This window comes from Ranitomeya variabilis, chromosome 4 (assembly GCF_051348905.1).
Source record: "Ranitomeya variabilis isolate aRanVar5 chromosome 4, aRanVar5.hap1, whole genome shotgun sequence".
In the NCBI taxonomy this organism is placed as follows: domain Eukaryota; kingdom Metazoa; phylum Chordata; class Amphibia; order Anura; family Dendrobatidae; genus Ranitomeya; species Ranitomeya variabilis.
Genome location: NC_135235.1, coordinates 445358393 through 445430481, shown reverse-complemented (window position 1 = coordinate 445430481; position 72089 = coordinate 445358393). Strand labels below are relative to the sequence as shown.

The 72089-nt window shown below is 43.1% G+C and overlaps 1 protein-coding gene across 2 annotated transcripts; it reads left to right on the top strand.

Annotated features, from left to right (window-relative positions):
- The first annotated feature begins 12936 nt into the window (after positions 1-12936).
- Positions 12937-69259, top strand: TOP1 (DNA topoisomerase I). Of its 2 annotated transcripts, XM_077251522.1 has the most exons (22): positions 12997-13163; positions 13653-13677; positions 43389-43476; positions 45046-45143; positions 45180-45406; positions 45554-45606; positions 46529-46624; positions 46724-46796; positions 52415-52506; positions 52621-52736; positions 61312-61433; positions 61531-61653; positions 62132-62319; positions 62545-62689; positions 62969-63112; positions 63301-63486; positions 63598-63666; positions 63860-63974; positions 65525-65652; positions 65747-65841; positions 67274-67423; positions 67750-69259. In XM_077251522.1, exons 1-22 carry the CDS (start codon positions 13131-13133, stop codon positions 67850-67852), a joined length of 2469 nt encoding a protein of 822 aa, XP_077107637.1. In that variant the 5' UTR covers positions 12997-13130; the 3' UTR covers positions 67853-69259. The 2 variants fall into 2 exon arrangements, with proteins under 2 accessions (XP_077107636.1, XP_077107637.1); XM_077251521.1 differs by having other exon boundaries at positions 12937-13163; positions 45046-45406.
- Positions 69260-72089: the final 2830 nt, after the last annotated feature.

The following is a 72089-nucleotide window of genomic DNA, read 5'->3' as shown; positions in this document are numbered from 1 at the left end:
CACATGTCGGGAAGGCTGTGTCAACTCATGACACAGGAGTGGCAATTTCAGCTCACAAGAGCTTCCAGCTACAGAGAATAACAAAACTGCAAACTGGACAAAAGATACAAAACAAAAGGACAAAGTCCACTTAGCTGATCAGCAGACTAGTAGCAGGAACATGCAATCGAAGGCTCTGGTTACAATGATGACCGGCAAGGAAATGACTGGAGAGCAAGGCTAAATAGGAAACTCCCAAACACTGATGGGAGCAGGTGAACTGAGACAGCAAAGACACACAAGTCACCAGTACCACCAGCAACCACCAGGGGAGCCCAAAAGCGGATTCACAACAGTACCCCCCCCTTAAGGAGGGGGCACCGAACCCTCACGAGAACCACCAGGACGATCTGGATGAGCCCTATGAAAGGCACGAACCAAATCCGAGGCATGAACATCAGAGGCAGTTACCCAAGAATTATCTTCTTGACCATAGCCCTTCCATTTAACCAGATACTGAAGTCTCCGTCTGGAAATACGGGAGTCCAGGATCTTCTCCACAACGTACTCCAATTCACCCCCTACCAGCACAGGAGCAGGAGGTTCAGTAGAAGGAACCACCGGTACCTCATACCTCCGCAACAACGACCGATGGAATACATTATGGATAGCGAAAGATGCCGGGAGGTCCAAACGAAAGGACACAGGGTTAAGAATCTCCAAAATCCTATAAGGACCGATGAACCGGGGCTTAAACTTAGGAGAAGAAACCCTCATAGGGACAAAACGGGAAGACAACCACACCAAGTCCCCAACACGAAGGCGAGGACCAACACGACGCCGGCGGTTAGCAAACTGCTGAGTCCTCTCCTGGGACAACTTCAAATTGTCCACCACTTGTCCCCAAATCCGATGCAACCGATCCACCACAGCATCAACTCCCGGACAATCCGAAGATTCCACCTGACCAGATGAAAAACGAGGGTGAAACCCTGAATTGCAAAAGAAAGGGGAAACCAAAGTGGCAGAACTAGCCCGATTATTAAGAGCAAACTCTGCCAACGGCAAAAAGGCAACCCAGTCATCCTGATCCGCAGACACAAAACACCTCAAATAAGTCTCCAAAGTTTGATTAGCTCGCTCCGTCTGGCCATTAGTCTGAGGATGGAATGCAGACGAAAAAGACAAATCAATTCCCAACCTGGAACAGAATGTCCGCCAAAATCTAGACACAAACTGGGTTCCCCTGTTAGAAACGATGTTTTCCGGAATCCCATGCAGGCGAACCACATTTTGAAAAAACAGAGGGACCAATTCAGATGAGGAAGGCAACTTAGGCAATGGCACCAAATGGACCATTTTAGAAAAACGGTCACACACCACCCAGATGACAGACATCTTCTGAGAAACAGGGAGATCAGAAATAAAGTCCATAGAGATGTGCGTCCAAGGCCTCTTCGGAATAGGCAAGGGCAACAATAACCCACTAGCCCTAGAACAACAAGGCTTGGCCCGAGCACAAACATCACAAGACTGCACAAAAACACGCACATCTCGAGACAGGGAAGGCCACCAGAAGGACCTAGCCACCAAATCTCTAGTACCAAAAATTCCAGGATGACCTGCCAGAGTAGAAGAATGAACTTCCGAGATGACTCTACTGGTCCAATCATCAGGAACAAACAGTCTACCAGGTGGACAACGATCAGGTCTATCTGCCTGAAATTCTTGCAAAGCACGTCGCAAGTCTGGGGAGACAGCAGACAAAACCACCCCATCCTTAAGGATACCAGCAGGTTCAGAATCCCCAGGAGAGTCAGGCTCAAAACTCCTAGAAAGAGCATCTGCCTTCACATTTTTAGAACCCGGTAAGTATGAGACCACAAAATTAAACCGAGAAAAAAACAACGACCAGCGTGCCTGTCTAGGATTCAGGCGCCTGGCAGACTCCAGATAAATCAGATTCTTGTGATCAGTCAAAACCACCACCTGATGTCTGGCACCCTCAAGCCAATGACGCCACTCCTCAAACGCCCACTTCATGGCCAAAAGCTCCCGATTACCAACATCATAGTTTCGCTCGGCGGCCGAAAATTTACGAGAAAAGAACGCACAAGGTCTCATCACTGAGCAATCGGAACTTTTCTGCGACAAAACCGCCCCTGCTCCGATCTCGGAAGCATCGACCTCAACCTGAAAGGGAAGAGAAACATCAGGCTGGCGCAACACAGGAGCAGACGAAAAGCAGCGCTTAAGCTCCCGAAAGGCCTCCACAGCAGCAGGGGACCAATCGGCAACATCAGCACCCTTTCTAGTCAAATCAGTCAAAGGTTTAGCAACGCCAGAAAACCCAGTTATAAATCGACGATAGAAATTAGCAAAGCCCAAGAATTTCTGAAGACTCTTAAGAGAAGTAGGCTGCGTCCAGTCACAAATAGCCCGAACCTTAACAGGGTCCATCTCAACAGAAGAAGGGGAAAAAATGTACCCCAAAAAAGAAATCTTTTGAACCCCAAAAACACACTTTGAACCCTTTACACACAAAGAACTAGTCCGCAAAACCTGAAAAACCCTCCTGACCTGTTGAACATGAGACTCCCAGTCATCAGAAAAAATCAAAATATCGTCCAAATACACAATCATAAATTTATCCAAATATTCACGGAAAATATCATGCATAAAGGACTGAAAGACCGAAGGTGCATTTGAAAGGCCGAAAGGCATTACTAAATACTCAAAATGGCCCTCAGGCGTATTAAATGCGGTTTTCCACTCATCCCCCTGCTTAATTCGCACCAAATTATACGCCCCACGAAGATCAATCTTAGAGAACCACTTAGCCCCTCTTATGCGAGCAAACAAATCAGTCAACAAAGGCAACGGATACTGATATTTGACTGTAATTTTATTCAGGAGTCGATAATCAATACAAGGCCTCAGAGAGCCATCCTTCTTAGACACAAAGAAAAAACCAGCTCCTAAAGGAGATGAAGAAGGACGAATATGTCCCTTTTCCAGGGACTCCTTAATATACTCTCGCATAGCAGCATGTTCAAGCACAGATAAATTAAACAAACGACCCTTTGGAAATTTACTGCCAGGAATCAGATCTATGGCGCAATCACAATCTCTGTGGGGAGGGAGAGAACCAATCTTAGGCTCTTCAAAAACATCACGATAATCAGACAAAAATGCTGGAATCTCAGAGGGAGTAGATGACGAAATGGAAACCAAAGGTACATCCCCATGAGCCCCCCGACATCCCCAGCTTATCACAGACATTGTTTTCCAGTCAAGGACTGGGTTATGAGATTGTAACCATGGTAATCCAAGCACTAAAACATCATGTAAATTGTACAACACAAGGAAGCGAATCACCTCCTGATGGTCTGGAGTCATGCGCATAGTCACTTGCGTCCAGAATTGTGGTTTATTACTAGCCAAAGGGGTAGAATCAATACCCTTCAGAGGTATAGGGACTTCCAGTGGCTCTAAATCAAACCCACAGCGCCTGGCAAAGGACCAATCCATAAGACTCAGGGCGGCGCCAGAGTCCACATAGGCATCCACAGTAATAACTGATAATGAACAAATCAAGGTTACAGACAGAATAAATTTAGACTGTAAAGTGCAAATAGACTTGTCAGCCTTCTTTGTGCGTTTAGAGCATGCTGATATAACATGAGCAGAATCACCACAATAGAAACATAACCCATTTTTACGCCTGTAATTCTGCCGCTCGCTTCTGGACAGAGTTCTGTCACATTGCATATTCTCTGGCGACTTTTCAGAAGATACCGCCAAATGGTGCACAGGCTTGCGCTCCCGCAAACGCCGATCAATCTGAATAGCCATTGTCATGGACTCATTCAGACCTGTAGGCGCAGGGAACCCGACCATAACATCCTTAACGGCATCAGAGAGGCCCTCTCTGAAATTTGCCGCTAGGGTGCACTCATTCCACTGAGTAAGCACAGACCATTTACGAAATTTTTGGCAGTATATCTCAGCTTCATCTTGCCCTTGAGATAGGGCTATCAAAGCTTTTTCAGCTTGAATCTCCAAATTAGGTTCCTCATAAAGCAAGCCTAAAGCCAGAAAAAAGGCATCCACATTGAGCAACGCAGGATCCCCTGGTGTCAATGAAAATGCCCAGTTTTGAGGGTCACCTCGCAGCAAAGAAATCACAATCTTAACCTGCTGGACAGGATCTCCAGAGGAGTGAGGTCTGAGAGAAAGGAATAATTTACAATTATATTTGAAATTCAGAAACCGAGATCTACCTCCGGAAAACACCTCTGGTGTAGGAATCTTAGGTTCAGACATCGGAGTATGTATAACAAATTCTTGTAAATTTTGAACCTTAGTAGCAAGATTATTTAAACCTGCAGCCAAGCTCTGAGGATCCATCTTTAAACAGGTGAGATCAGAGCCATTCAAGGATTAGAAGGAGAGAAAGGCAAAGGCTGTAATTAGAGCTGAAATACAACTGATCCAACTATGGAGCAAACATAGGGAAAAAAAACTCTACAGACTTCTTTTTCTCTCCTTTCTTCTGCCAGTAACTTTAACACGGGCCGGTCATACTGTCATGATTCCCAATGGCAGGGAAACATCAAAACACAAAGATAACGGACGAGCTCTGGGTGATGGAATCTCGAGCTGACCGTGAGCTAAATCTACCACACAACTAATAGTAGCCAGGGAGCATACCTGATTAACCCTAGATGCCACGCGCCAGCCGGAGGACTAACTACCCCTGGTAGAGGAAGGAACAGACCTGGCTTACCTCTAGGGAAATACCCCAAAAGATGATAGCAGCCCCCCACATGTAATGACGGTGAGTTTAGAGGAAAAGACATACACAGTATGAAGGTAGATTTAGCAAAGAGAGGTCCACTTACTAGATAGCAGAAGGATACAAAAGAGGACTTCACGGTCAACTGAAAACCCTATCAAAAAACCATCCTGAAATTACTTTAAGACTCCTGTGTCAACTCATGACACAGGAGTGGCAATTTCAGCCCACAAGAGCTTCCAGCTACAGAGAATAACAAAACTGCAAACTGGACAAAAGATACAAAACAAAAGGACAAAGTCCACTTAGCTGATCAGCAGACTAGTAGCAGGAACATGCAACCGAAGGCTCTGGTTACAATGATGACCGGCAAGGAAATGACTGGAGAGCAAGGCTAAATAGGAAACTCCCAAACACTGATGGGAGCAGGTGAACTGAGACAGCAAAGACACACAAGTCACCAGTACCACCAGCAACCACCAGGGGAGCTCAAAAGCGGATTCACAACAGAGGACTATGGGTGCATTATACAGTATGGACTATGGAGGACTATGGGAAGCGCATTATACTGTATGAGGACTATGGGGAGTGCATTATATTATATGGAGGACTATGGGGGTGCATTATACTGTATGGAGGACTATGGGGAGTGCATTATATTATATGGAGGTCTATGGGGACTATATTATACTACAGGAGGACTATGGAATGCAGTATACTATATGGAGGATTATGGGGTGCAGTGTACAATATGGAGGACTATGGGGGGTACATTATACTATATAGTGGGTTATGGATGCTGTATACTATATGGAGGACTATATGGCCCATTATACTATATGGAAGGCTATGTGGGGGCAATTATATTTGGAGGGCTATGTAGGAGCCTTTATACTTTGTGGAGGGCTATGTGGGGGCCATTATACTGTGTGCAAGCAATTATACAGTGTGAAGGTTTGTGTGGGGTCCATCATACTGTGTGGAGGACCGTGTGGGGGCCATTATACAGTGTGAGGGCCATTACCCTGTATGTAGGCCAATTATATTACATGGAGGGCTGGCTGGGGTGTGACACGATACTTTGCTGGGTGAGTTGAGGTGGGGTACAGTAGGGTAATCATAGTGTGCATGTAGAGGGTACTGTGGGGGAATTTAATGTGTAGGTATCATACAGTGTTTGCAGGGAACTTTTGTTGGCATCCATCATACTTTATGAGTGCAATGAAAGGGGAATCTAGGGCTTCAGTAGGAGAAAAATTACTTTGGAAAGGCTGCAAAATTGTGAGCTATGCTTTTCTGTATCCCAGCAGTATATTATTATTATTTATTGGTTGGGGGAGGGGGGCAATTACAACCTCTGCTATTGGGCCCCATGAATTCTATTTACACTGCTGGCACTATTGGCATCCCCATGACACGATCATGGGGCGCCGATGGGTTGCTATGTCAGCTGGGGGTCGGCTGAAGACTTCCATGCCTATCACCAAAAAGTTCAGTTGAAACCCAGCCTGTGGCCAGGCTTCAAAGGAGAATGTGATTTTTACTATATTCAAAAATACTTTGGTATTGCTGTTTATTGTACAAGTGCTCAGACTACCGCAGGTTCAAGTCCTCTAAGGGTACTAATAAATACAATAAAAAGTAAAATAAATGGTTTCAAAAATATGAAAAAACCCCATAAAAGTTCAAATCAACCTCCTTTTCCCCACTGAAATTAAAGATGTAAAAAAACACATGTGGCATTGCCACATCCAGAAAAGTCTGATGTATCAAAATATAAAAATACTTAACCTGATCTGTAAACACTTCATACAGAAAAAAAAATAAAAACAACAAAATTGCATTTTTTTGCTGACCACAAAACCACAAAAAAGGAGTAAGAAGAGATCAAAATGGCATGTCTATCCCAAAATGGTATCAATAAAGCATTGTCTCGCCCGGCAAAAAACATCCTCTCAAACAGCTCAATCGACTGAAAAACTGAAAGTGTTACGGGTTTCAGAAAATGGCAACTCAATCCTTCAATTTTTTTTCACAAAGTTTCAATTTATTTTTTTACATAAAATAGTTTAAAAAAAATTTGACCAGTTTAGTATTGCCGTAATCGTACGGACAATCATGAAACCAGGTCATTTTTACCACACAATCTATGCCATAAAAATAATTTGCCAAAATCGTGTGTTTTTTGCAGTTTCACCACACTTAGAATTTTGTTCCCGTGTCCCAATACACTGTGTGATAAAATGAATTGTGTTATTGATAAGTACAACTTGTCCTGCAAACAAAAAGCCCCCATATGTCCATGTGGACAGAAAAACTAAAAAGTTATTGCCCTTGAAAGAAGGTGAGCAAATAGCGAAAAACACAAAAACGGAAACTGGCCATGTCGGTAAGGGGTTAATAAGTTATATGTACCTTATATGTGCCCCAAAATGATTCCACTAATAAACTCAACTTATCAACTACAACAAAATCCGTTACAGAACTACATTGCTGAAAAAATATAAAAATCATGGCTCCTGGAAATTGACAATAAAAAGTGGTAAAAAAAATGGTCAGTCATAGAGGTCAAAAGTAGATGTGGCACAACGGGACTAAGTAGTTAATCGGAGGGGGTGTGAGTCAACATTGCACTATAACTAATATTAGGGTGGTCGTGTTGCAACCGGCAAATTGCCACAACTTCAGCAGCGGTCGGGTCGTGGTATCTTGCGCTTTGTAACTCCACCATAATCAATTTAACCATGCTGCAGAGTCCCATCTCCATAGAGCAAATGTTGGCTTGTGTCATGGCTGAAATTGTTGTGTAGCCCCTGACTTAATTTTCCAGCGCAATACTAGACACTGTAAGGCACCGGTAGCGTCGTACGTAGTGAAGAGGCAGTGACCCACAAAGTTCCAACACAAAAGTCTCTTTAATGTGTTTCCTCACAGCATTAAAGTGCAATTCACACAAATGCATATAACTTCAGTGTATATTATCAATGTTCAGTTCACACCAGTTCATAGCAATACATATCATATGGCTTTAGATTTGCAGTCCCTAAACAGGCCAGACTTCCCTTGTCCAGTTACCCTGGGCGACAACACGCCATATTACAGTCTCCAAACACACAGCTTTACATGTCGCAGACACTACACATGCCAGCCCCCTCCGACTAGTTCCCGTGTGTGTCCTGCATCACTCTATCACAGTCTCTTTAAGGCTACGTTCACATTTGCGGCGTCGCCGCATGCGTCATGCGCCCCTATATTTAACATGGGGGCGCATGGACATGCGTCGCACTTGCGTTTTGCGCCGCATGCGTCGCTGCGGCGCCCGCGTCCGGGCGCAGAGGACGCAGCAAGTTGCATTTTTGCTGCGTCCAAAATCAATTAAAAAAATGACGCATGCGGCGCAAAACGCAGCGTTGTGCATGCGTTTTGCTGCGTTTTTGTTTGCGTTGTGCGCTGCGGCGCCGACGCTGCGGCGCACAACGCAAATGTGAACGTAGCCTTACTCACACAGCCCAGGATATCCTCCGGATAGCAGCCGGGCACCGTATCCACCTGTTTGCAATTGCACACAAACCTGTGGCCTTTAGCCACATGGAAAACCCGGACTGGAAATCCGTGACTCCCATGCATACCTATGGACTTCATCCGTTTGCATGCACAACCTGGGGAGAAGAAACAGTAACCCTTACCTGTGACATGAGTCACCGCCTCACACCCCTTATGGGGTTATTCGAATTTCAGCCAGTAAAGCTTATCTATATTGAGTAATGAAATGTCCAGCTACTGTGGATTTCTTTCTCAGATTTTAGTATCTCTGCTTGCAGTCATTGAATGGGACCCGTCATGTGGAGAACGTAAGTCCGCAAGGACAGGGTCCTCTCCCCTCTGTACCAGTCTGTCATTGTAAATTTGTTTACTGTAACGTTATCTATAACCCTGTACGTAACCCCTTTCTCATGTACAGCACCATGGAATTAATGGTGCTATATAAATAAATAATAATGTTTACAGCTGCGATTACACCCCAATGTTAGACTACAGAACCATACTGGCAGTCTGTTGGGAGACTGTAACCTTTTAATGACTGCCTGAATCTGGCCAAGGGTTCAACTTCCCTACAGTTTCTTGCTCTGAATGATTCCACCGTGCACAGCAGCAATAAAGCCGGCCATAAATGTGCAATATCAATCAGCTGAATAATTCTTCTGCCAACAGCTGTCATACAAATGCGCAAAAGTGCATGTCATTGAGGGACACATAGATAAGCGGCTACTACATGCTTCTGACTCTGCTTATCTCTGAAAACAATATGCGGATAATAATTATACACCAAAAACGGGAGTTCGGGTAAAGAGACGAAAAGATTGGGATGATATTGCATCATAAATGAAGAGAGAGCTCCGGCGTTGATTAAAAAACTAAAACTTCACATTTATGGAATGTTCTTTAAAAATGACATATTGGGTACCAGTAGAAATCCAAGAGGGCACAAACCAACGCGTTTCGACTAGGTAGTCTTATTTGTGGTCTCAATGATAGTTTATATATATTTTTATGCTTGCACACCAATAAAATCTGTTTTTATTTGAAGTTGTCCACTGCAGCCCCTACTCAAATAATAACACCCATACATATACACCTGTAGCTATACCTGTCGGCACTGGATCTCCCAGGACTCACGCGACATAATGCTCCATAGACTTGCATTGTAAAAGAGACTTCTGTGACCCAGTCTGAAGAGAGGTGATGTCACCGAGACGAGGGTCGGAGCGGCACTGAAAACTGGGGAACACAGAGGTAGGGGAGTATATTAACACACTGACACAACACTACCTATACAAAGGTTTAGGGAAAAGAAACTGTAAGGGTATGTGCACACGTAGAATTGACCTCTGCGGATTTTTCCGCAGCGGATTTTAGAAATCCGTAGGTAAAAGGCACTGCGTTTTAACTGCGGATTTACTGCGGTTTTTATGCGGATTTTGTGCGGATTCCACTGTGATTTTACACCTGCGGATTCCTATTGTGGAGCAGGTGTAAACCACTGCGGAATTCGCACAAAGAATTGACATGCTGCGGAATGTAAACAGCAGCGTTTCCACGTGTTTTTTTCCGCAGCATGGGCACAGCGGCTTCTGTTTTCCATAGGTTTACATTGTACTGTAAACTCATGGAAAACTGCTGCGGATCTGCAGCAAAATCCGCAAAGTGTGCACATAGCCTTATGGGAGTGCTTCTTTAACCCTTTCCTGACATGGCTATATTCCATTTTTGCATTTTCGTTTTTCCTCCCCTTCTTCCAAGAGCCATAACCTGTTTCTCCAGTGCTCTATCTATATGCGGGCTTGTTTATTGCGAGACGAGTTGTATATTGAATGACACTATTGATTCTATCATGTCATGTACTGAAAAGCAAGAAAAAAAATTCAATTTCCATTCCATTATTATTATTTATTGTTATAGCGCCATTTATTCCATGACGCTTTACATGTGAGGAGGGGTATACATAATAAAAACAAGTACAATGATCTTAAACAATACAAGTCATAACTGGTACAGGAGGAGAGAGGACCCTGCCCGTGAGGGCTCACAATCTACAAGGGATGGGTGAGAATACAGTAGGTGAGGATAGAGCTGGCCGTGCAGCGGTTGGTTGATCGGTGGTTACTGCAGGTTGTAGGCTTGTCGGAAGAGGTAGGTCTTCAGGTTTTTTTTTAAGATTTCGATGGTAGGCGATAGTCTGATGTGTTGTGGTAGAGGGTTCCAGAGTAGGGGTGATACGCGAGAGAAATCTTGTATACGATTGTGGGAAGAGGAGATAAGAGGGGAGTAGAGAAGGAGATCTTGTGAGGATCGGAGGTTACGTGTAGGTAAGTACCGGGAGACGAGGTCACAGATGTATGGAGGAGACAGGTTGTGGATGGCTTTGTATGTCACGGTTAGGGATTTGTACTGGAGTCTCTGGGCAATGGGGAGCCAGTGAAGGGATTGACAGAGGGGAGAGGCCGGGGAATAGCGGGGGGACAGGTGGATTAGTCGGGCAGCAGAGTTTAGAATAGATTGGAGGGGTGCGAGAGTGTTCAAGGGGAGGCCACAGAGCAGGAGGTTGCACAGTAGTCAAGGCGAGAGATGATGAGGGCATGGACTAGGGTTTTTGCAGATTCTTGGTTGAGGAATGAACGGATTCGTGAAATATTTTTGAGTTGAAGTCGGCAGGAAGTGGAAAGGGCTTGGATATGTGGTTTGAAGGAGAGATCAGCGTCAAGGATTACCCCGAGACAGCGAGCTTGTGGGACTGGGGAGAGTGGGCAGCCATTTACTGTAATGGTTAGGTTCGTTGGGGGGGTCACGTGAGATGGGGGAAAGATGATGAATTCTGTTTTGTCCATGTTAAGTTTCAGAAATCTAGCGGAGAAGAAGGATGAAATAGTGGACAGACATTGAGGGATTCTGGTTAGTAGGGAGGTGATATCTGGTCCAGATGTAGATCTGTGTGACATCAGCATAGAGGTGATACTGAAAGCCATGAGATTCTATGAGCTGTCCCAGGCCAAAGGTGTAAATGGAGAAGAGCAGGGACCCAAGGACTGAACCTTGCGGGACTCCGACATATAGGGGGCGAGGTGAGGAGGTGGTGTGTGAGTGGGAGACGCTGAATGTCCGGTCAGTTAGGTATGACGAGATCCAGGGTAGGGCCAAGTCTGTGATGCCAAGGGATGAGAGGGCCTGTAATAATAGGGAATGGTCCACTGTGTCAAAGGCAGAGGACAGGTCGAGGAGGAGGAGGACAGAGTAGTGTTGCTTGCTGTCCATTGCGACGAAACTGAAAAAAAGCACAATTTCAAAATTGTTTTTTGACTATTTTATTTTGAGTGTTCACTATATATTGAAAATAATCTGATTCTCCGGGTCAGTATGATTACAGTGATACCAGACATGCATAGTTTTTTTTTATATAAGTAGTGAAAAAAAATCAGAAATTCATTAAAAAAATAAAAAAATTTGCCTGTGGCGCCATTTTACAAGCTTGACCCATAATGTTTTCAATATTGGTCAATGGAGCTGTGTGAGGGCATGTTTTTTGTGAGCCGATGTTTTTATTTACGTAATTTTTTCGGCTAGATATGAGGTTTGGGTCGCCTCTATTGTGGAGGTGGAAAAAACAATTCTAGATTTTCGATTCTTTTTCTCATCATGCTGTTTACTGATTTTAATTTTAGTGTTTTTTTCCCACTGTATTTATTAGTCCCCTTAGGGGACGTGATCTTGTGATCATCCAATCACTTGTGCTATATACAGAGAATCAGCGCCACTACAGTACTTCTGTATATAGTAAAAATCACGGTCTCCTATGAACACCAGCCAGATGGCTTCTGTAGCAAAAGTTTTGATGCCGCCACCAAGCTGATTTAAAGGGAATCTGTCAGATCATCTTCCTACTCCTGCCCTTAACTGTTTATATGGTCATGTTGATCTCTGAGGTATAACATCAATGCCTTTACATATGCAATATGTTGCTCCCTGACTGTAAAATGGTTTTCATTTTTATGCAAATCAGGCTTAAGTGCTCTTGGGAGTATCAAAGCACTTTCCCAGCCTCTGTTTGATTGACAGCTCAGTGGTTTGACAGCTAGTGAGCTGTCAGTCAGGCAGATCAGGGTGGGTGGGAATACAAGCATGGAAGCTGACACTCTCATTTGCATATGAATTTATACAGTGATTTTACTAGAGCGCCAGCTTGTACAAGGTATGGATGACAGACACGGCCATATAAAGTTTGGGAGGGGATCAATTATTATAAAATGACAATTAGATCAGAGTGCGGTCCATATACAGCACCGCAGGTGTGAACGGAGCCCGGCACTAATGAACGTAGCCCCTGATCACCGGAGGCACATGGTGATCGGCCGATGCTGAGCAGTCCGGCATTGGCAACAACTGGAACACTAACTATTTCCTGTTAACGACCGGCCAGGTCTGACTCATGGGACAAAGTCCGCCTGATGGCAGCTCTGGTAACCCCGGCAGAGCCTGCGAGGACGCGGTGACTGCAGCAACCCCGGTGACATCAGCCGGCAGAGCCGCCGTGCAGCGCGGAAGAGGCGTGGCCGGCACTGACTCCACTCCGCCTTGTCCTTTTAAATGATCGGCGCCTGCGCAGTGTGGTCAAATCGGGACTTAGTAGTTACACAATCCGCTGAACGTCTCTGCCCACTCTCATTTTGCTTGTGCTGCTCCTGGCTGTGCCCGGCTCCTTCCCCCAGCCACACAATACACCGCCCAGCAGTTCTCCGTGCGCCCCACCAGCAGCTGCTGCCCCCAATTCCTTGAGTGCCCCCTCCTGTACCTCGTCACCATGAGTGGGGATAACACTCAGAACGACTCCCAGGTAAGTGCCCTCCCCTCTATCGCAGTGCCCCAGACATGACCAGTGCAGGTGGCTTGGGGTCAGCCCAGGATGCTGCCCCCATAGTGTGCCCCCTTCCTGGATGGCACCCCATGGTGTCTACCCTTCAGGATGCTGCCCCTATAGTGTGTGCCCCCCACCTGGATGGCACCCCATCGTGCCCCTCCCCCACTCCTGGATTGCCACCCCGTAGTGTCTTACCACCTCCAGGACTGAGCCCCCATAGTGTGTCCCCCAGAATGAAGCTGAGACCATCTCCTGCTTCATTGACTTGTGGTTCTGGCAGTCTATAGGGACTGGGGGGATCAGGACCCCTCATCATGCCCAGTCCTGCCTGTGCGGGGGTCAGAGTGCACCCCATTTACCCCTGGGGGGAGTATCACATCTGGGGTCCCCACGACCATTTTTACCATGTTCTTCGCTTTACAAGCTCACTCTCTAATCACTCTTCTTGTTCCCCTCTCTCCGTAGATTGACTCGAATTTTCGGGCGAACGGTGAGTAATTGGGGTCCCCGTGTGCTAGTGGGGTACAGTGTGGGGTGCACGAGTGCTGGTGGGGTGTGGGCCCCTGCTTTCCAGTCTCTCCCTTCCCCCTCCTCCTCACTCTCCTTCCTCCTCTAGAAAGGGCAGACATGGCGTCCAGAGACTAAGTCCCGTCTCCTCGCTCACCGGCTCCTTTGTTCACCTCCAGCCCCTCATATCTCGCCCATCCAGGCTTAGATCTGCCAGTGAATGCGATATTCTGCTTCAGCCCGACCCGAGCTCCCCGTTTCCCGCCTCCCCGGTCACCAGAGACCTCGTTTCCCCTGTGTTTTCACGGTGTAAAAGTCGGCAATCAGTCGGTGGGGACTTAGTCTCTGCGCCATTTTCTTTTTCTCTGCTTGTGTCTGTGTGAGGGAGGCTGAGGCCTGAGCTGCGGGGCTGACATGGCTGCTGCTTCTCCTGACAGAAAGCACAGCACAACTTGTACACGTCCCCTGAATGCGCCATTATTGGCCCTGTCAGCAGCCGTTTATCATGTTTTGTATGTAATTACCTGTCCTTAGTAACTAGAAACGTGGCTGCTGTAGAACTACAAGCCCCACCGTCTCCTCAGCAGAAATAAAGACAAGTCTTGAAAAGTCTTAAACAACATAATACTCGTTTTCTGTTGACATTACAGCCTCACCCAGCTTTTCCAATCTCCTGAATGGCAGCTTCTAAACTTTTTAAGGAGAATCTAGTCTGCCGAGCAATGGCGGCCGTATCAGTGGTCACCCAGCTCTTAGAAAGTGATTATTATTTTTTTATTCTTTCTGACAAAATGGAGAATATATTGTAGGTTACAATAACTGCATGTCGGGGCTATTACTGATTTTATATCATCTAAACTGGTGAAGTTATGGACGCCAAGTTTCCTGAGGTGCTCAAGAATGACAAGTTGTTAAGCAGTAACAGCTTCAGGAGGCTTCTTTTTGGGGGGAATCTTTGGAACATTTCTTCTTTTCCTGAAGTGTTTTTGTTTTTTTTTCCCCCCCAAAGAAGTCAAGCATTTAAAATAAGAGCGTGGACCATTTGTCGGGCAATACGCTCCAGAATTTACAACCGAAGTCCGTGGGAAGGCTCTAAAGACGCCCGGGCATTTTTTTTTTTAGCCGTTTTATATTAAACGTTGGTGCTTTTTTATTGCTTAATGAATTTAGAAAAAAAAAGCCCCCAAAAACACAAAGAAAAATGTCGACAAGATGCCAGAGACGAGCCATTGCTAAAGTCTTCTGCTTGAAAATGGAGGTTGGAGGTTATGTCCACACGTTGCGTTTTTTTTTTATGCACATTGAACTGCGTTTTACAGTACCAGCAAAAGCTATGAGATTTCAGAAATCTGATGCACACACATTGATTTATTTTCGTGATTGACTTGGAAATCTGCCCCTGTATTGCAAACTTCAGCATGTCACTTTTTTTCAGGGTTTTTCACTCCGGAAAATTGCAGCTATCAGTTTCTCCAGTGTTTTTAGGGCAAAAACCTAAGGAAGTTGCATCATGTGTGTTTTTTGTTTGTTTTTTTTTTATTTGGGTATCCACTAAACTTCATCAGCATGCACAAGAGACAAGAAAAACGCAGTAAGGCTATGTGCACACGTTGCGGATTTGGCTGCAGATTGGCAGCTATTTTCCATGTGGTTTACAGTATCATGTAAACCTACGGAAAGCCAAATCCGCAGTGCCCATGCTGCGGAGAATACCGTGCAGAAACGCTGCGTTGTATTTTCCGCAGCATGTCAACGCAGGTAAAACGCAGTGCGGATTTTGCAAAATCGTTCCGGAAAAATCCACCCACGAATCTGCAACGTGTGCACATAGCCTAAGAAACTCAGCGCAAGCTGCTTTTTGAAAGCGGCTTATTTACTGTCAAGAGAGCATAGTTTGCCTGCGGGGGAAAAAAACCGCAGCAAAAAGACAGTATGTGAACATAGCCTAATACAGCAGGGAACATATCTTTAGAAATGAATGAGAAGTTTTCCAAGCTTTTTTTTTTAGAGGATTTTTGAGCAAATACACCCTCAAAAAAAAAAAAATAGCGTGAAAACGGCGTCAGTCACCTATTTCAGTAGTGGCGATATCATCCTAGAATTTTGGTATTGGTATAATCCAGTGTGTAAACCCCAGATTACCATGAAATCCAGACCACTAACCTGTGAGGTGTAGTGTTGGCTGTGCACAGGGATTATTCTCAGTCCTCCGCTGCTCTCGAGGCTTTCGCTGCTGGATTCTCTCATGGTTTCTCTCCAGCCCAGCACTAGACATATTGTTTTCTGCCAAATTCTGGATTGAGACTATGCTATAATCCTTGATGTAAGAGGCTCTTTAGGTCAGTCTGAGCGTTAGGTATCTTGTAAATGAGCGTTTCCATGCAGTGTCTGTATAAACTGGATAGAGGGAAGCCCTGCTGGCATCTCGAGCTAATGTGAACTTGGCAAGGATGTGGCGATACAGGGGTCAGACTACGACTGCCACTGTATTGGCGCAGTTTTGACTAATCTACTGTAAAGTAAGAACCACTTTGTATCATACAGTAACCATTACTTTGTCTGGGTAATGAAAACCTCTTCTGGCCTTTTCTTTTGCCGATTTTCACACATCTGACTTTTAGGGCTCCTACTCACTTGCGTGAAATACGGCCGAGTCTTGCATGGTAACACCCGGCTCTGCCGCCGGCACTTGGGAGCGGAGCGTGCAGCTCCATGTATTGCTATGCGGCCGCACGCTCCGCTCTGGAGTGCCGGCGGTAGAGCTGGGTTTTAACATGCGAGATTCGGCCGTATTTCACGCAATTGAGTATGAGCCCTTACAGTCCGAGAAGGAACCACCATGCCCGGACCAGTCGCTGGTCTCCTGACCTAAACTAGACGGCTTCATAGGCATATATGGGGCTGTTTGCTGCATTCGGGGCAGGAGACCTGCGTCAGATGCATACTCTGACTATCTAATACAGCATGTGTCCTGCCAAATTATGTTTTTTCTATATCTTGTTAGCTTACAGTAAAGAAATAGCAGCCATTATGTTAGATGCAGATTCTATTGCAGGAGACATTGCCTGAGGCAGAAAATATTTCTGTGGACTAAAGATCTGGTGGGTGTCTATGTGCAGGCTCGGTTTAGTGCCATATCACCAAGGAGCAGCGTAGGAAGTGCAGAGATGCCCCTTCTGGCTCTGCCATACACTGCACCGTTCACCCCTGAGGTGCCCTAAGGCTAGGTTCATATCGCGTTAGTGCCATCCGTTTAACAGATCCGTTTCTAAGCGGCATTACCGCAATGTAACGGATCCGATAACGCACTCATAGACTTCCATTAGCGTAACGGATCCTAACGCATGTCAAAATAGGCATGCGTTAGCGATGGCTTGTTATTTTGTGACGCACCTTCAAACGCGGACTACCGCGTATCTGGGTCCGTTACGGCGAATGCACCTTTTACAGAAGCGTTCCCTGTGCATAGAACTCTATTGCTAACGCAGGTCGCCGCAATGCAACCATACATTAACCCAATCGCAAAAATGCAGACAATTTGTGGCTCATCGTTAGCGCATCTGTTTAACTGATCCCTTAAACAGATTGACCTAACGCGATGTGAACCTAACCATTCATGTTGGTACGTGGCTTCTCGTCCAACACTGTCCGACAAGTGAGCAGCATTGGCTCTAGTTGTTAATGACCAGCAGCATATGCCCCTTGCTCCACCTCAGGAACCGAACTCCATCACTCTGTGGCACCACCACGTGTTCACAAGTGTTCGCCCTATGCTGTAATTGCCATCTGTCATGTATAAAGGCCTTGTACAAGTTTATAATTTCCTAAAAGGACGGCTTGGCCTTTGGAGATTGACCTTGAACATGCAGATTAACCCCCCGATAGTTAACACTTTCTGGCTTTTGGTTGGCATTATTTAGCAGTTTTAAATGGAGCTTTGTTAGTGTCTCCCTCCCTGGGCACTTGATTCACCCTTCTTTTACCCTAAAAAAGTTATGTTAGCTAATATATTAAAGTTATAATATAAAATGTGCATAGAATGCCATACTGGTTGTATGAAGTGATTCTGACTGCATTTAGTAAAGCAGGGGCCAGTGCCTGGTATTGCGATATTATAGCGAGTCTCTAGGTGCATTTAGGCTATCTGTATACAACATCTTCTTGTGGATTCTGCCCGAAATCCACCTGGAAAAAGTGCTATGTAAAATTAACGTATTTTGCAGAAATGTCTAAACTACTTTGCTGTACACATGACCCATTATATCTCATGTCGTTAATCCCTGCCAGCAGTTTTATACTACCCCATCTGAGAGCAGCATAATGTAGAGACAGAGACCCTGATTGCAGTGAAGCCACCAGTGTCTGAATACTGGGCCCCACTGATTGGCAGCTGTCTGTGTGCACTGTACATCGGTGGGGACGCGGTTATACAGAGCTCATAAATATGGACAACTACCTGGCAGCAGCTTTACTGGTCCTCTAGTGATAATATGCTGATAAAACAATGATTTTTGTCAAAGCTACAGCCAGTAACCCAGTAAGTGATGCATCGCTCCAATCAATATCTGACACTACATTAGGCTGCTCCCAGATTAGGTGGCTAAAACTTGGTATCAAATTCCCTTTAAAGGGAACCTGTCACCCCCCAAAATGGCTGGTGAGGTAAGCTCACCGGCATCAGGGGCTTATCTACAGCATTCTGTAATGCTGTAGATAAGCCCCGATGTTACCTGAAAGAGGAGAAAAAGACGTTAGATTATACTCACCCGGGGCGGTCCCGCTGCGGTCCGGTCGGATGGGTGTCTCCGGTCCGCTCTGGCGCCTCCCATCTTCATTCCATGACGTCCTCTTCGGGTCTTTATGCCGCGGCTCCGGCGCAGGCGTGCTTTGCCCTGTTGAGGGCAGAGCAAAGTACTGCAGTGCGCAGGCGCCGGAAAGGTCAGAGAGGCCCGGCGCCTGCGCACTGCAGTACTTTGCTCTGCCCTGAACAGGGCAGACAAAGTACGCCTGCGCCGGAGCCGCAGCGTAAAGACCCGAAGAGGACGTCATGGAATGAAGATGGGAGGCGCCGGAGCGGACCGGAGACACCCATTTGACCAGACCGCACCGGGACCGCCCCTGGGTGAGTATAATCTAACTTCTTTTTCTCCTCTTTCAGGTAACATCGGGGGCTTATCTACAGCATTACAGAATGCTGTAGATTAGCCCCTGATGCCGGTGAGCTTACCTCACCAGCCATTTTGGGGGTGACAGGTTCCCTTTAAAAGACGTGACATTCTCATTCTTTGGGCAGATTCTGCTAAGAAGCCTCACACCTTCTATACTTGAAAGTATAGAGTAACAGACCTCGTGTGCTTATAGCCTTAGTTGGTCAATCTGTTACATAGCAGTTGATCCAAATGAATTTAAAGGTAACTCGTTGTGCAATTCATGCTGATTGAGTCCTCTGCTGTTTCAGATAAAATATACGGTACTTTGAAAAGCTGGCCAGGGTCTGTGTTTGTCAAGGGACAGGCCCCTAAAGAACATTAGACTGATCGGTGGAGGTCTCTGGACCTTCACCATTCAGATGCACTCACAAGTCACCACCTGGAATCCTGCTCTTCATAGCAGATGGCTAGACCTGGTGCTAATGCACCACGCTGGCAGATAGTGAGCCACAAGTTGCAGGCTGGGGACCCCTGGTCTATGGGATTGAGTGGGGAGAAGTGGCTGAACTGGCATAGACTGGTCAGCCAAGATACGTAGAGCCTGATTTGTGCATCGTTCTTTATCTTGGTTTTGAGGTTTATTACTTTTTTTAATTTGCCCCTTTTTGAAGTCTCTTTTTGTTTTTGGCAATTTTTTTTCTTATGTTCGGCCATTGTGGGCAGAGATTGGGATTTCCAGATGTTTTTTGCTGACTGCTCAATTGTGACCTCATTTTTTTTTTTTTTTTTTTTTTTTTTTTTATGCTCACAAGATATTTTGGTGCAATTTTGTGCTAATTTTAAAAGTAGACTTTTTTTTTTTTTTTTGTAAAAATTTAATGAACCACATGTGCCATTTTGAAGAATTTAATGTAATACATAGTAACATAGTAACATAGTAACATAGTTAGTAAGGCCGAAAAAAGACATTTGTCCATCCAGTTCAGCCTATATTCCATCATAATAAATCCCCAGATCTACGTCCTTCTACAGAACCTAATAATTGTATGATACAATATTGTTCTGCTCCAGGAAGACATCCAGGCCTCTCTTGAACCCCTCGACTGAGTTCGCCATCACCACCTCCTCAGGCAAGCAATTCCAGATTCTCACTGCCCTAACAGTAAAGAATCCTCTTCTATGTTGGTGGAAAAACCTTCTCTCCTCCAGACGCAAAGAATGCCCCCTTGTGCCCGTCACCTTCCTTGGTATAAACAGATCCTCAGCGAGATATTTGTATTGTCCCCTTATATACTTATACATGGTTATTAGATCGCCCCTCAGTCGTCTTTTTTCTAGACTAAATAATCCTAATTTCGCTAATCTATCTGGGTATTGTAGTTCTCCCATCCCCTTTATTAATTTTGTTGCCCTCCTTTGTACTCTCTCTAGTTCCATTATATCCTTCCTGAGCACCGGTGCCCAAAACTGGACACAGTACTCCATGTGCGGTCTAACTAGGGATTTGTACAAAGGCAGTATAATGCTCTCATCATGTGTATCCAGACCTCTTTTAATGCACCCCATGATCCTGTTTGCCTTGGCAGCTGCTGCCTGGCACTGGCTGCTCCAGGTAAGTTTATCATTAACTAGGATCCCCAAGTCCTTCTCCCTGTCAGATTTACCCAGTGGTTTCCCGTTCAGTGTGTAATGGTGATATTGATTCCTTCTTCCCATGTGTATAACCTTACATTTATCATTGTTAAACCTCATCTGCCACCTTTCAGCCCAAGTTTCCAACTTATCCAGATCCATCTGTAGCAGAATACTATTTTCTCTTGTATTGACTGCTTTACATAGTTTTGTATCATCTGCAAATATCAATATTTTACTGTGTAAACCTTCTACCAGATCATTAATGAATATGTTGAAGAGAACAGGTCCCAATACCGACCCCTGCGGTACCCCACTGGTTACAGCGACCCAGTTAGAGACTATACCATTTATAACCACCCTCTGCTTTCTATCACTAAGCCAGTTACTAACCCATTTACACACATTTTCCCCCAGACCAAGCATTCTCATTTTGTGTACCAACCTCTTGTGCGGCACGGTATCAAACGCTTTGGAAAAATCGAGATATACCACGTCCAATGACTCACCGTGGTCCAGCCTATAGCTTACCTCTTCATAAAAACTAATAAATATGCCAAGACAAAAAGTGACTGAAAACTACAAATGATGAATCAAGCCCTTAGGGTATGTTTCCACGTGCAGGAAACGCTGCGTGTTTGACACTGTGCAGAGCCGCAGCATCAAACACGCAGCTTCCAGATGTTACAGCATAGTGGAGGGGATTTTATCAAATCCCGTCTCCACTATGCGTGGTAACACGCACCCGGCGGCCCTGCGATTCCGGACATGCGGATCGCAGCATGTCCGTGTACCTTGCGGCGCCGCTGCGCCGCTGCAAGGTAAATCACAGGGCCCTATGTGTGGGGTGCGATGATGCCGGATGTGTGCAATGAACACATCCGGCATCATCGCGTCACAGAAGGGGGCGGAGCGGGTTTGCCGCTCCGTCCATACCGCTGGCCATCCTGAACGTGGACACGTACCCTTAGTCTTTACCTGGCTTTTCAATATTGTTTTCTCTGAAACGCAGCAGGACTCATTGTGGTTCAGGCCAGTTGATTTGGATATCTGGTTCTCTTTACAAGCCATTCACAAAACCTATGAAGCACATTTCCAGTTCACACATTGAGCAATGTGCTGCTCACATATTAAGCGGACCGAAACTTGTGTTTGTCATGAACAATCATGTACAATAATCGTATGGTTATTGGGGGCTTCTGTATATACCGTTCTCATTGAGATGTGTCTTGCAAGTTGTGAGGTTCAGCCTTCATGGATCTGCTTTGTTTTTCAAGCACAACCTATATATTCTCAATTAGATTGAAACCTGAGAAACTTGATGGATAAGTCATCCCCTTGGACTCAGTCATGTCCTCTAATGTTCCTCAGCGATATTTTCTGTGTTGTGTGAAGCATTATCCTCCTGGAAGACGTCACTGCCATAAAGGAATACTGCTGCCATGATGGGTGTTCCCAGGACAGCATTGCCCAGAGCATTATACTGGTTTCACCAGCCTGGCGTCTTCCTATAGCACATCATCCAAGTGCTAGGTAAGCCAGACACATGCTCCTGGAAATCCACATGATGTAAATTCACCACCTTCCACTGGCCCATAATCCATGTCTTGTGCTCACTTAAGAGTTTCTCATTTTTCAGAAAATTGCATGCTCTGCGCTCAGTTTGTTTAAAAAGAAAAAAATCATTTTTTACTCGCTGTTCCCAGGTCTACCACTGAGTGTCTGCTGCTTCTCCTGACTCCTCTTACTGGCTGCAGCGTTGATCTCGCATCAACAGCACTGCAGGCAATCATGGAGCTTAGTGGCTCTGTTGTCCTAAATGGGTGGAATGCCCTTCTCTGAATGGCTGCCACGATGTTGATGTGGAGTCAGCACAGCGGAGACTGTGGTGCACCTGGGGACAGTGAGTAAGGCACATTTCTGTGTTGACAAGCTGCCCATGGACCAACAGTTTTTTTTTCTGCATTGTTTTGTACACACTAGGCTCTGCTACATGCACATGTAGGCAACGCTGAATATGCCTGTGGTCTGGCAGCCAATGAAACTGCAAATCCGTGTCAGAAACCCACAGTTCTGTCTTAAGATTTCTACTAGAGTTTCCACGGAAAATAAAGGTCGGATGTTAGCGATATGCCTGTAATGTGTGAGTGGAGCTCTTGGTGCTGACGTATAAAGAAATCTACAATCGTCTGGATCTGCTCTGTGATCAAATTGGTATGTGTTACTAAGGGCCAGCAGTAACATTTCTCCTTCAGGGCTCATTCAGATAAGCATATTATACAGGCGATTTCTGCACATTTAGACACCCGCACACTATACATGGTCACATTTTGCACTTCCTATTGGGGACTTGAAGAGATGCTGCACAAGCTGAGCTGCTGAAGGATCTTTGCACAAATAACTCAAGGACCTTTCAGGATATATGATCAGTCACGTGACTTGACAGGCCCTTGAATTACTTGTGTGGATGGTCCTTCAGCTGCTCGGCTTGTGCAACTTCCGCTTCCTCTCCTGCTCTGCACCGGTAACACAGATCAGTGTCAGACCGGAGGAGAGGGCAGCTCTCTGTGTACGGGAAGGATGCTGTGTCTGTCTTCTCCTCCATCGCAGGAAGCTGCATCCAAACTATAAGGGTATGTGCACACGTATTTTGGAGCTCTGCGGATTGTTCCCCAGCGGATTTGTGAAATCGGCAGGTAAAAGGCACTGTGGATTTCCTGCGGAATTACTGCGGATTCCACTGCGGTTTTACACCTGCGGAATCCTATTGAGGAGCAAGTGTAAACCGCAGCGGATTCCGCACAAAGAATTGACATGCTGCGGAATATAAACCGCTGCGTTTCCGCACGTTTTTTTCCGCAGCAGGGGCACTGCGGATTGTGTTTCCCATAGGTTTACATTGTACTGTAAACGAATGGGAAACTGCTGCGGATCCGCAGCAAAATCCGCAGCGTGTGCACATAGCCCAAGACGCACACATTTTGACAAGCGGGGTTTTTTTTTTTTTTTTTTTTTTTCTTGTTACAATCTGCGTGTTATAGTCCGAAAAATACAATGCCTACGTGTTTTTGGGTATTTTGGTTTCACAGACTTGCACTGTGAATCAATTGTTTTCCACCATATACCAGGCACTATGCTTTTCTATAGGGCTATATAGGATGTATAATATGGGATATAAAGTAAAATTGCGAGCAAATACATTAAATGCCACTAGCAGCGGTAATCTACAATGTATCCAGAATGCTATTGACCCCACATCGTTATTACCTACTACCTATATATTTTGTTCTCTTCAGACATGGTTTAAGACACTTTTGTCTTAAATGTAACTTTCTAATTCCTGTAGTTTTCGTCTGGAATATCTTGTAAGTGCAGACGCAGTCCCCTGATCCTCAGTCTTCTGTGAATTCTTCCTGTGAGAATCCTACAGAAGTGACTTGGTAACAAGGACACCCATTGGACCCTGCTCTGGCTGATTGGGTGTCAGCCACAAAATCATCTCTCCAGGGTGTCTGATAGCAGGGAAACAGCTTTCTGGGAACAAATAAAGGTACCTTCACACTAAACAACTTTCAAACGAGAACGACAACGATCCGTGACGTTGCAGCGTCCTGGATAGCGATCTCGTTGTGTTTGACACGCAGCAGCGATCTGGATCCCGCTGTGATATCGCTGGTCGGAGCTAGAAGTCCAGAACTTTATTTGGTCGTCAGGTCGGCGTGTATCGTCGTGTTTGACAGCAAAAGCAACGATGTCAGCAATGTTTTACATGGAGCTAACAACCAGCGAGAACAATAAGTGAGTCACCGTTACGTCACAGGATCGCTCCTGCATCGTTCTGGAGCTGCTGTGTTTGACGTCTCTACAGCGACCTAAACAGCGACGCTGCAGCGATCGGCTCGTTGTCTATATCACTGTAGCGTTGCTGAGTGTGACGGTACCTTAAGGCAAGTTTTGTGACCGAGCGAAAGCAGGTGGTAGAAAAGTAAAAGGTTCGTTATAGTGAATGTGGTGACTACAGCCACTCAGTACACGCTTCTTGCTGAATGTGTGTAATGTAGAGAACCATCCAAACGTTGGTTTCTATTTCTGGTGCCCATACTGAGCCGTGTACATGACAGGACTTGAAGTATTGAGTTTGTCATATCTTTATTATACTGCGACCAGATTACTGTTCATATACATCATGACATTGTCCCAAGTCAGCACCTTGGAATTTATTGTTGGGTACTGGCACGTCTTAGTACATGTCTCCTTCCCCATTTAGTAGTAGTTCTGCATGATGACGGTCATCTGTTACTCCTCCTAGACTTTTGGGAAGAATAAAGCTAGCTGGTCTGGTCTCATGCCACTGTACTCTGGGTACTCAGACGGTGCCCGTGCTCAGCCTGTCCACTCCACAGAAGGCACATTGGATGTAATACAATATACAATGTTGTTTTGCACACGAAAGATACCTCATCATGGCAATGTTGTCCTCTAATGGCAGTGGTTTCTCAGTAAGATATTGCTGTCCAGGGCACTGAAACCATTGAAGAACATGACAAAGGTGATTTACTTTTGTCTTGGTGGCTAACAAAGGCAACATTGCAGTGGAGCTTGTGTACTGACATGTGCCATCATGAGCATCCCAGTCATGGCTTGTAGGACATGCCAAGGATGGTTTGTATTTATTCCTTGATTGTATGTGAAAGTTAACTTTAATGAAGGTTTGTATCAGTTCATGTAAAGAACATGCCTACAACTGAACATTTGGCTTTCTTTTGTTTGTGAAGCAAACATATAGGACATAACTGGAAACTTCATTGTGCATAACTATTAACCCCCTCCTCCACCCAAAAAAATCAGTACTTTTGTAGAGCTTCCATTTGCGGTAACTACAGCTGAAAGTCACTTTAGGTAAGTCTCTGTGAGCTTTCCACATCTGGACACTGCGAGTTTTGTCCATTCCTCAAGGCAAAACTACTGCTCCTTCAGGTTAGATGTTGGTTTGTTTTTTTTCTGTTGAACAACAATTGTCAAGTCTGACCATATATTCTCTATTAAATTAAGTTCTGGACTTAGACTAGGCCACTTCAAAACATTTACACATTTTCCCTTAACCCCTTAATGACCGCCAATAGGTCTTTTTACTGACCTGATATATAAGAGAATAGCCTCCCCATACAGGTGACAATCCACCAGCTGTTGGCTGTGCAGTATAGCTGACAACATGCTGCATTAGCCACTATCCCTTAGATGCTGCTGTCAGTAGTGACTATGTTATATAGATGGTTAAGAGTGTGTGGGCTTCCTCTCTTTATCCCCACTGGCATCCTGAGATTATGATTGTGTGGTCCTGATGTTTTCCATGGCAGTTCACAGCCAAATAGCGGCCTTAGCATCTGCCGGCTACAGTGGCCTGTTCAGAAGTCAGCGACATTTAAGTGGTAAAAATACACTTTTTCATTCCTGTCATGCCACTTTGCATCATTCCTTATCACCTAAAGAGTAAAATACCTGACATCAGTTTTCAATATGTCGGGGGGTGCTGTTTTTAAAATGTTATCACTTTTGGAGGTTTTCCAATATCGAAGACCCTGAAAGTCACTTCAAACCTGAATAGGTCCTTAAAACCAACAAGTTTTGTAATTTTCCTTGCAAAAATGAGAAATTACTTATAAATTTTTAAACCTAAACGGCTATCAAAATAAAGTAACATTTCACCAATGGTGCTGTTGTACAACAGATGTGGGAAATAATGTTTATTAATGTTTCTGTGTGGTATGACTATCTGGATTAAAGGGATGATCATTTAAAGTTTGAAATTACTAATTTTTATACATTTTAGTCAAATTTCATATTTATATATATATATATATATATATATATATATATATATATATATATATATATATATATATAATATACATACACATATATTTTATATATATATATATGTATGTATATATATATATATATATATATATATATATATATATATATATATATATATATATATATATATATATATATATATATATATACACATATATATATATATATATATAAACTTGCCATTAACATAAAGTACTACACATCACGAAAGAAAATCTGAACTGTTAGGATCTGTTGAAGCATTCCACAGTTATTACCACATAAAGGGACACTAGTCAGATTTCAAACATTTGGCCCAGTCAATAAGGGGTTAAAGGGCACCTGTCACCCCGTTTTTTCCGTATGAGATAAAAATACTGTTAAATAGGGCCTGAGCTGTGCATTACAACAGTGTATTTTGTGGACCCCGATTCCCCACCTATGCTGCCAAAATACGTTACCAAAGTAGCCGTTTTCGCCTATCAATCAGGCTGGTCTGGTCAAACGGGCGTGGTGTCTTCTCCCAGATCTTGCTTAGTTTTCCGTTGGTGGCGTAGTGGTTTGCGCATGCCCAAGGTCCCAAATCCACTGCACAGGGGAGTGAAAAGAGCGCGATGTGCGTTATTTCCCTGTTGATCGGTGGGGGCGGCCATCTTCCTGTGGCCGCGCGTGCGCAGATGGAGCGCTCTGCTGCCCGCGGCTTCAGGAAAATGGCCGCGGGATGCTGCGCGTGCGCAGATGGAGATCGTGGCGGCCATTTTCCTGAAGCAGAATTCGCATCTCGGCTTCAGGAAAATGGCCACCGCGATCTCCATCTGCGCACGCGCGGCATCCCGCGGCCATTTTCCTGAAGCCGCGGCCAGCAGAGCGCCGCTTCTGCGCACGCGCAGCCAAAGGAAGATGGCCGCCCCCACCGATCACCAATGAAATAGTGCACATCGCGGTCTTTTCACTCCCCTGTGCAGTGGATTCAGGACCTTGGGCATGCGCAAACCACTACGCCACCAACGGAAAACTAAGCAAGATCTGGGGGAAGACACCACGCCCTTTTGACCAGACCAGCCTGATTGACAGGCGAAAACGGCTACTTTGGTAACATATTTTGGCAGCATAGGTGGGGAATCGGTGTCCACAAAATACACTGTTGTAATGCACAGCTCAGGCCCTATTTAACAGTATTTTTATCTCATACGGAAAAAACGGGGTGACAGGTTCCCTTTAAACCACTTGCATGTTGCTTTAGCGGTATGCTTTGGGTCATTGTCTTGTTGGAAGATGAACATCCATCCCAGTCTCAAATCACTGACAGACTGAAACCGGTTTTGCTCCAGAATATCCCTATATTTCGCACCATCCATTTTCCCCCTGACTCACTGTCCCTACTGTCGAAAAACATCCCAACAGCATGGGGATGGTGTTCTTGGGGTGACGAGCTGTGTTGGCTTGGCACTAGACATAGCGTTTACCTTGGTGACCAAAAAGTTAAATTTTGGTTTCCACTGACCACAGCATCTTCCTCCATTCATTTGGGGAGTCTTCCTCATGGCTTTTGGAAAAGTCAAAACGAGCCTTACGATATGTGTGTAAGTAAAGACTTGTTTCTGCCCCCTCTTCCGTAAAGGCCACCTCTAGCGTTTGGTTAGTGCTGCCTCTTACTTAATAGTGTTGCAGCCTCTGTGGCCTTTCAGAAAAGGTGTGTGTATATACTGACAGACAATGTGACACTTAAGGTACCTTCACACTAAGCGACGCTGCAGCGATATCGACAACGATGCTGATCGCTGCAGCGTCGCTGGAGAGCTGTCACACAGACAGCTCTCCAGCGACCAACGATGCCGAAGTCCCCGGGTAACCAGGGTAAACATCGGGTTGCTAAGCGCAGGGCCGCGCTTAGTAACCCGATGTTTACCCTGGTTACCAGTGTAAAATGTAAAAAAACAAACAGTACATACTCACCTTCGCGTCCCCCAGCGTCCGCTTCCCTGCACTGTGTAAGCGCCGGCCGTAGCAGGGCACAGCGGTGACGTCACCGCTGTGCTTTGCTTTCCGGCCGCCACTGACACATTCAGTGCTGGAAGCTCTGAGCAGCAGCGCGGACGCCGGGGGACGTGACAGACATCAGAGGGTGAGTATGTACTGTTTTTGTTTTTTTTTTTTTTTTTACTTTTACAATGGTAACCAGGGTAAATATCGGGTTACTAAGCGCGGCCCTAATTTATAGTTATTTGATCCCATAATTGTAATTTATGCCTATATTTTTCTCACTTCAGCAACTTAGACTAGTGCTGATTCATCACACACAAATAAGATTCTAAAACTATTTAAACAACATGTAACAAAATAGCTAAAAAGCTAAGGGCTTGAATACTTTAGTAAGCCACTGTAGATGCTTGTTCCCAGCCCCTAACCAGTTAGTTGCAAGTCTGCTAATTTATTTTACTCGTATAGCATCATTAATTCCACTGCGCTTTACAAACATTGGTACTGACCCCATTGGGGCTCACAATCTAAGTTCCCTATCAGTATGTCTTTGGAATGTGGAAGGAAACTGGAGGAAACCCACGCAAACATAACGGTAAGAACATACAAACTCCTTGCAGTTGTTGTCCTTGGTGGGATTTGAACCCAGGACCCCACCTCAAAGCAATCAGTGCTACCCACTGAGCCACCGTGCTGCCCTATTCTTGATTGGAAATATCATCACCCCAATGAACCCAATTGACTTTATTTTCAGACTAAATGAACTACGGTAATCTTATCTCACTCAATATTGACCAGTTATTCCCTGCTGTATAGTACTTACCCTTCTCGGTATTAGATTTTTCTGTTGCTAATAACTTGATACCTAGTACAGGAATATCAATAGTATGCTCAACCAGCGACAATAAGGAGAATGTTAGCCATAAGAAATCTGTGCCCACAGGGGTTTACCATGACATTGTGTAGGATGGCTCTTGTTCTGTGACATTACTATGTAAATTTATATTCTCTGCGGATATGAACAGACAGCTCCGGTGATGGCCATAAATCGAAGTACAACTTGTCATGGAGAAGTTTGTCGACTTTACACTGTGTGCAGAATTATTAGGCAAGTTGTATTTTAGAGGATTATTTTTATTATTGATCAACAAATATGTTCTCAATCAACCCAAAAGACTCGCAAATATCAAAGCTTAACATTTTTGGAAGTTGGAGCGAGTTTTTTTTTTTAGATTTAGCTATCTTAGGAGGATATCTGTTTGTGCAGGTAACTATTACTGTGCAGAATTATTAGGCAACTTAATGAAAACCAAATATATTCCCATCTCACTTGTTTATTTTCACCAGGTAAACCAATATAACTGCACAAAATTTAGAAATAAACATTTCTGACATGAAAAACAAAACCCCAAAAAATTAGTGACCAATATAGCCACCTTTCTTTATGACACTCAACAGCCTTCCATCCATAGATTCTGTCAGTTGCTTGATCTGTTTACAACCAACATTGCGTGCAGCAGCCACCACAGCCTCCCAGACACTGTTCCGGGAGGTGTACGGTTTTCCCTCCCTGTTGATCTCACATTTTATGAGGGACCACAGGTTCTCTATGGGGTTCAGATCAGGTGAACAAGGTGGCCATGTCATTATTTTTTCTTCTTTGAGACCTTTACTGGCCAGCCACGCTGTGGAGTAGTTGGAGGCATGTGATGGAGCATTGTCCTGCATGAAAATCATATTTTTCTTGAACGATCCAACTTCTTGCTGTACCAATGCTTGAAGAAGTTGTCTTCCAGAAACTGTCAGTAGGTCTGGGAGTTGATCTTCACTCCATCCTCAACCTGAAAAGGTCCTACAAGTTCATCTTTGATGATACCAGCCCATACCAGTACCCCACCTCCACCTTGCTGGCGTCTGAGTCGGAGTTGAGCTCTCTGCCCTTTACTGATCCAGCCTCTGGCCCATCAAGAGTCACTCTCATTTCATCAGTCCATAAAACCTTTGAAAAGTCAGTCTTAAGCTATTTCTTGGCCCAGTCTTGAAGTTTTATCTTATGTTTCTTGTTCAAAGGTGGTCGTTTTTCAGCCTTCCTTACCTTGGCCATGTCCCTGAGTATCGCACACCTTGTGCTTTTTGTTACTCCAGTAACGTTGCAGCTCTGAAATATAGCAAAACTGGTGGCAAATGGCATCTTGGCAGCTTCACGCTTGATTTTCCTCAATTCATGGGCAGTTATTTTGTGCCTTTTTTGCCCAACACTCTTCTTGCGACCCTGTTGACTATTTGCCATGAAACGCTTGATTGTTCGGTGATCATGCTTCAAAAGTTTGGCAATTTCAAGACTGCTGCATCCCTCTGCAAGACATCTCACAATTTTGGACATTCAGAGCCCATCAAATCTCTCTTCTGACCCATTTTGCAAAAGGAAAGGAAGTTGCCTAATAAATAAGCACACCTTATATAAGGTTTTGATGTAATTAGAGAACACCCCTCCTCATTACAGAGATGCACATCACCTGATTTACTTAATTGGTAGTTGGCTCTCAAGCCTGAACAGCTTGGAGTAGGACAACATACATAAAAAGTATCGTGATCAAAATACTACTTGCCTAATAATTCTGCACACAGTGTACATTGAGATATTGTAGCCTATATAATGTGTGGATAAATTACAGCTGTGAATATGCAACCATTTTCCTCTACAAGAAAACGTTCACGTTTAGATGTTTTTGGTACAGCTATGAAAATATTCTTTTCCAGGGATTTTCCTCAGTGTGCCCTGGTCCCAGTGCAGAAAGTCTTGGGCGTGTTTGCATTTGATCCATTAGTAAGTTTCTTTTATTCACATCTAGCTATATTAAGATGCGAATAACTCGGTTCTGATTGCCAGTACCATCTATAAAAGTGCATCTCACAAAATACATAATACACTGTAGATGTGTCTGTGTGTGTGTGTAATAAAAAATAAAATATATATATATATATAATCAGTGCAGACCAAAAGTTTGGACACTCCGTCTCATTTAAACATTGTTCTGTATTTTCATGACTATGAAAACTGTAGATTCACACTGAAGGCATCAAAACTATGAATTAACACATGTGGAATTATATACTTAACAAAAAAGTGTGCAACAACTGAAAATATGTCTTATATTCTAGGTTCTTCAAAGTAGCCACCTTTTGCTTTGATGACTGCTTTGTACACTCTTGGCATTCTCTTGATGAGCTTCAAGAGGTAGTCACCGGGAATGGTCTTCCAACAATCTTGAGGGAGTTCCCAGAGATGCTTAGCACTTGTTGGCCCTTTTGCCTTCACTCTGTAGTCCAGCTCACCCCAAACCATCTTGATTGGGTTCAGGTCTGGTGACTGTGGAGACCAGGTCATCTGGCATAGCACCCCATCACTCTCCTTCTTGGTCAAATAGCCCTTGCACAGCCTGGAGGATTTATTCAAAATTGAAGGCATACTGAACCTGCATGGCTACCACAGCATCTTGCAGCGGCATGCTATTCCATCCGGTTTGCGTTTAGTTGGACCATCATTTATTTTTCAACAGGACAATGACCCCCAAACACACCTCCAGGCTGTGTAAGGGCTATTTGACCAAGAAGAGTGATGGGGTGCTACGCCAGATGACCTGGCCTCCACAGTCACCAGACCTGGACCCAATCAAGATGGATTAGGGTGAGCTGGACCGCTGAGTGAAGGCAAAAGGGCAAGTATATAATTCCACATGTGTTAATTCATAGTTTTGATGCCTTCAGTGTGAATTTACAATTTTCACAGTCATGAAAATACAGAAAAATCTTTAAATGAGGAGGTGTGTCCAAACTTTTGGTCTGTACTGTATGTGTGTGTGTGTGTCTATGTCTGTGTGTGTGTGTCTATGTCTGTGTGTGTCTATGTCTGTGTGTGTCTATGTCTGTGTGTGTCTATGTCTGTGTGTGTCTGTGTGTGTGTCTGTGTGTGTGTGTCTGTGTGTGTGTCTGTCTGTGTGTGTCTGTCTGTGTGTGTGTGTCTGTCTGGGTCTGTCTGTCTATGTATGAGTGTGTGTGTGTGTATGTATGTGTGTGTATATATAGATAGATATATATATATATAGATATATTGATATATTGATAGATAGATATGATATAGATATATATATATATATATATATATATATATATATATATATATATATATATATATATATATATTGTATAAAATATATAATATAATTTTTTTTATTTCTTTTTTACACACGTGCTGCGCTATAGCTTCTGCAGTCTAGCAGGTACAGGTCTGTTGCCACAGTCTTTTATGTACCACCTCTCTTGGCGTTCAGTGAACCATGTACTATCGAGCCACAGGAAACGTCACTAGTACTACTGGAACTGGTGATCCTATCACATAGCATAACTTGTGGGTCTTGGGGGCTATGCCACGGAGCTTAGTGGCAATGAAGCTAGACATGATCGGGAGCTGTAGCCAAATTCAAACATAAGCATATGAAGGAATGATGTTTGAGGCAGGAGATCCGCGGCTGGTCCTAGCACTACAGTCCATACTCTGTGTGAATCCTGCCTAACAGTGCTCCAGCTATCCTGGCCAGCTTTCTAGCAGCAATTATAAGCTGTTATAAAGAGCTTGTAAGAATTGTGGCGCATGTTCAGCTATTGCTGCAGTGGTGGGTATCCTAGGCAACAAGCCATAAACAAATAAAATGTTAATGGTAAACAGGAATATTGCAGAAATGTAAAAGAATAATGAAATTGGAAAGCGGCTCGTCTTTATAAGCACTTTGCAATTATAACCGTTGACCATGACCGTAGGTATTTTCATTTTTGTGTAACCCCTTCATGACCGGAGGTATTTTTGCTTTTTCATTTTTTGGTCCCCTTTTACCCAGAGCCATAACTTTATTTTCCGGTCAAAATGGCCATGTGAGGGCTTGTTTTTTGGGAGGCAAGTTGTACTTTTGAACACATTGGTTTTAACTAAGGATGAGTGAATAGCTTTGGATAACTCCTTATACGAATAGCTATAGTGCTTCCCGAATAGCTGCATCAGGAACCCGGATACCTGGAGCGCTCGCAATAATCAGGTGTCGGGCGCCGCAGCTGCATGTGTTGTGGCTGTGTGACAATCTCAAAACGTTTTTCAGAATAAATGTATATGAATAAGTAAAACAACTTAAAGGGAACCTGTCGGCAAGATTGTGCACAGTAACCTACACACAGGGTCAGGTCGGTGCAGTTATACTGAATAAAATGATACCTTGGGTTTCGATGAAATCTGTGGCTGTTTCTTAATCGTTATTTTCAGTTTTGTGCTAGAGATTCTCGTGCCCTAAAGTGGGGCTGAGGTATGTGGTGCCCTGATTATATATTCATAATGCAAACTGCTGACAGGTCACGGATCTCTCACTGACCCGCCCCCTAGTTTGCATAATGAATACCATCACATACTGAATAAAAATTACTTCTGCGGGCAGGTGCCATCTGTGGAACATGTGCTGCAGCATAATCGCATGGTTAATGTGCACTTTTATCTGTTTTGCAGATTTACTTGAACAAGGAAATAAAAATAAAAAAAAATCTTATTGAAAATGGCACCTGCGCAGTAGCAGCTATCGGTATTCATTATGCAAACTAGGGGGCGGGTGAGTGAGGAATCCGTGACCTGTCAGCAGTCTGCATTATGAATATGTAATCAGTGCACCACATACCTCAGCCTCACCTTGGGGCATGAGAATCTCTAACACAAAACTGAAAATAAAGATGAAGAAACAACCACAAGACCAATTCCATCAACCAAGGTATCATTGTAATCAGTGTAACGGCGACGACTTGACCCTGTGTGTAGGTTACTGTGCTCATGCTGCAGCGCCGACGCTTGTCTGCTGAACGTTGTTTGTTTTTGTTTTTTTGTTGTTTTTTTTTAATACACACTGAATGTTATATCTAAAATAAGGGGCAGGTCACAGAGTATGTTCCCAGGGTCAGTTAACGCTGCGAGTTGTACACTGCATACATCCACTGCGGCCAGATGTTACAGCGTAGTGGAGGGGATTTCATGAAATCCCATCTTCACTATGCGTGCAGGGACGCCTCCGCCTCTTTCCAGACCGCAGCATGTCTATTTATCTTGCGGAGACGCTCAGTCTCTGCAAGGTAAATTTCACCAGAACAGTGTATTAGGCATGGTGATTCCGCACGGTGCAATGAACACATGCATAATCGCCTGTGTTCAAAAGATGCCAGCACTTTGGATGGAGCGGACATGTGCTGTGTCCAAAGCACTGCTGATTCCTAACCGTGGGAACATACTCTTAGGGATCAGTGATCTGTCATAAGCCATACAGATGCATATGTAATCAGAGCACCACATGAAGCCGCTCCCCCCACAGGTCACCCTGAGGCACAGACATATCATTAACTAAAAACTGAAAATAACGATTAAAAAACAATGACGAGACAGATTTCATCTGACCTGACACTGTCTGTAGGTTACTGTGCACAATCCTGCGGGCAGGGGGCAGGTTCCCTTTAATGCATGTTGTAGATAGATGTGAGCAGCGCTGACGCTTGCCTGCCGAATGTGTTGGTTTTTTTTTTTGTTTTGTTTTTTAATACATTGTGAATATTATATGTAAAATAAGGGTGAGGTCACTGAGGGATCAGTGATCTGTCATAAGCCATAAAGATGCATATGTAATCAGAGCACCACATGAGGCCGCCCCGAAGCTCGAGCATATCATTAACTCATATCTGAAAATAAAGATTAAACAACCACGAGACTGATTTTATTATTTATTTTTATAGCACCATTAATTCCATGGTGCTGTACATGAGAAGGGGTTACATACAAAGTTATTGATATCGTTTACAGTAAACAAATTAACGATGACGGACTGGTACAGAGGGGAGAGGAACCTGTCTTGCGGACTTACATTCTACGGGATAATGGGGAAGAGGCAGAAGGTAGGGGCGAGGCGGCAGCTCGGGTGGTGGTGAGGTGGCAGAATGGTTATTGTAGGCTTTCCTGAAGAGATGGGTTTTCAGGTTCCGTCTGAAGGATCTGAGGGTGGTGGATAATCGGACGTGTTGAGGCACAGAATTCCAGAGGATGGAGGATATTCGGGAGAAATCTTAGAGGTGGTTGTGTGAGGAATGAATAAGTGTGGAGGAGAGTAGGAGGTCTTGGGAGGATCGAATATTACGTGAGGGAAGATAGTGGGAGACTAGGTCAGAGATATAGGGAGGGGACAGGTTGTGGATGGCTTTGTAGATCAGTGTTAGTAGTTTGAACTGGATTCGTTGGGGAATTGGGAGCAAGTGGAGGGATTTGCAGAGGGGAGAAACGGGAGTAGCGAGGAGAGAGAGGTGGATTAGCCGAACAGCAGAGTTGAGGATAAACAGGAGTGGTGCAAGAGAGGTAGCGAGAAGGCCACAGAGGAGGGTGTTGCAGTAATCGAGGCGGGGAATGGTGAGGGCATGCACAAAAGTTTTAGTAGATTAAGGGCTGAGGAAGGGACGGATGCTGGAAATATTTTTGAGTTGAAGGCGACAGGAGGTGGCAAGAGACAGGGCAGAATCGAGAGTTACTCCGAGGCAGTGGATTATAGGTGTGGGAGAAGGCGTTTACCATAATAGGTAGGTCGGGAAGGTGAGTTATGTGAGATGGAGGAAAGATGATGAGTTCGGTTTTGTCTACATTGAGTTTTAGGAAGCGAGAGGTGAAGGAGGATATGGCTGATAGGCACTCTGGGATTCTGGACAGCAGAGAGGTGACATCTGGGCCAGAGAGGTAGATCTGAGTGTCATCTGCATACAGGTGGTATTAGAAGTCATGGGACTTTGAGTTGTCCTAGGCCAAGGGTATAGATGGAAAATAGTAGGGGCCCCAGGACAGAGCCTTGAGGGACTCCCAACAGAGTGGGAGTGGGAAACGCGAAATGTGCGGTTGGAAAGGTATGAGGCAATCTAGGACAGGGCAAGGTCTTTGTTGTCAACCAAGGTATCATTTTAATCAGTATAACTGCACCAACCTGACACTGTCTGTAAATTACTCAGCACAATCTTGCTGACAAGTTCCTTCTAATGTACCGTATATGCAGCAATAGAATTACTCCGTCCTAGGTGCATGACTCTACATTAAACCTCATTTACCAAGTTTTTGCCCATTCAGGCTATGTGCACACGTCAGGATTTTTTGCAGAAATTTCCTGATCAAAACCAGACATTTTCTGCAAGAAATCCGCATGCGTTTTTTGCGTTTTTTTTTTCCGGAGATTTCCCAATGCAATAACATAGTGGGAAATCCACAAAATTAATGAACATGCTGCGTTTTTTTACAGCGATGTGTTTTTTTTCGTGGAAAAAACGCAGCATGTGCACGAAAATTGCGGAATGCATTCTAAATGATGGGATGCATATGTATGCGTTTTTTCCCGAAAAAAAGCACGAAAAATCCGCAACATGTGCACACAGCCTCAGACATCTTATCCAGATCGTTTTGCAATATTGTAATGTCAAGGTCAGATTTTAGTATCCTGCATAGTTCGGTGTTGTCGGCTAAGACTGACACTTAACTCTGAATCCCATCCAGTAGGTCAGTAATAGAGATTCGTTCCCTTAGTCAGTGCTTCTGTAGCTTCAGTGTAAGGCTGTTATGTGGTACAGTATCAAATGCATTTGCAAAGTCTGTAAAAAACATATCAGCTGCATTACCAACATCTAGATTTGCATGACTTATTCTTCATGAATCTATGCTGGTTGTCAGGTATTATACTGTTCTCTGCAAGTCATCTTTTTTTTTTTTTTTTCTCTGCCCTCAAAAACTTTGCACACTGCTGATGTCAGGCTTACTGGACTGTAGTTACCTGGATCCCCCTTCTTATCTTTCTTAAATATCGGTACCACATCAACCATTCTCCAATCCTGTGGCACCACCCCTGTTGCAAGAAAGTCTAAGAATATAAGATACAGCAGTCTGTCAATTACTGAACTCAATTCCCTCAGTATCTGTGGATGAATGCCATCTGGGCTGGGGGATTTGTTCATGTTTAATTTGCTCAGAGGCAGGCGTACTTAATAATAATAATAATAATAATATTATTATTATAGCGCCATTTATTCCATGGCGCTTTACATGTGAGGAGGGGTATACATAATAAAAACAAGTACAATAATCTTGAACAATACAAGTCACAACTGGTACAGGAGGAGTGAGGACCCTGCCCACGATGGCTCACAATCTACAAGGGATGGGTGAGGATACAGTAGGTGAGGATAGAGCTGGTCGTGCAGCGGTTTGGTCGATCGGTGGTTACTGCAGGTTGTAGGCTTGTTGGAAGAGGTGGGTCTTCAGGTTCTTTTTGAAGGTTTCGATGGTACTTCTTGTGTTACACTAATTATCAGGTGGTGAACCTTGATTTTTGCCTTGTTCAATGATCCCTGGAACAGACAGGTCATTGGCTACATGGATGAAAAGTGCCCGTTCAATATGTCAGCCTTTTTCTTTGTCCTCTACAATTTTATATTATCGTCTTTTAAGGGGCCTATGCCTTTTTTCTTTTTTTTTTCTTTTTTGCATTGATTTATAAAAAAATGTGGGATTTATTTTAACCCCTTAATCCCATATGACGTACTATCCCGTCAAGGTGACCTGGGACTTAATTCCCAGTGACGGGATAGTACGTCGTATGCGAAAGGCCGCGCTCATGGGGGGAGCGCGGCCGGGTGTCAGCTGACTATCGCAGCTGACATCCGGCACTATGTGCCAGGAGCGGTCACGGACCGCCCCCGGCACATTAACCCCCGGCACACTGCGATCAAACATGCAGGCTTCCCTGAGACCCCCGGAGCAACGCGATGTAATCGCGTTGCTCCGAGGGTCTCTTACCTCCTCCTCCCTGCAACAGGTCTGGATCCAAGATGGCCGTGGCATCCGGGTCCGGCAGGGAGGTGGCTTCACTGCGCCTGCTCAGAGCAGGTGCCGGGAAGCCTCCAGGAGCTGTGCACGTCAGATCGCTGATCTGACACAGTGCACAGCAAAGTGTCAGATCGGCGATCTTACACTATAACATCATGACCCCCCCTGGGGCAATGTTATAGTGTAAAAAAAAAAAAAATTCACATGTGTAAAAGCAAAAAATGCAAAAAAAAATATATATTGTTCCTATAAATACATTTCTTTATCTAAATAAAAAAGAATAAAAGTGCACATTTAGTATAGCCGCGTCCGTAGCGACCCGATCTATAAAACTGTCCCACTAGTTAACCCCTTCAGTGAACTCCGTAAAAAAAAAAAAGAGGCAAAAAACAACACTTTATCATACCGCCAAATAAAAAGTGGAACAACACGCGATCAAAAAGACGGATATAAATAACCATGGTACAGCTGAAAACGTCATCTTGTCCCGCAAAAAACGAGCCGCCATACAGCGTCATCAAAGAAAAAATAAAAAAGTTATAGTCCTCAGAATAAAGCGATGCAAAAATAATTATTTTTTCTATAAAATAGTTTTTATCGTATAAAATCGCCCACCAAAACATAAAATTATATAAATGAGGTATCGCTGTTATTGTACTGACCCGAAGAATAAAACTGCTTTATCCATTTTACCAAACGCGGAACGGTATAAACGCCTCCCCCAAAAGAAATTCATGAATAGCTGGTTTTTGGAAAAATTATAGCGCTCAAAATGTGATAATGCAAAAATATTTTTTGGAATAAAAAGCGTCTTTCAGTGTGTGACGGCTGCCAATCATAAAAATCCGCTAAAAAACCCGCTATAAAAGTAAATCAAACCCTCCTTAGTTAGCGAAAAATAAAAAAATTTAAAAAAATGTATTTATTTCCATTTTCCCATTAGGGTTAGGGCTAGGGTTGGAGCTAAAGTTAGGGTTAGGGTTGGGGCTAAAATTAGGGTTAGGGTTTGGATTACATTTACGGTTGGGATTAGAGTTAGGGGTGTGTCAGGGTTAGGGGTGTGGTTGGGATTAGAGTTAGGGGTGTGTCAGGGTTAGGGGTGTGGTTAGGGTTACCGTTGGGATTAGGGTCAGGGGTGTGTTTGGATTAGGGTTTCAGGTAGAATTGAGGAGTTTCCACTGTTAAGGCACATCAGGGGCTCTCCAAACGCGACATGACGTCCGATCTCAATTCCAGCCAATTCTGCGTTGAAAAAGTAAAACAGTGCTCCTTCCCTTCCGAGCTCTCCCGTGCGCCCAAACAGGGGTTTACCCCAACATATCGGGTATCAGCGTACTTGGGACAAATTGGAAAACAACTTTTGGGGTCCAAGTTCTCTTGTTATCCTTGGGAAAATAAAAATTTGGGGGGCTAAAAATCATTTTTGTGGGGGAAAAAAAAAAGATTTTTTATTTTCACGGCTCTGCGTTGTAAACTGTAGTGAAATACTTGGGGGTTCAAAGTTCTCACAACACATCTATATAAGTTCCTTGGGAGGTCTAGTTTCCAATATGGGGTCACTTGTGGGGGGTTTCTACTGTTTGGGTACATCAGGGGCTCTGCAAATGCAACGTGACGCCTGCAGACCAATCCATCTAAGTCTGCATTCCAAATGGCACTCCTTCCCTTCCGAGCTCTGCCATGCGCCCAAACAGTCGTTTACCCCCACATATGGGGTATCAGCGTGCTCAGGACAAATTGTACAACAACTTTTGGGGTCCAATTTCTTCTCTTACCCTTGGGAAAATAAAAAATTGGGGGCGAAAAGATCAATTTTGTGAAAAAAATATGATTTTTTATTTTTACGGCTCTGCATTACAAACTTCTGTGAAGCACTTGTTGGGTCAAAGTGCTCACCACACATCTAGATAAGTTCCTTAAGGGGTCTACTTTCCAAAATGGTGTCACTTGTGGGGGGTTTCAATGTTTACGCTCATCAGGGGCTCTCCAAACGCAACATGGCGTCCCATCTCAATTCCAGTCAATTTTGCATTAAAAAGTAAAATGGCGCTCCTTTCCTTCAGAGCTCTGCCATGCGCCCAAACAGTGGTTTACCCCCAAATATTGGGTATCAGCGTACTCAGGACAAATTGTACAACAACTTTTGGGGTCCATTTTCTCCTGTTACCCTTACATAGTAACATAGTAACATAGTTATTAAGGTTGAAGGAAGACTTTAAGTCCATCTAGTTCAACCCATAGCCTAACATTCCCTAACATGTTGATCCAGGGGAAGGCAAAAAAAACCCATGTGGTAAGAGTAAGCTCCACCATGGGGAAAAAGTTCCTTCCCGACCCCACATACGGCAATCAGATTAGTTCCCTGGATCAACGCCCTATCAAGGAATCTAGTGTATATACCCTGTATCATTATACTTTTCCTGAAAGGTATCCAGTCCCCTCTTAAATTTAAGTAATGACTCACTCATTACAACATTATACAGCAGAGAGTTCCATAGTCTCACTGCTCTTACAGTAAAGAATCCGCGTCTGTTATTATGCTTAACCTTCTTTCCTCCAGACGTAGAGGATGCCCCCTTGTCCCTGTCACCGGTCTATGATTAAAAAGATCATCAGAAAGGTCTTTGTACTGTCCCCTCATATATTTATACATTAACATAAGATCACCCCTTAGCCTTAGTTTTTCCAAACTAAATAGCCCCAAGTGTAATAACCTATCTTGGTACTGCAGACCCCCCAGTCCTCTAATAACCTTGGTCGCTCTTCTCTGCACCCGCTCTAGTTCAGCTATGTCTTTCTTATACACCGGAGACCAGAACTGTGCACAGTATTCTAAGTGTGGTCGCACTAGTGACTTGTATAGAGGTAAAATTATGTTCTCCTCATGAGCATCTATGCCTCTTTTAATGCATGCCATTATTTTATTTGCCTTTGTAGCAGCTGCCTGACACTGGCCACTGAATATGAGTTTGTCATCCACCCATATACCCAGGTCTTTTTCATTGACGGTTTTGCCCAGAGTTTTAGAATTAAGCACATAGTTATACATCTTATGACCTTACATTGATCCCCATTAAAGCTCATTTGCCATTTATCAGCCCAAGCTTCTAGTTTACATAAATCATCCTGTAATATAAAATTGTCCTCCTCTGTATTGATTACCCTGCAGAGTTTAGTGTCATCTGCAAATATTGAAATTCTACTCTGAATGCCCCCTACAAGGTCATTAATAAATATGTTAAAAAGAAGAGGGCCCAATACTGACCCCTGTGGTACCCCACTGCTAACCGCGACCCAGTCCGAGTGTGCTCCATTAATAACCACCCTTTGTTTCCTATCCCTGAGCCAGCTCTCAACCCACTTGCACATATTTTCCCCTATCCCCATTATTCTCATTTTATGTATCAACCTTTTATGTGGCACCGTATCAAAAGCTTTTGAAAAGTCCATATACACTACATCCACTGGGCTCCCTTGGTCCAGTCCGGAACTTACCTCTTCATGGAAGCTGATCAAATTAGTCTGACATGAACGGTCCCTAGTAAACCCGTGCTGATACTGGGTCATAAGGTTATTCCTCCTCAGATACTCCAGCATAGCATCCCTTAGAATGCCCTCCAGGATTTTACCCACAGTAGAGGTTAAGCTTACTGGCCTATAATTTCCGAGTTCAGTTTTTGTCCCCTTTTTGAATATTGGCACCACATTTGCTATACGCCAGTCCTGTGGTACAGACCCTGTTATTATCAAGTCTTTAAAGATTAAAAATAATGGTCTATCAATGACTGTACTTAATTCCTGCAGTACTCGGGGGTGTATCCCATCCGGGCCCGGAGATTTGTCAATTTTAGTGATTTTTAGACGCCGCCGTACTTCCTGCTGGGTTAAGCAGGTGACATTTAATTGGGAATTTTTATCACTAGTCATATTGGCTGCCATGGGATTTTCTTGTGTAAATACTGATGAAAAAAAGTCATTTAGCATATTGGCTTTTTCCTCATCCTCATCCACCATTTCCCCCAGATTATTTTTAAGGGGGCCAACACTTTCATTTTTTAGTTTCTTACTATTTATGTAGTTAAAGAATATTTTGGGGTTAATTTTGCTCTCTCTGGCAATGAGTCTCTCTGTCTCAATCTTTGCTGCCTTGATTTGCTTTTTACAGAATTTATTTAATTTTTTGTATTTATTTAATGCCTCCTCACTACCTACAATAGGACGGTGCCACCAAGTTTGTAGTGACCACTGCCTGGTACTGTGTATCATCTCCTGTTTATTAGCAAAGGACCAGATTGGCAGTGTGAAAATTGCTAAATTTCTATTTTGAGTTGTGTATGTGTGTATATATATATATATATATATATATATATATATATATATATATATATATATATATATATATATATATATATATATATATATATATATATATATATATATATATATATATATATAATTTTACATATTGCAATGTGAATTTTAATGTTTCAATTTTTGACGATGGGTTTCCTTTAGCATCTGGTAAGTGAGCCACTTATTGTCTTAATACAATTCTTTATTTGGTTGTTCATGGGAGCCATCTGTGTACTTTGTTGGATCATAGTAATGGCTATGTATACATCCTGTGATGAGTTGGATGCCAACCCTTATGTTAGCTCCAGACACAGCAATATGCCAGACCCATTGGGCAGTGGTGGTTGCATAGTTAGGCCGGGGTCACACTTGCGAGTGCAATGCGAGAAACTCGTACGACTCTCTCGCCTCAATACCAGGCACTGCCGCCGACACTCGGGACCAGAGTGTGCGGCTGTATGTATTTCAGTGTAGCCGCACGCTCCAGTCCTGAGTGCCGGCGGCAGTGCCGGGTATTGATGCGAGACTTGTGCGAATTTCCCCGCTCCCATCCAGTTGACTGACTGCTTTCTCCTTGTGTGTGTTTGTAAGGAGAGACTTGTCATTGTTCAGGCAAGTTCCCTTTAAAAACCACTCCAGTTTTTACATATTTGAAACCAAGTGCCATCATTTTCATGGTGAACTTCTTCAATGTAGGCAGTGTTTCTAGGATCATTGCGCCACATGAGTTGGTAGCTAGGGTTAGATCCACCAGTTACAGCTGCATAAACCTGCAGCTTTTATAACTTTCTCTACTTTCAGATTCTCATAAACATAAGAAAGACAAGGAGCATCGTCATAAAGAACACAAGAAGGACAAAGACCGTGAGAAGTCCAAGCACAATAACAGGTTAGTGGATGCATTTTTAAATTGGCTTTGGTCACATAACACAATAATGTCACATTATATACTGAGAAAATCACTGGAGCAGCGCAGCAGCAGGAGGGGTGCATGCATTTTTATTTTCTGTATGGCACGGAGATGATTAACCCCTTTCTGACCTCGGACGGGATAGTACGCCGCCGGAGCCCACATCAAAGCTGCGACATGTCAGCTGTTTTGAACAGCTGAAATGTGCGCGCAATAGCGGCGGGTGGAATCTTGATCCACCCGCTGCTATTAGCTAGTTAAGTACACCCGCCGCTATTAACTGTCAAAACTCTGACAGCGGCATTTAACTACCAATTCCGGCCGCGTGGCCGGAAATGCGCACATCGCCGACACCCGTCACATGATTGGGGGTCAGCGATGCGTCAGTTAGTAACCATAGAGGTCCTTGAGACCTCTATGGTTACTGATGCCGGTTTGCTGTGAGCGCCACCCTGTGGTCGGTGCTCATAGCAAGCCTGTAATTAAGCTACATAGGAGCGATCTGATGATCGCTGCTATGTAGCAGAGTCGATCAGGCTATGCCAGCTTCTAGCCTCACATGGAGACTATTGAAGCATGGCAAAAGTAAAAAAAAAAAATGTTTAAAAAAAATATGAAATAAGAAAAAATATAAAAGTTTAAATCCCCCCCCCCCCTCTTCGCCCCATCGAAAATAAAACAATAAAAATAAAATCAAACCTACACATGTTTGGTATCGCCGCGTTTAGAATCGCCCGATCTATCAATAAAAAGAAAGGATTAACCTGATTGCTAAACGGCGTAGCGAGAAAAAAAATGAAACGCCAAAATTACGTTTTTTTGGTCGCTGCGACATTGCATTAAAATGTAATAACGGGCAATCAAAAGAATGTATCTACACCAAAATGGTATCACCAAGAACATCAGCTCGGCATGCAAAAATAAGCCCTCACCTGACCCCAGATCACGAAAAATGGAGACGCTACGGGTATCGGAAAATGGCGCAATTTTTATTTATTTTTTTTAGCAAAGTTTGGAATTTTTTTTCACCACTTAGCTAAAAAATAACCTAGACATGTTTGGTGTCTATGAACTCGTACTGACCTGGAGAATCATAATGGCAGGTTAGTTTTAGCCTTTAGTGAAGCTAGCAAAAAAAGCCAAACAAAAAACCCTCATGGGATTGCACTTTTTTTGCAATTTCACCACACTTGGAATTTTTTTCCCGTTTTCTAGTACACGTCATGGTAAAACCAATGATGTCGTTCAAAAGTACAACTCCTCCCGCAAAAAATAAGCCCCACATGGCCATATTGACGGAAAAATAAAAAAGTTATGGCTCTGGGAAGGAGGGGAGCGAAAAACGAACACGGAAAAACGGAAAATCCCAAGGTCATGAAGGGGTTAAGCATGGTTTGTCTAGTAGTGGACAACCTTTATAATCTAATTAAAAGAAAGGCAAAGAAATGAAGCAGAATAGTAATGTAAGCTTCTGCCATGTGACTACTCCATGCTTGTACATTAAAATCTGCAATATTAAGATCTTTATTGGTGCCCTTTTGCTTTCAGTGAACACAAAGATCCTTCTGAGAGGAAACACAAAGACAAACACAAAGATGGTGACAAACACAAAGATGGTGACAAACACAAAGATGGTGACAAACACAAAGATGGTGACAAACACAAAGATGGTGACAAACACAGAGAGAAGGATAGTGAGAAGCCTAAGGAGAGGGATAGTGAGAAGCCTAAGGAGAGGGATAGTGAGAAGCCTAAGGAGAAAGAAGGGGAAAAGCATCGGGAAAAGGAGGTTGAGAAGCCCAAAGATGGCGAAAAGCATAGAGACAAAGAAGGAGAGAGGCGTAAAGATGGAGAAAAACATAAAGAGAAACATCGGGAGAAGGATAAAGAGAAGAGAAAGGGGGAAAAGGTGAGTGAATGTTGATCACCCTAGAAAGGACTCGGAGCTGCTATTGTGGACCACCCGATTCAGGAGATTTTCCCAAACTGGGTGATTGCTGCTAAGAAATTCACTGCTTTTACTTTGGCTATAACTGTAACGTGTCTTCTCTTGCAGCTAAGAACTTCCAGTGATGGTGCCAAAATAAAAAAAGAAAATGGCTTCTCCAGGTAAGGTGACCTACATGCCTGATGATGAGAACGTAGCTTGGCTCCATGATGTGTTTTTCTAGTTACAAATATTTAAAGGGTTTGATTCCTCCGAATAATTACGCGAACATCTGTGCACAGGTTGTATGTAGAATAGCATATCTTTTCACCTCAATGGTGCTTAGCTATAATACCAGACACAGCCAGTTAATTTGTGGGAAGCGGTTTTAGAAATCCATGTTTTACTATCTTTTTAAAAATCATTTTAAAACATAGGAGATAACAGCATTTCTATCATCTAAAGATGATAATTTGAGGTGCCTCTTCTCCCAGTTTCCTCCCCAACCCATGCATTGTGTCCCAGTTTATGAACTGGTGTCATCCTGTGTGATGGATGGCTCATCGGACCCCATCAGGACCCAGATCCTTGCGGCAAATGTTATCTCTGTACACACGAAGTACATTAGAAAGTTTACTGCTTCTTTATACAGTGACTGAACGTTGGCATAAAGCTGTAAATTGTCTTCAGATTTGAGTTACTTAGGCTACGTTCACATTTGCGGTCCTCGCCGCAGCGTCGGGCGCCGCATGCGTCCTGCGCCCCTATATTTAACATGGGGGCGCATGCACATGCGGTGCACTTGCGTTTGGCGCCGCATGCGTCCCTGCGGTGCCCGCGTCGGGGCGCAGAGGACGCAGCAAGTTGCATTTTTGCTGCGTCCAAAATCAATGAAAAAAAGGACGCATGCGGCGCAAAACGCAGCGTTGTGCATGCGTTTTGCCGCGTTTTTGTTTGCGTTGTGCGCTGCGGCGCCGACGCTGCGGCGCACAACGCAAATGTGAACGTAGCCTAATGTCTTTCTGGCTGTGTTTCTTACTTTAAAGCCATTTTGTCTTCATATAACTTGCTTCTTCTTCTTTTTTGTTTTCTCTTCAACACCAGTCCTCCCCATATAAAGAATGAGCCAGACGATGATGGCTACACTTTGTCTCCTAAGAAAGAGAATAAGGCACTGAAGCGATCCAGGGATGACGAAGAGTATGTGGGGAGAAGGGAGCGTGCTCATAACTTTTCTGTAGTGTAGGTGTACACATGTTAACAAAACGCCATTCCATAACCACTAATCTCCCTTTGCAGCTTTGACTACAAGCCCAAAAAAATAAAAACAGAAGATGTTAAAGCCAAAAAACGAAAACCAGAGGAAGTGCAGGTAAGAAATGTGTATATGATTAGAGTATCTTCTCAATCATTTGTTTGAAAAGTCCTGCGAGCTTTACAAAATTCAGAGAAGACACTGTAGACAATTCCTCTTAGGCCAGGGTCACACTTGCAACTGCTATGCGAGAAACTGGCGCGAGTCTCTCGCCTCAATACCCTGCACTGCCGCCGGCACTCGGGACCGGAGCATGCGGTTGCATGTATTTCTATGCAGCTGAATGCTCCAGTCCAGAGTGCCGGCAGCAGTGCTGGGTATTGAGGCGAGAGACTCGCGCCAGTTTCTCGCATTGCAGTTGCGAATTGGGCACCGGCCTTAGAAGCAGGGACTGAGGTTTATTATAGAAGCGCAGCAGAGCAGATATAGAAGACGGGTTAGTTGAAGCACGCAGACATGTGCAGGTGTGTAGTGTGTGGTCTGTCTCCAGATTAGGGTAGGAAACCATCTACTGCTGAAAAAGGTGTATACATTTTAGAACAAAGCATGCAATGACACATTTATGGGTATTGGGACTAACCTCCTTACAATCCTACAGATCTCCATGTTCCTTTAGCTAATGTCATTGCTCGCATAATTCTTTAAACACTGAGAGTTCTATGGTTCTGGTTTCTATACCAATTCCGCATATATACTACTCATTACCATATAATCACTTATTGACAATCAGGTCCCCTGTGGCTGTTCCAGTTAGTCTCCCTGGACTGCATCCATACTTACTAGTGGCACTGAGGTCATTTTATACCTCCATTCTGGTGAGGGCATCAGCTTTTCTAGCAAAGTTAGTTGATAGTCCAAGATGGCTGCTGGCCACAATATGGTTGTTCAGGATATTATGGCTGACCGTTCTCTCACAACATCCCTTAAACTTAAATGATTGTGTTTTATTATATGAAGAAATGGCCAATAGTCCTCATCTCCTGTTTTCCTGTGGTCCCTACTAGTCCTGCAGTGATCAGGTGCCATTTATGGAGGGAAATCGCCAACAAAAGTGGGTTGCTGAGAGAGAGAAAAGTAACCCTAAGGGCTTGTTTCCACATGCGAGAATCACGTCCGTGTCTCGCATGTAGAAACCAAGCTCTGGCGCCGGCACTCAGGAGCGGAGCTGTGCGGCTCCATGTGTTCCTATGCGGCCGCACGCTCTCCGGAGTGCAGACACCAGAGCTTGGTTTCTACATGCGAGATACGGACGTGATTCTCGCATGTGGAAACAAGCCCTAAGCAAGACCCACATCCACAAAGTAAACATGCAGGCCCACAAATGTAGGACATATATGACTAAGGGTATGTCTCCACGTTCAGGATTGCATCAGTCTTTGGTCAGGATTTTATGCAGGTAAAATCCTGACCAAAACTGCACCTGAGGTCACTGGCAGGTCACCTGTGGTGTACCTGCGTGTTTTGCTCATAGTAGCAACATGCAGCGTTTTGAAAAAAAGCACAACGCATGCGTTTTCGCGGCAAAAACGCATGCGTTTTTAAACGCATAGTGGAGTCTGGATTTCATAAAATCCCATCCACTATGCTGTAACATCTGGACGCTGCGTTTTTGACGCAGTAGAAAAACGCAGCGTCAAAAACGCAGCGTTTCCTGAACGTGGAAACATACCCTAAGGCTGCCGTCACACTATCAGTATTTAGTCCGTATTTTACATCAGTATTTGTAAGCCAAAACCAGGAGTGGGACAGTCAAAGGAAAAGTATAACAAACACATGCACCACTTCTGTATTTATCACCCACTCCTGGTTTTGGCTTACAGATACTGAGGTAAAATACTGACCAAATACTGCTAGTGTGACGGCAGCCTGATAGTCTTTTTTTTTTATTATTTGGTAGGGTTGCAGCTTTCTTTTTTCCACGAGGCATAACGCGACACCCTGCCCCCCTGTGAATATAGTTGTATTAGGGCTTGTTTTATGTGGGAAAAGTGCAATGAAATGAAAAAAAAAAAAGTGGAATTTCACTTTTTTTTATTTTTTTTTTATTTACCATGTTCACTGTATAGTATAACTGACCTGGCAATACGATTTCCCAGGTCAGCATGAGTACGCAAATACAAAACGTGTATGTTTTTTTTGTTTTGTTTTTTTTTATAAAAAATTATATATGAGGGCTTACTTTTTGCGCCCTTAGCTGACTGTTTTACTCATACCATTTTGAGGCAGATATGACGTTTTGATCGGCTGTTATTGGATTTTATTGCAATGTTGCAGCTGCCAAAAATAGTAATTCTAGGGTTTCATTTTTTTATTTTTTTTTTGTTACGCAGCTTACATATTGGATTCCTTTACTTTATATTTTTATATATTTGACATTTCTGAAGGCAGTAATGCAAATGGGTATATCTTTGTTTTATTTTCAAGGATTTGAACTTGCTTTTATTTTGTTTATATTTTTTACAAACTTTTTTTGTTCATTCTTTTGACTGACTTCACTTGTCCCCTTAGTAGACTTGGAGCTCGCAAGGCATCGGCCCTGCTATGGGGGGGAGGGGGGACTGTCATACAGTCCCATGTAATAGCCATGTTTTCTCTTACCTGTTTTTATTAATATTCAGTAGAGATGTTCTATTTTGGCTAGTACATGAGACTGTATGATCGTCATGTTCTTTGATGATCTGTTCTTATTTGTCCTTTACCCCAGTGGCAGTAATTGTTACTTCTTTATGCATTTTTTGTATATACTATTTAATTATACCATGTTTCTCCATGAGCTGCTATTATTTTCAGCACTACTGTGCTTAGCAAAGCTCATGATCTCCTATGAACGCCCGCAACAAGCCAGCGTTCACAGGATATTCACAATGACAGGCACGGGAGTTCTCTGCAGACCCGCTGCTGTCATGACAATACTCTGCGATCACAGGGACGCCGATGGACAGGAATAGCGACGCCCTTCCAGCCGGTGCATGCTAAAGCCCACTGGCAGTGATTTACAGCGGGTTTTAACAACCCCAGAAGGATCACTGCTCCTCCCGTCTCTCTTGGAAGCACTTGAAGACTGATTAAATGATCCCTGCAGTCAATAAGTCCTCAGTGTTGACATTTGCATATATGGCAAGTCAGCCAGGTTCAGTGATTGGCTACAAGAGTCATGTGAATAATACACTGGGCGTAATCCGTACAGGACTGACTGGATTCAACATGTGTCATAAATGTTATATTTTTTGAACTGTTGGCCTAGTTTTGTAACATACTAAATTATCCCTGAATGCACCATACCAAAGTGTATTCACGAGCTGAGCCCTCGCCAAGTAGGGCAGGTACTGGCTGACTAACACAACCGGCATTTCCCTCTAATAGCAGTCATTGGAGCTAGCTCGTATCCTTGTTCAGGCCCCTCAAATTCTGCTGACAGCAACATTTCATTCATGCAAACCAAACACCCTTCTGCAACTCCCACCGACAGCATGAATACAAACAGAAGGTACCAATGGGTGGGCATGGCAGCTGCCACGTTGGTACTCTAGGCTGGGCTTCATCTGAAACGGTCATTAGGACTATGTTTACTTTACTACTGCCAATACATAGAACAGGCAATCAAACCATTGCAGGTTCAAGTCCCTACAAAAAAATAGTGCTATTCTGCATTGCCAAGTCCTATTTGTCAAAATATAAAATTGCTTAACCCCTTCACGGCCGCTGACCGTAAATAAACATCGGAGCTTTGTACAGCACCGACACTTCTCTATGGTTGATCTCTGGGCCCCAGATTCCTGTAAGCAGCGGGATTCCGGTGCAGAGCGATGTCTCTGAGCGGCAACATCATCGGGACTTCATTGTCTCAGTTTGTAATGATGTTAACCCTGTGATCTTCTAGATGCCACAATCTGTAGCGATTGAGGCATTTAGAAGTTCGGGAGAGGGCGCCTTCTCTGACCCCTCCGGCACCTCTTCGATGTGATGCCGTTAAGCCAGTTGTCATACCAGCCAGAGGTCAAATGATAGCCTCTGGGTCTGCAAGCTGCAATGGCCTGTTAGACTCAGCCAGCAGCAGGGTCTAACAGGAGTTCTGACAGTGGAAAGCTGACAGGTCTCATGCATTGTAATATCTATGTATTGCAAACAGTGCGCCCAAATAGTGGTTTTCTCCCTCCATAAGGGGTATCTGCATGCTCAGGAGAAATTACACAAATTTTGGGGTTCATTTTATCCTGTTACCCTTGTCAAAGTTAAAAAATTGGACCTGATGTCATTTTTTTGGTGAAAAAAATGTTGTTTTTTAAAAAAAATAAAATAAACTGTGAAGCACCTAAAGGGTTAATAAACTTCTTGAATGTGGTTTTGAGCACCTTGAGGGGTGCAGTTTTTAGAATGGTGCCACTTTTGGGTATCTTATCATATAGACCCCTCAAAGTGACTTCAATTGTGATGTGGTCCCTTAAAAAAAAAAAAAAAAATGGTTCTGTAAATTTTGCTGGAAAAATCACTGGTCAAGTTTTAACCCTTATAACTTACTAACAAAAAAAAAAGTTGGTTCCAAAATTGTGCTGATGTAAAGTAGACATGTGGGCAATGTTATTTATTAACTATTTTGTGTCAGATATCTCTCTGATTTAAGGCACAAAAGTTCAAAGTTGGAAATTTTGCGAAAATTCCGCAATGTTCCATTTTTTTCCACAAACGCAAGTTATACCGGATCAATTTTACTACTATCATGAAGTACAATATGTCACGAAAAAGCGATCTCTGAATCACCGGAATCACTAGAAGTGTTCCAGAGTTATTGCCTCATAAAGTGACAGTGGTCAGAATTGTAAAAATTGGCCCAGTCATTAACATGCAAACCATCCTCAGGGGTAAAGGGGTTAAACTATTGAAAGAATAAATAAAATAAAAAAAATCACTAAATATTAAACCAATAAATTACTTTAGTTTTTACATAAATATACTATCGCCCCATATGGTATCGCCTAGTCTAGAACGACCCATTTATAAAACTCACTAGTTAACCCCTTAAGTGAACTAAGTAAATAAAAAAATATGGCAAAACACTATGCTTTTTCATCATACCTACTAACAAAAAGTTGAATAAAACACAATCAAAAAGATAAATGTAAATTAAAACTGGTATGTTAAACAAATGGTGTCTTTCAAAAGTACAACTTGTCCTGCAAAAAACCAAGCCCTCACATGGCCATATTGCCTGAAAAATAAAAGTTATGGCTCTGGGGAGCTAAAAACAAAAACGCAGAAACTGAAATACCCTGGTTGTTAAGGGGTTGGCTTTATTGACTGAAAAATGAAGTGTTCGGTCTTGCAAAAAAAAATTTCAGCGTACTTATTTTTTATTTTCTTTATAAAGGGTGAGGGAAAAAATAAGTTTTGGTATTGTCATGATCGTACCGATATGGAGAAATGTAAAAACAAAATCCAGAAATTAATAGCAGAATTAAATTTTTTTTAAACGTAACCATAAACTTTTTATATTATAAAATCTGATATTTCAAAACTGCAACTTATCCTTCAAAAAAACAAGACCTGGTCCGGTTATGTCTGTGGAAAAATAAAAGTTGCGGCTCTTTGAAGGAGGAGAGAAAAAAATTAAAACTTTAAATTGGCGGTCTTCTTAAGGGTTTTGGTATGAGTTAGTTATGTTCATTACTTGCTTCTAGGATGTCAAACCTAAGAAAGCAAAGGACAAAAGCCATGAGGGAGATGGCAAAAAGAAAAAAGTGAAGAAGGAGGAAGAGGAAAAATGGAAATGGTAATGATGGAACCTGCTTCTGCATTTTCTACATGGGTTTTGTGTTCTTTGTGGGTGTGTTATTCAATTTGATCATTGTGTGTGTGTGTTTGTTTTTCTTCTTTTTGCTCTCAGGTGGGAAGAAGAGCGTCATGCTGATGGTGTCAAGTGGAAGTTCCTGGAACACAAAGGCCCTGTATTTGCACCGCCCTATGAGCCTCTCCCAGAAAATGTGAAATTTTATTATGATGGTAATTTTATTTATTTTTTTATATATAAATAAGACTCTGAACTTTTTTTACATTCCACATTGTAGTCCCTTTTAGATGATTTTTGTAGCCCTTCTAATGTGCTAATGGTTTATCCAGGTTTTTCACAAGTCTGCTTTGATTCCTAGGTTATGTGACCACAAATTGCAGCAAGGCGGCCCATTCTCTCTTCCCTCACCAGAGAATTCTCCCAGGGCACACTAAGGATTCAAAAGTCTGACTTTCATGAAAACCTGGGCAACCCCCTTTAACCCCTTCATGACCCAGCCTATTTTGACCTTAATGACCTGGCCATTTTTTGCAATTCTGACCAGTGTCCCTTTATGAGGTAATAACTCAGGAACGCTTCAACGGATCCTAGCGATTCTGAGATTGTTTTTTCGTAACATATTGGGCTTCATGTTAGTGGTAAATTTAGGTCGATAATTTCTGCATTTATTTGTGGGGAAAAAAACGTAAATTTGGCAAAAATTTTGAAAATTTTGCAATTTTCACATTTTGAATTTTTATTATGCTAAACCAGAGAGTTATGTGACACAAAATAGTTAATAAATAACATTTCCCACATGTCTACTTTACATCAGCACAATTTTGGAAACAAATTTTTTTTTTTTGCTAGGAAGTTATAAGGGTTAAAATTTGACCAGTGATTTCTCATTTACAACAAAATTTACAAAACCATTTTTTTTAGGGACCACCTCACATCTGAAGTCAGTTTGAGGGTTCTATATGGCTGAAAATACCCAAAAGAGACACCATTCTAAGAACTGCACCCCTCAAGGTGCCCAAAACCACATTCAAGAAGTTTATTAACCCTTCAGGTGTTTCACAGCAGCAGAAGCAACATGGAGGAAAAAATGAACATTTAACTTTAGTCACAAAAATGATCTTTTAGCAACAATTTTTTTGTTATTTTCCCAAGGGTAAAAGGAGAAACTGGACCACGAAAGTTGTTGTCCAATTTGTCCTGAGTACGCTGATACCTCATATGTGGGGGTAAACCACTGTTTGGGCGCATGACAGGGCTCGGAAGGGAAGGAGCGCCATTTGACTTTTTGAATGAAAAATTGGCTCCAATGTTTAGCGGACACAATGTCGCGTTTGGAGAGCCCCTGTGTGCCTAAACATTGGAGCTCCCCCACAAGTGACCCCATTTTGGAAACCAGATGCCCCAAGGAACTTATGTAGATGCATTGTGAGCACATTAAACCCCCAGGTGCTTCACAAATTGATCCGTAAAAATGAAAAAGTATTTTTTTCACAAAAAAATTCTTTTAGCCTCAATTTTTTCATTTTCACATGGGCAACAGGATAAAATGGATCCTAAAATTTGTTGGGTAATTACTCCTGAGTACACCGATACCTCACATGTGGGGGTAAAACACTGTTTGGGCACATGGTAAGGCTCGGAAGGGAAGGAGCGCCATTTGACTTTTTGAATGAAAATTATCTCCATCGTTAGCGGACACCATGTCGCGTTTGGAGAGCCCCTGTGTGCCTAAACATTGGAGCTGCCCCACAAAAGACCCTATTTTGGAAACTAGACCCCCCAAGGAACTTATCTAGATGCATAGTGAGCACTTTAAACCCCCAGGTGCTTCACAGAAGTTTATAACGCAGAGCCGTGAAAATAAAAAAATAATTTTTCTTTCCTCAAAAATGATTTTTTTCAGCCCGGAATTTTGTATTTTCCCAAGGGCAACAGGAGAAATTGGATCCCAAATGTTGTTGTCCAGTTTGTCCTGAGTACGCTGATACCCCATATGTGGGGGTAAACCACTGTTTAGGCGCACGGCAGGGCTCGGAAGGGAAGGCACGCCATTTGGCTTTTTGAATGGAAAATTAGCTCCAATCATTAGCGGACACTATGTCGCGTTTGGAGAGCCCCGTGTGCCTAAACATTGGAGCTCCCCCACAAGTGACCCCATTTTGGAAACTAGACCTCCCAAGGAATTAATCTAGATGTGTGGTGAGCACTTTAAACCCCCAAGTGCTTCACAAAAGTTTATAACGCAGAGCCGTGAAAATAAAAAATCATTTTTCTTTCCTCAAAAATCATTTTTTAGCCAGCAATTTTTTATTTTCCCAAGGGTTACAGGAGACATTGGACCCCAAAAGTTGTTGTCCAGTTTCTCCTGAGTACGCTGGTACCCCATATGGGGGGGTAAACCACTGTTTGGGCACACGTCGGGGCTCGGAAGGGAGAGAGCACCATTTGACTTTTTCAGCGCAAGATTGGCTGGAATCAATGGTGGCGCCATTTCGTGTTTGGAGACCCCTGATGTGCCTAAACAGTGGAAACCCCTCAATTCTAACTCCAACACTAACCCCAACACACCCCTAACCCTAATCACAACCCTAACCCCAACACACCCGTAACCCTAATCTTAACCCTAATTCCAACCCTAACCCTAAGGTTATGTGCCCACGTTGCGGATTTGTGTGCGGATTTTTCCGCACCGTTTTTGAAAAATCTGCAGGTAAAACGCACTGTGCTTTACCTGCAGATTTACCGCGGATTCCCAGTGTTTTTTGTGTGGATTTCACCTGCAGATTCCTATTATGGAGCAGGTGTAAAACGCTGCGGAATCCGCACAAAGAATTGACATGCTGTGGAAAATACAACGCAGCGCTTCCGCGCTGTATTTTCCGCACCATGGGCACAGCGGATTTGGTTTTCCATAGGTTTACGTGGTACTGTAAACATGATGGAAAACTGCTACGAATCCGCAGCGCCCAATCCGCTGCGGATCCGCAGCGCCCAATCCGCTGCGGATCCGCAGCCAAATCCGCACCGTGTGCACATAGCCTAATTCTAACCCTAATTCCAGCCCTAGCCCTTATTCTAACCCTATCCCTAATTGTAACCCTAACCCTAACTGCAACCCTAACCCTTATTCTAACCCTAGCCCTAAGTGCCACCGTAGCCCTAATGGAAAAACAAAAATAAATATTTTCTGTATTTTATTATTGTCCCTACCTATGGGGGTGATAAAGGGGGGGGGTTTATTTACTATTTTTTTTTATTTTGATAAGTTCTATCACAGCGACCAAAATGTACAGGGAACAAATCTGCCGGCCGGCAGATTCGGCGGGCGCACTGTGCATGCGCCCGCCATTTTCCAAGATGGCGGCGCCCATGTGAGAAGACCGAAGACACCGGGACGGACACCGGGACTAGGTGTATGGGGGGGTGCGATCGGACAGCGGGGGGGGGGGGGTGCGGAGGGGAGAGGACAGGACTTAGGACAGGACGGAGGGGTACGGAACACTGACTGCGGCTGCAGATCGCCGCCGTCAGTCGGTGCGGGGGCCAGATCGGGGTCTCCAGCCATGGCCTATGCTATTGCAGCATCGGCCATGGCTGGATTGTAATATTTCACCAATTTTCATAGGTGAAATATTACAGATTGCTATGATTGGCTGTTTCACTTTCAACAGCCAATCGGAGCCATCGGAGCCACGAGGGGGCGAAGCCACCCCCCCTGGGCTGTAGTACCACTCCCCCTGTCCCTGCATGTCAGATGAAATTGGATTTAACCCTTTCACCCGGCCTGCAGGGACGCAATCCGACCATGACGCATATGCTGCATCACAGGTCGGATTGGCACAGGTTTTCATGACGCATACGCTGCGTCAAAGGTCGGGAAGGGGTTAAGTGACTTGTAATATAAAATAAAGCATTTATCTGTGAGCACTACTTTATAACTGTATTTTACCTGTAATGCACTCACCCTAAGTTTCTGCCTATATTGATACTGGAAACCATAAACCAGGTTGTTGACAACGCTCTTCCCAATTTGGTTAACAGAGTGTGAGGGCTTCCTCTTTATCCAAATTGGTGCCCTCAGATCATGATTGTGTGGTCCTGATGTTTGCCATGGCAGTTCATGACCAAATAGCAGCCTTACAGTCTGACTGCTGTAGTAATCTGTTCAGAAGTTAGAGGCATTTAGGTGGTAAAAATACACATTTTCATTTCTGTCTTGCCACTCTGCATTAATTCCTGTAAAGCACCTGAATGGTTAACAAACTAACTGACTGCAGTTTTCAATATGTCAGGGGTGCTGTTTTTAAAATGGTATCACTTTTGGGGGTTTTCTAATATATAGGACCCCTAAAGTCACTTCAAACATGGATAAGTCCTTAAAAAAAGAAATTGTGTAAATTTCCTTAAAAATATGAAAAATTGATGCTACATTTTTAAACCTCATAAAATGCTAACAAAACAAAATAACATTTTACAAATGGTGCTGATATAAAGCCGACACATGGGAAATGTTATTTATTAATGGTTCGCTGTGGTGTGACCATCTGGATTAAAGAGATAATCATTCAAATTTAAAAAAGTGCACATTTTTTAACATTTTACTAAAATTTTTGATACTTTTTATAAATAAACACAAAACATATTGACCTAGATTTACCATTATCATAAAGTATAATGTGTCATGAAAAAACAGTCTCAAAATCACTGGGATTCATTGAAGCGTTGCAGAGTTATTACCACATAAAGTGACACTGGTCAGATTTCAAAAATTTGGCTCCGTCACTAAGGGGTTAAATAAACTCATGGATGGCATTGTGTCTCGGGTGCTCTTTGGCTCCCTGAAAGCGATCTCAAACACCTGTGATCATTAGTTTGCCAGGTGAGTCCTATTAATGGAAAACTACAGGCCACAGGTTTCAAGCAATATGAGAAAGAACTAGTATCTCTCGGTGCCGAAAAGCGTCAAATAGTGCAATGCCTAAATGCTTAGGACACTGTATGAAGACATTAGATGTTTCACATAAACTTAAGTGTGATCATTGTACCGCAAAGAGGTTTGTGACTGATACAGAGCACAAAGGGGTTCTTGCAGATAAAGGCATAATGAGAAAGGTTTCTGCCAGACAAATTCAAAAGATTACGAGAGCAGCTTCTAAAATACCATTACAAAGCAGCATATGGGTATTTGAAGCAGCTGGTGCCTCTGGAGTCTCGTTTATCTCAAGGTGCAGGATCCTCCAGAAACTTGCATTTGAGCATAAATCTACTGTTCAGCCACCCCAAAACAGTGGACACGAGCAGAAATGGCTGTTGTGGGCCCAGATGTACATGAAGACTAATTTTAAAACCGTGCTGCTTACTGATTAGTGCCGTGCAACCCTTGATGGTCCAGATGGATGTTTGGGGGATTGCCGCAATGTCTCAACAAGGTTGCAGTGTCAGCAAGGCGGTGAGCCCACATCAAAGTTGCGACATGTCAGCTGTTTTGTACAGCTGACATGTGCGTGCAATAGCGGCATGTGGAATCGCGATCCACCCGCAGCTATTAACTAGTTAAATGCCGCTGTCAAACGCTGACAGCAGCATTTAACTAGCACTTCCAGCCATCGGGCCGGAAATGCGCGCTTCGCCGACCCCCATCATGTGATCGGGGGTCAAGATGCGTCGTTATGACAACCTGAGGTCTCCTTGAGACCTCTATGGTTTTTGATGCCGACTTGCTGTAAGCGCCACCCTGTGGTCGGCGCTCATAGCAAGCCTGTAATTCAGCTGCATAGGAGCGATCTGATGATCACTCCTATGTAGCTGAGCCGATTCAGTTGTGCCAGCTTCTAGCCTCCCATGGAGGCTATTGAAGGATGGCAAAAGTAAAAAAAAAAAAGTTTTAAAAAATATAAAAGTTTAAATCACCCCCCTTTCGCCCCATTCAAAATAAAACAATAAAAAAAATCAAACCTACACATATTTGGTATCGCCGCGTTCAGAATCGCCCGATCTATCAATTTAAAATAAAGGATTAACGTGATCGCTAAACGGCATACCGATAAAAATAATTGAAACGCCAGAATTACGTTTTTTTTGTTGCCGCAACTTAACTGGCGATCAAAAGAACGTATCTGCACAAAAGTGCTATCATTAAAAATGTCAGCTTGCCACGCAAAAAATAAGCCCTCACCCGACCCCAGACCACGAAAAATGGAGAAGCTACGGGTATTGGAAAATGGCGCAAATTTTTTTTTTTTTTTTTTTTTTTTTTTTTTTTTTTTAAGCAAAGTTTGGAATTTTTTTTCACCACCTAGATAAAAAATAACCTAGACATGTTTGGTGTCTATGAACTCGAAATGACCTGGAGAATCATAATGGCAGGTCAGTTTTAGCATTTAGTGAACCTAGCAAAAAAGCCAAACAAAAAAAAGTGTGGGACTGCACTTTTTTTGCAATTTCACCACACTTGGAGTTTTTTCCATGTTTTGTAGTGCAAGTTAATTCTTTTTTTTTTTTTTTTATATAATGATAGAACGGGCGATTCTGAACGCAGCGATACCCAATGTGTTTTTGTTTTTTTTATTTTAAATGGGGCAAAAGTGGGGTGATTTGAACTCTTATATTTAAATTTTAAAATTTATTTATTTATTTTTTTTAATATACTTTTGGCATGCTTCAATAGTCGCCATGAGAGACTACAAGCTGCCATAACTAGTTTGGCTTTGCCACATACAGGGGATGATCCAATCGCCTGTCTGTAGCAGAATTGCTGACTTGCTATGAGCGCCGACCATCAGGCGGTGCTCATAGCAATCCATCATTCACAGTCATAGAGGTCTGTAGGAGACCTCTGGTTGTCATGTCAACCCATTGGTGACCCGCAATCACGTGACTGGGGTCATCGATGGGCGGATTTCCGGCGCGATGCCTGGAAGCACGCGTTAAATGCCACTGTCAGTTTGACAGCGGCATTTAACAGGTTAATAACAGCTGACAGCTCTAAGAGTTCAAAACAGCTGACATGTGCTGCGAAAGATGTGGGCTCACCGCCGGAGACCTCATCAAAGGGGGAGACAGGACATGTGCCGTACATGTACGGCGCATGTCATAAAGGGGTTAATGTCATACATATGGTGATATTTAGGGTATGTGCACACGTCAGGATTTCTTGCAGAAATTTTCCTGACAAAATCCGGACGTTTCTGCCAGAAATCCACATGCGTTTTTTTGTTTTTTTTTGCGGAATTTATGCATTTTTTTTCCGGACACTCCAATTTCATGGGAAATCCGCAAAAAATCCACAAAAATAATGAACATGTTGCTTCTTTTTCCGGATTGCGTTTTTTTTACGGAAAAAAACTCAACATTTGCACAAATAATGCGGAATGCATTCTAAATGATAGGATGCCTAATATATGCGTTTTTTATGCGGTATTATAGCGTTTTTATATGGGAATTCCGCAAAAAAAAAACCTCCCAAAATCCGGAAGAAATCCTGACGTGTGCACATACCCTTACACTGATTCTGTGACAGATATTTCTTAAGGTACCGTCACATTTAGCGACGCTGCAGCGATCTAGACAACGATGCCGATGGCTGCAGCGTCGCTGTGTGGTCGCTGGAGAGCTGTCACACAGACAGCTCTCCAGCGACCAACGATGCCGAAGTCCCCGGGTAACCAGGGTAAACATCGGGTTACTAAGCGCAGGGCCGCGCTTAGTAACCCGATGTTTACCCTGGTTACCAGTGTAAATGTAAAAAAAAAAAAAAAAACACTACATACTTACATTCCGCGTCTGTCGGGTGCCCCGGCGTTCTGCTTCCCTGCACTGTAAGTGCCGGCCGTAAAGCAGAGCGGTGAAGGCACCGCTGTGCTCTGCTTTACGGCCGGCCGGCTCTGACACAGTGCAGGGAAGCAGAACGCCGGGGGACGCGACAGACGCGGAATGTAAGTATGTAGTGTTTGGGGGTTTTTTTACATTTACACTGGTAACCAGGGTAAACATCGGGTTACTAAGCGTGGCCCTGCGCTTAGTAACCCGATGTTTACCCTGGTTACCAGTGAAGACCTCGCTGAATCGGTGTCACACGCCGATTCAGCGATGTCAGCGGGAGATCCAGCGACGAAATAAGGTGCTGGCCTTCTAGCTCCGACCAACGATGTCACAGCAGCATCCAGATCGCTGCTGCGTGTCAAACACAACGATATCGCTATCCAGGACGCTGCAACGTCACGGATCGCTAGCGATATCGTTAAGTTGTTCAGTGTGAAGGTACCTTTATGCCCTATGAGTAAGGGTTAAGGTTATACCATTTGTTGTAGTCTTTTTAAACAAACAAACAAAAGATTACAGATCACGAATACAAACCTGTGTCGAGTCATAAAGGAAATTTCAGCTCATAAGGATGTAAAATTGTGAAGACCGCCTTGCACTATATTGGCAACAGAACAGTAATATAGAACTCAGAAGTGGTGTAGTAAGAAAAAAAAAAGGCTAGTCGTGTGTTTTGGTTTTTTTTTTGGTTTTTTTTTCTTTTCTGTTTCCTTTGCTTCAGCAGAGTAATTCGGATCTCTCAGGCAATTCGGGGAGATCAGAGACCAGGTTGGCATTATCAGTTTTCGATATAGCAGGGTTGAATATACCCCCTGTATCGTATCTAACCTCACCAGTCATTAGCTTTAAAGCAGATCTCCAAAAAATGAAGTTCCAATGTGAACATAGTTACATTTCTTTGTATGATTTATAATTATTTTTTAGACCTGGTGGAAGCCAAATTCATATATGTTTTATTGACCACAGGTAAACCCGTAAAGCTCAGTCCCAAGGCTGAGGAAGTAGCCACTTTCTTTGCAAAAATGTTGGACCATGAATATACTACGAAAGACATCTTCAGGAAGAACTTTTTTAAGGATTGGAAGAAGGTATTTTAGCAAAGTGTCTTTTTTTGTTTGTTTGTTTGTTTTTTTACAGTTTATTATTCTTTCCCAGACTTAATTTTCACAAAACAAACTTTCATAGGAAATGACTGTTGATGAGCGAAATCTCCTTACCAGCCTGAGCAAGTGTGACTTCAATGAGATGAGCAACTACTTCAAAGCCCAGTCTGAGGCCAGGAAACAAATGACAAAGGAGGAGAAACTGGTATTGAGACTTGGTGGGAGCTGTCTGCTTTGGGGGTCACTTTCCCTCCCTCTGTCTAAAGCATGTGCATCTGGATATCTTTCATACTCTTTTATGTGGGCTATTATACTATTATGATACTTTTATCATACTCTTATGTGACTGACCATTTTAAGGACTTTACTTAAACCATCCAAACACTCTTCCACAATTAGTTTCAAGATATGGGACTATTCTGGAAAAATGAAATTAGATTCACACGCTGCCAAAAGTGTTGGCACTCTTGAAATTGTTCCAAAATATTTAATTATTTCTCCCTGTTAATTATTTCAATTAAACATGTTTTGTTATACAAATGTTTATTTTCTTTGTGTGTATTGGAACAACACAAAAAGGCAAATTGGACATGATTTCACGCACAACCCCAAAAAACAGGCCTGACAAAATTTTGTGTATATCATATTAAAATATATATATTTTATATAATTTTTTTGTGCAGAAAATCAAAGAGGAAAATGAACGGTTGGTTGCGGAATATGGCTTTTGCGTAATGGATAACCATAAAGAAAGGATCGCTAACTTCAGGATAGAACCCCCAGGCTTGTTTAGAGGAAGGGGAAACCATCCGAAAATGGGCAAGCTAAAAAGGAGAATTATGCCAGAACACATCATCATTAACTGCAGCAAGTAAGTCATGGAATGGAGCAGTTTGTCTATTGACACAGAAGTGCTAAAGAAAATGAATTGACATTCGGTCATGCTTTGATTGTGAAGATGGAATATAATTTTGGAGGCGAGAGAGACTCAATATCGAACCACAAACTGTTGTGTTCAGCTTGGGTCTTGTAACTCTATGTAAAGAATTAGATTTTAATTTCCAGAAAAAGTTTTAAAACCTTTATTGTGTCTTAGAAATTCCAAGGTTCCCACTCCTCCTTCTGGTCACAAGTGGAAAGAGGTTCGACATGACAATAAGGTCACCTGGTTGGTGTCCTGGACTGAAAACATTCAGGGATCCATCAAATATATAATGCTAAACCCCAGTTCCCGCATTAAGGTAATTGTGGCGCTTTTTAATACATCTGTCTGTTTTATAGAAAATGTGGGATGCTCATTGTACACGTTGGCTAGGGACATGACCACTTCTGGCTTCTAGTGGACCCTTGTGACTACTTTTGTGCTAGTTTTTGCCTGTCCGTGGCTATACTTGAGCGTTTACAGCTTTAAGACCGTTTGCTTCATGTATGATGTTGTTGGAAGGAGGTTTGATGATATAACCTCTTCCCGATCTAGGTAAAATTTGTCTTTACCTTGTTTACTGACTTGCCTTTATCAGGGAGAGAAAGACTGGCAGAAATATGAGACGGCCCGCAGGCTCAAGAAATGCGTGGAAAAGATTCGTAACACATACCGAGAAGACTGGAAATCCAAGGAGATGAAGGCCAGGCAGAGATCTGTTGCACTGTACTTTATAGACAAGGTGTGTAGTGGTGATATAGCCTATAAAATGCGGGCATCCAGCAATAGGGGTCCTGGTTTGTTTCACTCATTACTTATAATTTAGCCCACCAATACATTCTGAAAGGGAAGTTTACTTTTTACTGGAGCTTTTTAGTTTTTTGGGTTTTTTTTTTGTTATATATTAACATGTGCTATTTGTATTTCTAGCTGGCTTTGAGAGCTGGTAATGAAAAGGAAGAAGGGGAAACTGCTGACACTGTAGGCTGCTGCTCTTTGCGAGTAGAGCACATAAAGCTTTACCCAGAATTGGACAAACAGGAGTACGTGGTAGAGTTTGATTTCCCCGGTAAAGATTCCATCCGTTACTACAATAAGGTGCCAGTGGAAAAGAGGGTATGTTGTAGTTTAGTTGTTTTTGTCTTGTTTGTACTGTGACGTGTCTGAACACTTTATGACCGGAGCACGTTGCTCTATATTCATATTTATGTATCCATTCTGCATCAGGTCTTCAAGAATCTCCAGCTTTTCATGGAAAACAAGCAAAGAGAAGATGACTTGTTCGACAGGCTCAATGTAAGTGTTCATTTTGGCAAACCTTCTAATCCTATTATCAATTTGAAAATAACTCAAGGGCATGGTGTTTGGATGTATTTTTCTCCCTTATCTTATTATAAAAGTGCAATTTTTTTAAGGTGTTTTTAAGAACATTTTTCTTCAAAATTATTAAACTTTTTTTTTTTTTTCTCTCCTCCTTCCCACTCACTAGACTAGTATTTTAAATAAGCATCTCCAAGATCTCATGGATGGACTCACAGCCAAAGTGTTCAGGACATACAACGCCTCTATCACCCTGCAGCAGCAGCTGAAGGAGCTCACCAACTGTACGGGCAATGTATATTGTCTGAGTGTGATGCATGATGTCATGATACATGTTGTTGTTATTTATTTATTTAGCACCATTGATTCCATGGAGGCTGTACATGAGAAGGGGTTACTTACAAGTTACAGATATCACTTACAGTAAAGAAACTAACTACATGTTAGAAGTGGATTCACCTAGATTAGCTGTCAGATAAATGAGGGGAAAAACCAGCAGCAATTGTAGTTAACCTCATGCACACTGGCATTTATAGTATAAAGAGGTCTGTCTAGTGCTGATTTTAATGATAATCTAGTTCTTACTTAATAATCTTTATTTTTTATGTAGTGCCAACATATTCCGCAGCACTTTACAGTTTGCACACATTATCATCGCTGTCCCTATTGGGGCTCACAATCTAAATTCCCTATCCGTATGCCTTAATTATAAGTATGTATCATTTGGATGACGCTTCACTGGGAAAGACCTGTCATCTTCTGCCTATTTTATGCGTTATGTAGGCCCATATTTGCCGACTGAGTGTACCTGATTTTTCCCCCTTGTGTCTTAGACAAAATTGACTGTTATCACAGTCCCCCATTGCAACCAAACTGCAGCCTTTAACCCCTTTAAAACGGAGCCCTTTTTTGTTTCACATTTGCTTTTCACTCCCCTGTTTTTGTTTTATTTTGAATGGGGCAAAAGGGGGGGTCACTAGAGGAGACTAGAGGCTGCCATAACTTGATCGGCTCTGCTACATACAGGCGATGATCAGATCACCTGTATGTAGCAGAGTTGCTGACTTGCTATGAGCGCCGACCCCCGGGTGGCGCTCATAGCAAGCCGGCAATGACAGCCATAGATGTCTGTAGGAGACCTCTGGTTGTCATGACAACCCGTCGGTGACCCACAATCACGTGACAGTGTCAGTGATGAGTGGATTTCCGGCCCGGTGGCCGGAAGCGCTCATTAAATGCCGCGATTCCACCTGCAGTTGTTCCGGGCACATGTCAGCTGTTCAAAACAGCTGGCGTGTCGAGAAAGATGTGGTCTCAGTGCTGGAGCCCACATCAAAGGGGGAGACACGACGTGCAGTACTAGTACGGCGCATGTCGTGAAGGGGTTAACTGTAATTGCCCTGATAGAATAGACAGAAATGTCCTCACCTGGTCATGGGCTTTAGAAGACCAGTTACTTGGTCCAAATGTTGCTGCTCTCGCTAGACTCGCCTGCACCTCAGTCTAGTGCCTCTGGCCGTGAGATATGGCTCCCTCTTTCCTTGTATATAAATCTAGCCTTTATTATCCTCATTGCTTCTCTGTACTGGAAGAAAACGCCCACTAACACGACTTAATATGCATAAGAATAGCAGTTGTGGGGGCATATTTAAAAAACAAAAACAAAAGCCCCACAAATGCCAGAGTCAGGAAGACAGGCACATTATAACCACGTAAAAGAATTACATATTAATGACCATGTCCTCTATAAACAGTTCACTGTACAGGTATCTCTTATAATATAGCAATTACTGTACGCTTTGATCTGTAACTGTTTTGTCTTGGTTCTTTGCAGCGGATGATAATATTCCTGCCAAAATATTGTCTTATAATCGTGCAAACAGAGCTGTGGCTATCTTGTGTAACCATCAGCGTGCTCCTCCTAAGACCTTTGAAAAATCTATGCTGACCTTACAGTCCAAGGTAATGTATTGTGAAAGCGATCACCTGGACGCTGCACAATTACTCATGATGTGGCTATGAATCTTGATTTTTATTTTTATTTTTTTGCTTTTAGATTGATGCCAAAAAAGATCAACTGTTAGATGCACGTCGCGAGCTTAAAAGCTCTAAAGCAGACGCCAAGGTCAAGCGTGATGAAAAGACCAAAAAGTATGTGTTTGTGGAGGTGTTCTATTTTCTCATTTCTTAATCTCCCATTTGATATTAAATGAGACGAGAAGTTGTATAATCAACCTTTAAAAAAAAAATTTGTCCAGGTTTAGCACAAAAGTCAGCAGTCTCTCTGTGACTCCCAACTTATGAATCCTCTCACTGCGCATAGTGCACACTGTTGGGATTCTCTGGCGGTGGTGAATTGGGATTCAAGTGAATTGAGCAAGGCCTTGCATTGTCTAGTCGGAATGTTGCCAGGAGTATGCATAGCACATGACTGCCTGGTCTTGCTGCCAGCACTACAGAATCCTGGCGGGCGCACTTTGCGCAATGTGAGGATTCACAACTCTGCAGCTGAAAGTGTGACTTCAGATTTTTGTGCCAAACCTGGATAACTCCCTTTAATTTTTCAAAATCCTTCTTAGTTTTCAATTTCTTACATTTTTTTAAGATCTTTGTGAATTAGTTTTTTTTTTTTTTATTCACAACAGCAATCTGTTGTCTAACTGATGCAGATTCTGAGTTCAATACACAACCCTGCTCCTCTTGTTGGCTGTACTCGGGATGTTTTTTTCACCTTTTACACAAATATAAACCGTTTGGGGCTGATCCATCAAGCAGCTTACACAAGGTTTTTGGGAAGGTAAAACTGTTTAAAATGTTGCGACTTTTGGTGCTTTTTACACCAGCTCCACCAACTTTCTGAAGAGTAGGCAGAGCTTAATCGAAAGAGGGCATAGCAGAGCGCACACAACACCTATCATACTAATGTAACCACAATCGCCGGTGTTCATAGGAGATGGTGATTCTCCTTATACATAACAGTGATGATGCGCTGCTATGTATAGCACAAGTGATCAGACGATCAGAGTTTCAAGTCCTCTGATTTGAATGTGTTTTTAACTATTTAATAATCCCCTCATGCCCCCTTTTTTCCATTAAAAATAAAACATTTAAAAAAATACATGTTTGAGATCGCTGCGTTCGTGAAAGGCTGATCTATTAAAATATAACGTAAATTAATCCGATCAGTAGACGGTGTAACAAGAAAGGAAAAAAAAAATCAAAACTACAGAATTATTTTTTGGGGGCGCCGCCTATCAAAACATCGGATCGGTAAAAAATGTCAGCTCAGGGTGCAAAAAAACAAGGCCTCATCCAGCTCTCGATCCCAAAAAATGAATGTGTTGCGTGGCTCAGATAATGGTGACACAAACAAAAAAAAAAAAAAAAGTGAAATTAAATTTTTTTCAGCAGTACAACTCCTCCCTATAAAAACAGCCCTCATACAGGTATATGGAACAGAAAAATAAGTTATGGCTCTTGGAAGAAGAGGAGTTTAAAAAAAAAAAAAAAAAAAAAAAAAGTAAACAAAAAAATCGCCTGGGCTCGAAGGAGTAAAACTAATATTCGATATTCATCTAAACAGGCTTCTTGAAAGCAAGAAGAAAGCGGTACAGAGGATAGAGGAGCAGCTGATGAAGTTGGAGGTTCAAGCCACAGACAGAGAAGAGAATAAACAGATCGCTCTAGGAACCTCCAAACTCAATTACTTGGACCCAAGAATCTCTGTAGCCTGGTAGGACTCTTGTCTTGATTATAGCTGCTGGTATTTTATACATTTGTGACTTGATGTGTTTTATTAGGATTTCCAAGAGATTTGTGAACAGCTTGGCATTCTATTTATTCTATTCATTGCTTCCCGTTGGGGGGGGTCAAGAGTTCCTACTGCCTAGTAGTGATCACTGATGGCCTGGATCCACTAGAGATCTTGCTGAGCTGTGTGGTCGGGTTTCAGCAGTAATCTGAGCTCATGGTGGTGTCATTGCAACACCCATAATAATTTAAATAATAGAAAAAAGTCTTTCTAACTGTAGTAACGATTTCTGATCTTCTTCCCATCAGGTGTAAGAAGTATGGTATTCCTATTGAAAAAATCTACAACAAAACTCAGAGAGAGAAGTTTGCATGGGCTATCGACATGGCGGAGGATGACTTTGAATTTTAATGCGAGAGACAATGTTTGTTTTATAATTTTGTTTTAATTATTTTATTTTAAGCCTGGATGTCACCTCAGATAGGGATTTTTATTAGAGAGCTGTGAGCCTTACCTTTTATCAACCTTTATTTTAAGATGGGAAGGGGATATGCAGCAGATTAAGGGGGAAAAAGAGATGTAAAAAAAAAAATCCCCCCACAAAGACTAGAGCCTGCTTGATAATTGGATAATATCCCCATGCTGCCTTCAGTATTGTCCCATGGACAAGGAGTATATACATATGTACAAAATGGGATATCTGAAATTGTGATGTTTGTTTTTTGCTTTTAGGGCTTTTAAGATGGGAGGTTTTCACCAGGCATAAAAAAATCCGCTTTTCAAAAAAGTCTGTATTATAGAGTTAAGAAAATATCCTGTGTGTTTTTACAGTTAAGATTTTTTTTTCAATAACTTCTATTTTAATAGAAAATATAAACTTACCCTTCCCTTTCATCTGAACATATCCCCTTACCCTGGTTACACTGAAGAACTGAAGAGGGGCCTGTTATGTGGCAGCTCAGGGGGTCTGTGTGACTCCTGTTTTTTTTTTCCCAGTAATCGTGAAACTATATTCAAGCCAATCCATGTGCTTGGTTTGGAGACTTGCATAAAATGTGATTCTGTTAGATATCTGAAAGGGGAAATTTTTCTGAATATTTTTATTTTATTTTTTTTATAAATGTGAACTTTTTTTGCCCAATTTTATCCATTTTACCATTATTTCAAGTATTTAATCCTTTTTATCTTGTTAAGAAAAAAATTTAACTGTTGTACTATTGTAAGACATCTGAATTAATTTCAGCAAATTTTACCACAGAATTTTATTTAATGTGAAGAGTAACTTTCTAGAAGTGCAATGAAGACCAAACATGTAGCCTTTTTATAAACAAAGAAAAAAAAAAGCATTACTGTCAGACTAAACACGGTGCCGCAGGTATGTGGCAATCCCTCTTTGTTCTATGGGGTATTCAAGTTCTATCTATCGAATGTCATTTGGGAGCCTGTCTGAGAGGCCGAGATGTTGATGGCAAGACTTGATTTACGATTTAAGATAATGGGTTGATTGGAAGAAATTGTGTGTTAGAAACATTTTACTTGAATGCAATTACACTATCGATGTCCTCATGTTTAGAACATCAGTTGCAAAAGATTGGTGCGTTTTTGTGCAGATTGCTTGAAAAAATAATGCCCTGTAAACAAATTTGTGAGTTTGTTTTGCCTAGAATGCTTTTTAATATTTTTTTTTTTCTAAATATAAAAGCAAATGTTCAGAACAGTCCTTTCCTTTTGGACATTTCCCCTCCTATCTTCTATTTTTATCATGAATTGCCATTAACTTGAGTGTAGGTTATTTAAAATAAAACCCTACAACTTGGATTTGCCTGCGTGTCTTTATTTGTATTAATAATCCAGCTTTGGATTAAAACCGAGCCAACAAAATAGAAGTGATGGTTACAAGGCTGTATGACCTGTACAGGTGACACTAGTCTGACGACCTATCGGACTGTCGGCTGATCTTTGCCTGCAGAAGACATGGGTACTGGTACTAAATGAAGGAACACAATTGCATATGACCAACATAGCCAATTTATTTCATGAGACAATAAAGCACAAAATGACAAAGAAGTACATATACAGTGATATCGAAACACAGGTAGACAAAAAAGGATAAACCTGTATATACACCTGTACATAATGTAAGGCAGTGACCCCTGTCACAGCCAGGGGGCGCTGTATGGGCTACTCAGGATACGCTTGGAGGCGTAATTGTTAAGGTGAGATAGGGACTGGCATTATTGTGAATGGTCGGTATTAGTGATGAGCGAGTATACTCGTTACTCGAGATTTCCCGAGCACGCTCGGGGGTCCTCCGAGTATTTTTTAGTACTCGGAGATTTAGTTATCTTCACCGCAGCTGAATGATTTACATCTCTTAGCCAGCTTGATTACATGTGGGCATTCCCTAACAACCAGGTAACCCCCACTGTACTTATGCTGACTAACAGATGTATATCATTCAGCTGCGGCGCAGAAAACTAAATCTCCAAGCACTCTCGAGTAACGAGTATATTCGCTCATCACTAGTCGGTATTTGTCACAGAGGAAGTCTGCTCTGTCAGCCAGTAATGTTCTGGGACCTGTAGTCCCACAAGTTTTTGCTTAGTTTTATAGAGAGGCTTGCAGGGTTAGTTGGAGAACTGGGCGGGTCTGACTAACCACACGTACACCGCCCACCTATGGGGGTGGTTACAGCTTCATAAATTGACCAGGTTGTGGGTCACATGGTTCTGAGTGTATGGACCTGAATGGTTCATGGCTGGAAGGTCCTGTGAGAGGAAAGGCCTGGGTGTTGGGGGGTCAAGAGTGGGGACCGGATTCCTGAAGAGCACGAGGTGAGGCCGTGGTCCTGAGTGGCCTCTGTGTTGGGAGGTCCTGTGCGTGGACTGGATCCCTGAAGAGCACGAGGTGAGGCCATGGATCTGCAGAGTCAGTGACTGCTACTGTGTTGGGGAAGCTACCGTCCTTCGGTGGGTCTGGAACTGACTGGTGTATGTCAGGCAAGATGTGATCCCCGTAAGGCAGTTTCTCCAGTGGATGTAATGAACTGTTCGGCGTGTGGTCTCCAGCAGAAACTGGGCAGATAAGCCTGGCGTGTTTTAGAGACTCCGTATTAGAGCTGACTACTAAGAAGCGTTATGAACTTGTGCGGTCACCCATGGTAACTGGAAAGAGAAAGGTCCAGCATGTTTAGTGACCGCAACTTAATGACATGTTCTGATACAGTGTGTAATGGACGGTTCGTGGTACGGTTTATGACTATAATAAACCTCATAGACTGTTATGTACGAAAAATATTCCTGTGTACCTTAAATCTTGTTGCCAAGCGGGTATTCCCCAACCCATTAGTGGTCGCTGCATCACATAAAGCATACACATATACTTGGAAAGTAAGGCAGGGAGCGGATAAGTCCAAGTATGGCTTCCAAAAAATACATGTGTACACAGTAAAGTTCGATAAATGCAATAATTACTATGAATACAGATACCCGTATATATGGGCAAGTGCCAGTCAAGAGTAAATTCCTCCAAGGGCCCATCGCACCCGACTCATGTTTTGCATAGAAATAGAATGCTTCGTCACTCTTGGATGAAACATTTCTATGCAGAAAAAGCGTTCAAAGGTTATACTTGTTAATGCATGATCGGGCCAGAGTAATCCTAATAGCTCCCTTTTTGACCAAGGAGAAATTGATTTACATAGCTTGGGAAAACTTTCATATCTATGGGTTCTCCGAGACCCAGTCAAAGATTTTCTGTCTCAGGGCTCATTCAAAACTGAATATTCCACCTTACAGCAACTTGGGTCTACCCTCCAAACAAGCAGAAAAGTGGTTACCTCTAGGACTTACACAAAGTTTTGGAATTTCTTAAGGTTTTTGGTTCAACTTGTGGGTGTTCTTATTTTTCAGTTGATAGAATTTTTTTTTTCTTTAGCACAAGGGTCTAAATAAAAGTCTGAGGCAGATTCATCAAAGCTTTTATGACATCGGACCTAAACCAGCTCACCTCAGCCTTTACAGACCTCTCTGCTCCTCCATCTAAGCGGCATCATCTTCCACACTGCTTGGGGCACATGCTGACACCCAGCTGAACCCAGAAGCGCGGGTCCCTGCCAAAACTGCCTGACCTCTTTGCCAGGGGGAAACCTGCGGGAACCGCAGGTAAAATGGTGCCGGTGTCTCCTTCAGGGTCCTCACGCTCCTCGCTGGGCTCTGGGGAAGGTGCGGGTGCAGCGGGAGATCAGCACCCACTAACAAGTGAAGACATGCAAGGACTTCTTACTTCCCTAAGGGCCTCCTTGAAGGAAGATATGCATGTTATGCTGCAGGAAAATAAGGGGGAGATATCGGCCCTGGGAGAATGCACCATCCATGTAGAAAATAAAATGGCTGAGTATACTACATCGTTTAATGCTCTGGATGAAAATGAAGTGCTCAGAGAGGAATTGTCACGGGTCAGTGACAAAGTGTATGATCTTGAAGACAGATTCTGTAGGAACAACATCCGTATAAGGGGTATACCTGAGGGAGTCACTGATAGTTGCCTGTCTTTCTGCAAAAATATCTTCAGGCTGTTCTTCCTGAATTACCCACCAGAGATTTGATGGTAGGCAGAGTTCACAGAACACGTAAGCCGAGACATGTGG

Excerpts from the sequence above, each read along its gene's own strand:
- TOP1 (XM_077251521.1), top strand. The coding sequence starts at position 13,131 with ATGAGTGGGGATAACACTCAGAACGACTCCCAG. Across the intron at positions 61,654-62,131 it reads TGACAAAGGAGGAGAAACTG|AAAATCAAAGAGGAAAATGA; the intron begins GTATTGAGACTT and ends TTTTTTGTGCAG. Across the intron at positions 63,975-65,524 it reads GCTGAAGGAGCTCACCAACT|CGGATGATAATATTCCTGCC; the intron begins GTACGGGCAATG and ends GGTTCTTTGCAG.